At 33.1% G+C, this 53,135-nt stretch overlaps 6 protein-coding genes across 6 annotated transcripts; 4 read left to right on the top strand and 2 right to left on the bottom strand.

The window, feature by feature from the left end:
* Positions 1–6,906: 6,906 nt before the first annotated feature.
* LOC114733983 (zinc finger protein GIS3-like) lies at positions 6,907–7,937 on the top strand. Its single transcript, XM_028921458.1, has one exon. It carries the CDS (start codon positions 7,014–7,016, stop codon positions 7,770–7,772), a length of 759 nt encoding a protein of 252 aa, XP_028777291.1. The 5' UTR covers positions 6,907–7,013; the 3' UTR covers positions 7,773–7,937.
* A 15,676-nt stretch (positions 7,938–23,613) lies between these two features.
* Positions 23,614–24,125, bottom strand: LOC114733978 (uncharacterized). The gene has a single exon (XM_028921454.1). The coding sequence runs from the start codon at positions 24,112–24,114 to the stop codon at positions 23,614–23,616; it is 501 nt and encodes a 166-aa protein (XP_028777287.1). The 5' UTR covers positions 24,115–24,125.
* A 9,512-nt stretch (positions 24,126–33,637) lies between these two features.
* LOC114733979 (uncharacterized) lies at positions 33,638–34,635 on the top strand. Its single transcript, XM_028921455.1, has 3 exons — positions 33,638–34,051; positions 34,147–34,329; positions 34,408–34,635. Exons 1-3 carry the CDS (start codon positions 33,638–33,640, stop codon positions 34,633–34,635), a joined length of 825 nt encoding a protein of 274 aa, XP_028777288.1.
* A 289-nt stretch (positions 34,636–34,924) lies between these two features.
* LOC114733981 (sentrin-specific protease 2-like) lies at positions 34,925–35,786 on the top strand. The gene is made up of 4 exons (XM_028921456.1): positions 34,925–34,985; positions 35,074–35,155; positions 35,238–35,660; positions 35,751–35,786. Exons 1-4 carry the CDS (start codon positions 34,948–34,950, stop codon positions 35,784–35,786), a joined length of 579 nt encoding a protein of 192 aa, XP_028777289.1. The 5' UTR covers positions 34,925–34,947.
* Positions 35,787–38,057: 2,271 nt separating this feature from the next.
* On the bottom strand, positions 38,058–40,106 carry LOC114733982 (uncharacterized). The gene is made up of 2 exons (XM_028921457.1): positions 40,090–40,106; positions 38,058–39,981 (listed from the first exon to the last, which is right to left on the bottom strand). The coding sequence occupies exons 1-2, from the start codon at positions 40,104–40,106 to the stop codon at positions 38,058–38,060; spliced, it is 1,941 nt and encodes a 646-aa protein (XP_028777290.1).
* Positions 40,107–48,979: 8,873 nt separating this feature from the next.
* On the top strand, positions 48,980–50,838 carry LOC114733984 (uncharacterized). Its single transcript, XM_028921460.1, has 3 exons — positions 48,980–49,975; positions 50,244–50,321; positions 50,526–50,838. The coding sequence occupies exons 1-3, from the start codon at positions 49,208–49,210 to the stop codon at positions 50,529–50,531; spliced, it is 852 nt and encodes a 283-aa protein (XP_028777293.1). The 5' UTR covers positions 48,980–49,207; the 3' UTR covers positions 50,532–50,838.
* Positions 50,839–53,135: the final 2,297 nt, after the last annotated feature.

Genomic DNA, 53,135 nt, shown 5'->3' on the forward strand with positions numbered 1-53,135 from the left:
CAAATGTACATGTCATCATCATTTATATTATATATGAGATTAATCCAATGGCCAGAAATTCGCATATATAGCCGTCTCACTGTCCCTCACTTTATTAGCAATTAAACTACATATATTTGCCTCAATATTATATTGACCAAAGTCACTTGTATATATATGATGTTTTGCAACCAAAACTAAATTCACGGGAAAGAGCTTCCAAACATTTGTAAAGAGTCACAAGGGGACTTTGGAATCATTCCCTTTCTTTGTCATGTATAAATGTGGACATTGTATGTGTTCTACAATTTAGAGTTAGCTCCACGTCGGATTTAATATATTAATAATATTTTAATTAATTAATTTGAGAGAGAGAGAGGGAGTCACTTCACATGACTTAAAGCTATTAGCTTCATCTGATCACATCCACCAATTTGTTTATTTAATCAATTAAATAATTAGATAGGTGCGTGGTAGCAGTTTTAAAAAAGTAGTAGAGGTAGTGTCACTTGGAATACATAAAGAGCCTAATTGAGTCACACACCCACATCGTTTGGGGAGCACTTAAATCTAATTGCTTTTGAATTAAAAGCGACTTGGAGATAAACAATAAAAAAAATTGTGTTATGAGACTCGAAAACTAATTTAAGTCACATTTGGGGCTGTCTTTGCATCATTTTTGGATGCTTCCAAAGTAATGGTTGGAAAAAGCAACAAAAGATTACTAAAAAGTTAATAATGGGGTGAGGTTCTAATGTGATAGGATAATGGTGTTTCTTAATGATCTCTAGTTAAATTAAATATACTTGAATTGTTCCATTGGTTAATGTTCCTTCTTAAGCACTAATGGTGGGCCATAATCACGATTTGGGCGATCTTATGTGATAATATAGGCATCTCACTTTAATCAACAACAGCTAATGAAGAAGCACGGTTGACGCCATAAAGTCATTTTCCTAAATTGGTGGTGGAAACCATAACACCAAGTTCTAAAAAAGTTGAAGTCGACAAAATAATTAAACAAATGTTATGAAGTTAGATTCAAGCCTCATCATCTACTTGTTATTAAGGATGTTAAATTTTAATAAAGCTTCACTAAAACTTTGAATTAATATTATTAATTTCTCACCCACAAAACACAACAATGAAGCCTCTTAAACTTTTAAATTACTGCAAGTAACTCCACTATGTTTAATTAGTCCGTTATTTACTAATGGAATAAGTTATAAGTATGGTAACAATTTATTGGTATATGATATGAAGTTTGAAAGGATTATCTATATAAAAGCTTTAATCCTTATACAAGAGCTAGCTGGGATTCAGCTTTTAGAACCGGGGGTAGTATAATCTAAAGTTTAAAGGGTAAATTATCATTGATCTGCCAGGCTCTGTTAGTGGATTGTTGTTGCTCAGTTAAGGAAGTTATCCACGTTTTATTCCAAATTAATTTTAATAATTCATCCTATTTACATTTTTTAACGAACTGAATGCGTTAAAACTCTTTTCACAAGATAGATCAATGTCAAAAGGACAGTTGTTAATGAATCAACAAGAGACATGGAAAGTATAAGGGGACAATTTGCTTGATCACTCCACTTTAACACCAAACAAAAGAGCAAGAGTTCATGTGGGGGCAGAGTGCCACAAAACCTTACACATGTGGTCCCAATATATATGTGACGTATACAAGTGTGGGACCTACGTACCTTCATGTTTCTTCAAACTGTATACAATCCAATCAAATGTACCTTCCCATGTGTTTCCCTACATCAGTGGAGAAAACCCAAGTTCATGTCCCACAACATTTTCACACTCTTAACTCTTAAGTCCTAACCCTAATCTCTCCCTCTCTCTTCTTCTTTTTCTGCACCTTTTGTTTCAAGGCTCTCAACTCGAACTGCGTCAACTAAATCTGTGTTTGGCTTTCTGCTCAGTCCCTTCGTGTCAAGATGTAGCTGTAGATATATGTCTATATATATATATAGAGAGAGAGAGAGACCTAACTAACATTCTCTATATAAGTTTTGGGGGCTACTCAGAGATTGAAACCCTAATTTGACTGAGCTCTACCTACTTTATATGACAAATTTATAATGGAAGTGAAAAGACAAGGTGTAGGCAGATGCATGAATAATGCAATTATATATACATATGTGCGCACATATTAGTTAGGAATGCCAATTTTATTGCACATGATGACTTTGAATTTCATTCGCACATCCAGAAACCTAACCACAGAGATGATAAAGTTGAGCTTTTGAACAGAATGAACAGCATCAATATATAAGGCATTTCGTTTTAGAAACAACAATTAGGAACCAATTCAAGCACTTCTTTCTCTAATATGGCGACCGTATAGGATATTAATATTATTTCTTAAAAATTTTCATATAAATCAATCACTGAGAATAATAATGACGACTTTTACTATTTTTCAATTATCTGGATTAAGTAAGATTTGAAAATGTAATTTTTCTAAAGTTTTATCCCTAATTGCCTAGTGAAAAGATCGTTACCAAACAACAGTTATCAGTAGAGATAAGAATTAAATTGAGGAATCTTATGTGAAGGAAGCGATGAAAGTTGATCTTTGATCGAGTCTTGATCTGACAAGTGAACAGGTCTTATTGTCTAATACAAAGCATTTATGAGAAGCCAAAAATAGCACAGAAGATTTGGCCAAAAAAACAAAAAAGCACAGAAGATGAATCCAACTTAAAAATGGTGCAAGTTTTTTTCTTGGCCACCATTGGTCCCAGCAACTCTCCAGCCAGATGTACGTGCTATTTTATTTTTGACAATATTATTCATGAATAGGACTATACAATGTTATAGGAGATCGTCAATAAAGTACTGTACTTAATGTTAATTTTTCTTTTACGTTCTGTTGAAACTAACCTTTGAATATTGGAATTGTCTATGTTTACAAAAATAAATATTGGAGTTATGATTAAAGGAAAAACATGTAACAATTATATTAGGAGTATATAATAGACTTTATAGCCAGTAATATTATTTGATATTATTATATATAATACTGTTATATAATATATAGTGGGATGAAAGTGGACCATCTAGCTAGGTAGCCCTGGTTTTCCTAACCCTAGCTTCCTAGCTAGCTCTCTTTTCGTTGCAATAGAGAAAATCATTGGATCCACATAACAAAGCATAAAAGGGATTGTTAGGTTTAATCACTTTTTGTGATTCTGATTAATGGGGATCCTGATGTGAGTCCTAAATTAACCTTCGTTATTATATGTTTGTTAATTTCCACCTGTAATCCCATGTTATGTAAATTTTAATCATCGGGACCCACACCTAAAGAAGATTAATTATTTCTCTATGAAAAGACCTTCATAACCCATTTGCATCTTCTTCCATGACATGAAATGGAACACTCTAGCAGGAAAGGTTAATTGAAAAGGAAAAATTACATCTAAAGAAACCCAATGTTGAATTGTTGATCGTAATTGATTATAAGCATCAAATTTACTTCCAGGTTTTACGCAAAATTTTGCAAAAGTTACTATTAATTTATGGGAAAGTCACTATACTGAATCGTAACTATAATTTTCTTAAATTATAGCAATAATTTTAGTAAAACGTACCTAATGATAGTTTCGATTCACAAGACCCTTTAACAATTTTTAAGATCTGACTCCTTAACTACAATTTTCATATTACAAAATGCCATGATTTAGTAAACTTGACTTTTTCGTTTAACCATGGCACAGTCCAAAATTACAATTACTAGAAACCTATGGGTAACTAGCTAATTTAATTGAGTAGACTTGGCCACTTGAAGGGTTGTCTTAATGATGATTAATCATCAAATCTAACGGTTAAAAAAGATGCAAACTTTCACTTCAAAGGTGATCCATTTCATGGGGATTTGCAAAGAGACTTTCTTTATCTTACACGAGAAAATTTGACTAATTGCGAGGTAGCTTTGAAAACTGAATAGAACACACATATGAGTAGGAGGGGACAAGGTGGGTCACTTAGGAGTTGTGAGGAAGACTTTGGCATTCAATTAATGAGAGATCTTTCTTCTTTTTCTTGATTAATTATACTAAATCCATTATGATTATTATCATTATGCTTTTAAAGCACCCAAAAGCTCTCACTCTCTCTCGTAGTTAGTAAGATTCGTAGAGATCTCTCTCAAAGCAAGAAAACCAATAGAGAAAATAAGATTTCAACGTCAATCACGCAAAACTTCCTAAAACAATTATTCATCGATATCAACACGACAAGGGGTGGGACCAAAAACCCTAAGTTTTGCAAACACAACAGATTAGATTGATAAAATAGCTTTTTAAATAGCAAAAAAAACAGATCTTTTGAACACTTGAGATTAAATATTCACATATCGAACCAGTATCAGTTGGACTGAGCAGAAGAGTTTCAATATACCGACGCCCTTGAAAAAGATCTTGAGTTCTAGTCTTATGGATGAAAGAAACTAACATTTAGAAAGATTTCTTTCTTCATTTGAAACCCAATGACCTGAATTTATACCTGGAAAAGATCATGTTACTATCAATTCGTTCTGACTCATATGTGTACCAATTGGTGAAAACCATTGGGGTGAAGAAACAGTAGTCTTGCAGTGAATTTTAACAATCATTATAATATGCGTCACTATCTGTCTCTCCATGTCATATATATGGAAGTGGCCGTTCAAACAAGCCAACTGTGAGTAGTGAGTGTGTGAGAAGAAGTGTATGTAAGTAAAAAGTGGTACCAAACATGACACGTCCTTGTTTTCATATGTAGCTTCTATATAGACATTAGGATTATAAGCTGAGAGGCTCCGTGTGTTAACTTTTTATTGAAAAAGTTGGCAAATGGAGACAACTAATGTGGGAGGTAAGAGGTTGGAATAATGTGAAACATGCGTATCCAATGAGATCACAAGAGAGATGAATATGATGTTGACACATGAGTCATCCCAAGTAGTGATGATATATATATATATAAGTACCAGGACGGATTATTCTGACTCTGTACAATCCGTGATATATATAGATATATATTCTGTCCAATCTAAGAAATTTGATCCGTCCATTTCAAATTTGACGAATATTATTGAGACTCGCCTCATTCTACAATAGAGAATGTGGCGAAATTGCAGCTGTCAGATCAAAAATGAACGAACAAGATCTCTTTTCACTATAGCAGACTGAACCACTGGATATCCATTTATTATTAGCAGGACACTGAGAGAGTTAGATCCCATATAGTATATTGCAGCTTCTATTCTCATATCTGTGTGTGTCTGTGATTTCTGTATTAAAATTGCATTTCTGAGTCCTTTGAATGTGCAGTAAAAGGTGGGAGAAAAGACAGACATGGGCTTCACGGTGCATCATTGGGTTTCGTTCCATTATACGTTTTCTGAGTTTCTGATGAGAGAATACGATATTACAGAAGTACTCAAATGACCAAAGCCACCTGTCATGTCCTAATCTTAACCAATTGTTAATGTTGCGGTAAAAGAAAAAAAGAAAGATGGCACAGCTAACTGTGCATTTATTTTGAAGAAGCATATGTCTTACGTGTCAAAGATATGACGTTGGTCAAACAGTACTGATGAGCAGAGTTTGAAACTTTGAACATGTTATTAGAATCTGTGTGTGTATCTCTGGAAAGAATAGATTGCGAAAGAGTTAAATCTTTGTTTTAGGAACGTGATTAGTTGATCAAACCTTAATCTGGGGACGGTTCTGGGATTGGTCATCTTACGCAAAGTTGATGAATTAAGCAATATTTACAACATTCATGTTTCTGCTTTTTCTAACCTAACTGCATCAAGAGAAGCCTCCATTTCCTTTTCTTTTTCTGTACTGCTTGTTATTGGTCGGGAAAATCAAGCTGTGGATCTTTAATGGAAGCTTACAAGTGATGGGTCCAAATATAATATATTCGCGGCTTATTTAATGCATTTGGTTAGACAAACATATCAAAGTTTTCATTGCTTCAGAAGCTGCCCTATATATTAATATACTATATGGGTTTGTACGTATATGGGGGAAACTGTGTGGAGCAGAAAAAATAGTAAAGAAAAGATGGCGAGATACGATACAGAGCCAATCATTTTACATGGACTTGAAGTTGGACCATGCTCTTCTCACATGCATCACATTCCCAAATCGTCTTCCTTTTCATAATAAATAATGATCCTTGTTTGATCTACTTTTGTCTTATTTTCTTGAAGTGTCTGGTTTTTATTCATTTTTATAATATCAAAATGCTTATTTGTCAAATAATTGATCAAAGCTATTTCTTTATGTAATTTGAAACACTAGTAATTAAATACACAAATGTTCCTTATCAGAGACAACTGTGATCCTCTTGGGCCCCTGTTCTTGAGTCCTGTTTCTAATTTTCTACATTTCACACTTTCTTTCTCCATGGATGTTCTCTCTCTCTCTCTCTCTAGATCTCCATTGTGCTTAATTATTTTATTTTGTATATGATTTAATTATTTACAAATAAATTAAAATCAGTTTACTCGAGATTTATCTTATCAATTTAACCAAATTAAGAAATAAAGAATTCTCATTTGTTTCTAGTCATTGATTTTGATCAGAAAAAATTCTTTCCTTTTAGAAATGTACTCCTCTAGTCCTAAATATAAGACCTTTATACCTTTATACCTACTAGTATAAGGGTCTTATATTTAGAACCAGAGGAATATTATTTCTTTTATTGGCGTATTTAATTTTGAAATTCTATTCTTTAAAGCGTTTTGCAAACGAATAAAAGTCCCACGTTGATAACCAAATAATGGTATAATTAATTTTCACACTACTCATGAATATAAATATTACAATTCATTTGGAAAGGACCACTCTTTACACACAAGTTTTGTCAAGTTCCCTTGACTCCCTCCTATTATAAATAGACCCCAAAACATGCGCCAACACCTTAATACTAGCCCGTCATCGTCCCCACCACTATTTCCGACTCTCTCGTCTTCTGTCTAAGCTCAAAACCTTCATTCTTCTCCTTCCTTTCATCTTCCTCACATGGAGGATCACCAGATTCTCTACCCTTCTAAACCAGCAAACCCCTTAAAGCTTTTCGGCTTCAGCGTCCACCACCAGCCACACGGACTTCGAGTTGAAGACGACGACGAGGTGCTTGCAGATGATGTCTCAGGCCCAATCTCCAAGCAAACTTCCCCGTCTGGATCGCCGGATTCCGCAGCATCCGCCGGTGGTGGAGCTTTCCCTGCTTCCTCCGGCGACAGGAAATACGAGTGTCAGTATTGTTGTCGCGAGTTTGCCAACTCGCAGGCCCTCGGTGGCCACCAGAACGCTCACAAGAAAGAGCGCCAGCAGCTGAAGCGAGCCCAGTTGCAAGCTTCACGAAACGCCGCCGTTTCGTTCGTGAGGAACCCGATAATCTCTGCCTTCGCCCCTCCGCCTCATTTGCTTTCTCCGGCGGGCCACGTCATGGTTCCGGCAGGTACTCCGTCGTCCTGGGTCTATGTTCAGCCACGTGCAGCTCCTCAGCCGTTCCACGTGTCGGTATCACACGGCTGCGTGTTCCCTTCGTCAACGAATAGTACTTTCTGTGGTAGTAATACTAGTCAGAGTAGGAGATCGGCGGCCGCCGGGATGTTATCCTGTGGTGGCAGCGCAGGGGAGTCCATGGGATCTCAAGTACATGGTAGGGCCCATGGGCCATCTTTAAGTAGATTTTCGAAAGGGGATGGTGGGCCCAACTTCGATGACCCATTGGGCTTGGACTTACATCTAAGCCTTGCGCCAGCTGCGCCGTGAGCATAATTGGCTCGGCTTCAATGTGTGAGTGATTTAGCCAGCTCTATTATGAGTATTTTAATCTAAACGGCTTCCTAGTGAGCTTTGTGGAAGCTATAAGGCTCACTCAACTTCTTGTATATTTTCAAATTTTATTTTTTAATTTTTTTTAAGCAACTGGTTTCACTTGGTCCCCATTGCTCCCTCCCCCATGTTCACGGATTTACCTTCTCTCTCTATCTCCTTTTTCCCATGTACATTTATTTAGACTGTCAATCACCATTTATGGGGTTTTCACCCCACCTCAAATATTCTATATATAACATAAATAAAAACCATATTATTTGTACAATATCAATAACACAAAATAATAAGAATTAAGAAGCGTCCCAATAAGAAACTTTTAAATTCATAATACTTTTGGTTCTTAATATAAGACCTAGTTGACTAATTTGAAGAGATTAAGAAAATTAGTTAAATTAGTAACTTATAACTAAGTAGATGTTGTCTTTTCTAAAATACTCTTGCTAATTATATATATTGCTAGAACTATCATTTGATAGAAATTTTAATATGCGCAACTACTATGAGAACTATTTTTAAAAAAATAGATAAATATGGAAGACAAAGTATATTAGAGTCTTATATTTAGGACTAAATTAAAAGTTAAATAAAGTCTTATATTAAGGGAAGTATTTCCTTTGGGCTGAATTCAAAAGAGATGCTAATTTAATGCATTAGATTTTTGAAGTAAGAAGAATAGTAAATTATGAGGAAGCCCCACAAATGCTTGGGCATGCGGGACATGGGAAGTACAATTATAAGTGTGAAAATTTTGTGGGATTTGTATGGAGTTTCTGCCGAAGTTTAATAAAGTGGTCAATATAGTACAATTTTTGTATTCACATATGAATGACACAGTTGTCTCTCTTTGAGATGAGATTGGAGAATGCAGATTAGATCCTAATTAACAAGTTTAAAGTGGTTTGATGCTAATTAATCGTGCTTGCTTTGGGGCATTAATTGGTACTCTCTTTTTCGCTTTAACTTGTCCACTTTTTTAGACAACCAATATACTGAGTCCTCCAATCCCGGCATCAATTAATCAACCATTTTAACCATGCATGTTAAAAAGAGTTTCTTGTATATAAAGATTAGTATTAGATGATCTTTTGTTACCAAACATAATTAATAATACATTTAAATATCTTAGTGTCATCAACATGAAACATGCAATATGTTTGTTTCAATTACTCAGAAAACAAGGCTTCTTAAGAATGGGGAAAAGAGAAAAAGGGGAAGAAAAGCTATTAATGATAGTTAGCTTTATAAAGAACTCAATGTCCTATAAATAAGAACTAGGCGTTCAAGATTTGTAAATATAAAAAATAAAATAAAATAATGCTGGAAATTAAAAAAAAAATCTTAATACTCCGTTTTTTTTTTACAAGGTACAATTTCTAGATATGACTTGTTCTTATTTATAAGAAACACTTAGAGGTCATTTTTAATTTGTTCCGTTGAGTTCCTATTTTGTCTCCATTTAATTACCCACATTAATAAAATTACATTTATTATCTCCAACTTGTTTCGACTAATTTTTTTTTATCAACATAATTCAATTAATTGTCTTTTATAAAAAGGAATGGAAGGTAATAAGATTTATGAACATGATGGATCAAGAGTCCAAATTAAGATATCAAAAGATTTTAAAAAAAAGATAAAGGAAAGGAAGTATGAAAAGAATATATATATATGAATAGTAATTGATATTAATTAAAATGCTGCCTTATTGAGAGATATGTTTGGTGAGAGGGATGATTCTTCTGCCTCCCAGAGAAGGTGAAGTGTTATCATTGCAAGATTTTCTAGTCTCTCTGAAAACCCTCAACTAACCCTTTCATGATTTGTTGCTGTCTCTTATTTTCATCTTCACTATGAGCTGATACAAACATTATGTGGGTCCAAACTAATTATCAACACTGCATACCCATTACCATTAGCCATAATTAATTCCTAATGTCAGGGCTTTTGATTGTGAGAGGAATAATAAAATACAAAGAAATTAATGACGCTTAAAAAATTTATTCACAACATCACACGAATATTTTATATTTAATAAAAATATATTACATAAAAAGTATGAGTTGTAACTTAAATTAAAAAAATAACAGTAATTTATTTATATAATTATGAAACAATAATTAAATTTTTTCTGACTATTAAATGTACTGTTAATATTATCAATTGAGTCTTTAAAGGTGGATATATGGAATGGTTGGAGTCAAATTAAATAAACAGCACAATATATCATTCATTGTCTCCCATAATTGAGAGAGTAATAATCTTAATATCTAATCAGTAGGTTACTGTCAAGAGGTGATGGGAAGAGAGTTTAATTTATTACGCTGAGAAGACATTAGGCACAGAAATGGCTTCTAACTCTGTAGGTGGAATTAGAAAGTTAACAAGTGACTAATTAAGACAAGGCTTCCCAGCTGGCTGCAAACCTATTTACATCACAATCATAATTAATTAATCAAGTAAATTTATAGCTAATGGGGCTGCAAAGGAAGCAGTATATCTAGTAGGTTGAATAAATTAACAATTTCAAGACCACATTTAAATAATGGAATTATATAGATCATAAAAGTTAAAATTTAGTTTAAGCTCATATCTTTAAAGATAGTCTTTTACACAAGTCCCTTATTTCTATTAGGCACTATGGACAAAGAGAACATCGTACACCAAAATCCTTTTATCCTAAGCTCTCAAATTGAATTCTTAGTTTTTGTTGCTTTTCTTTCTTCAAGTGAAAAGTTCAGAAATTGAAATTTGATATAACGGAATTATTATTCTCTCTCTCTATACATATAAATATATATATATAATATAAAGAAGGCCAATGCTTTTTGGCTCCCATTATATTTTACTGATATCCTTATTGCCGTATCCTACTTAAATCGAAGATTTGACCCCTTAATTAAAATTAAAGTGCTGTAAGAAATCAAGGGGCGTAAATGATAGCGTCATGTGCCAATTGCTAACTTAGCCATGTATGTAAGCTTGGAATTTTGTTTTAGTTGGAAATAGGTGAAGTTGATCTCCACAAGACAAACAATATAAACTTTGACCTTATTCTTTTGAACCACTTGCTTTCTCTGGTACGACAATGCAATGATCTTTACAGATGGCTTTGAACTTACTGTTAATTTTGGTTTGATTTGTAGAGAAGATAATGATCATACCCTTTGAAAACTTGGGCACTTGGGAAAAACTTGCTGTTCCTTCTTTAGTGCTTTTTGACAAATTAGTACATAGAATCACATGTGCTTGCTGAGAAAAACAACTTAGAAAACACTGCTTGTTTCATGTAACACACCGTGTTGGATTATTGGACCCCCTATTGCACGCTTAAAATTATGCTACCTTCAGTCTTTAATATAAGAACTAATTAACTAATTTGAGTAAATTAAAAAAGTTTGTTAAGTTAGTTATTTGTAATAAATAAGTGTTACCTTTCGCAAAATATCCTTATTAATCATGAATATTATTAGCTAGAATTACGATTTGATGGACCATTTAACACGTACAACTATTACAATGACTACTTAAGAAAAAGTAGATAAATAAGAGAGATAAAATGGATTAAGGTCTTATATTTAGGATTAAATTAAAATTCAAACTAGATCTTATATTAAGGATCGGAGATAGTATTATTGTCAAATGTTTGACTAATCACATCTGGCAAAAACTATTTTAAATTTGGTTTTATTTATTAATTTTGACATTTCTTTATCTTTAGAAGAAATAATACAAAACGAAATATTGGGTTTCGTTCAAGTTAAATATGGATAATTCAAAAGAAAGGAGTGTCAAAATAAGAATAGTGAAGCTAACTTTTTTAGGTCAAGGTTAATTAACCAATAAAAGGAAATACCTAGGGATCAGAAAAGGCCAGTGTAAGTTGAGACATCTTTTCATCTCTTAGTCACCAAAATCCAATCAAATCAGAAGCATGATGAAGCATGCTTAAGAAGAGTAAGCAACCCGGCCAATTAGCCTTTCGCAAGTATATATGGGGCCATAAAATTATACATGTCCTTAATGAGGTGGTCATTTTCTGCTTGCAATTGGCTTCAGCTTGACACAGAATATACTAGAAAGATGATAAGATAGTTCACCCATCGTGTTCTGTATATTAGATACTCTTTCAAACCTAAATATAAGACTAATTTTGTAATATAAATTATACTACAAAATAAGTCTTATATTTAGAACCAGAGAAGTAATAAATATTACCTCTAGCCTATAAGACTTCATTCGTACACTGCAAATAAGGCCTAATATTTAGAACCGAATGTAATATTTCCTAATCAGTAAATCAACCATCTAGTGTTTAGCAGACAATGACTAAAATACTAGTCAGCATTAATTTCCTTTGACAAACGAACAAGTTTAAGTGGATTTAGTCTTAAAAAGTTGAAAAAAAATCATTAAGAAAAAGTTAATTATTTAGTCCTTGTACTTTGTGTATGAATTTTTAAATAAGCCCATGTAATTTAAAAAATTTTAAATCAACCCCTTTAGCTGCTACTAAAAACATACATTGAGTTCCTTAAATGGGTCTCTTTGCTTGTATTTAGTTCTTCTTATTTTACATGTTTTTTATTTGAGTATAATTTTTATTTCTCTTTATTAATATTTTTTCTAAAAAAAGATAAAAATTTTTAGACTTGCTGTTGCCATAAGCCTGACTTAATTAATTTTAATGTTTTCCAACATAAAACCAAAAACGCACTAATTAATTTATTTTATTTAGCGTCGAGTTGATAATAATAATTGCGCAATTTAATTATTGTCCCATTGTCAATTAGCAAGCTTATTTTCCTAAGAAAAAGATCTATTTTCGTACATATAAGCGGACCTTTCAAAGCTTTTTTCTGTGTGCTATGAAGCTTTGTTACTGTTGGTCAGCAAGGATTTAACAAGTAATTATATATTTAAGGGAAAATTAATATAAAGGTCCTCATAGTTTTTGTTGATTTTGAATTGGGTCCAAGTTTTTTTTTATTTTTATTAGATCCTTTAGGTTTACACCGTCAGATCCGTTAATCCCCCACTTTTTTATAGATGCTCACACCGTTAAACTTCCGGTAGAAAGTATTGCCCCGCACATCTCTCTCTCTCTTTCCTTCCACCAAAGCCCCAATCGACTAAGCTCTCCTCTCTCCTTGGACATGTTCTCCTTCACCGGCTAGCTTCTTCACCGTTCAGCATGACCCCTGTTTGGAGCTTCCGGTGTTTCAGCTCGGTAAGTCTGCTCCTTTTATGATTGGAACATGATTTAACAAATAAAAACAAGGCATAAGTGCATTATACATTTATACTGTTAATATCAACAGTACCACCCAGTCAAGATTAATGCATGGACATTTTGGTACAATTAATATAGATGTATACAGGTATCTATGAGTCAAAAGAAATCAATGCCCCTGAACCTATTCGAACTGTGTACTATGTGTATGGGGCTTTTCTTAGTGGTCTCAGAGAAACTGCAAATATGACACACCATGCAAATATAGTCCAACTAGCCTTTCTCAACCTGACTACATGAGCTTTGCTTCTGGAAATAATACTAATACTGATAACCCACCTTCAATTTTTACTTCTCCTCAATATAGAAATTTGAAAAGTAGTAACTGTAGCCATGTCATGTTCCATTACTTGCAGATATCGCGCTCTGTTTTTCTATTACTAAAACAGGGGTGGCACATTTAAGGTCCTCATTCTATCTCTTTTTCAGTTCACTCCTCACAATAATAATTAGATCTTGTATAATTATCGGAAAATGGTAACCCTGTTAGCATATTTTAGAGAATTTGATTGAGGAAATGAAGAAAAGAGGATAAGTTTGGGGTGTGAGGTATAAGAGGGACAAGGTCAATCCAACGTGCTTTGTGTTTTATGATGATTTCAGTGATGGAACATGCCCCTGTCTAGGTGCTATTCCTTGTTTTCTTATATTTTCTGTGTATCTTGGTCTTGGGAACATTATCTGATTCATCCATATTTCTCCGAAGACAGTGAAGGAGACTCGAAAGGAGGGAGAAGATGCCATGGTCAGTCTTCATAACAGAAACTTTTAACGGTGTCGGGATCTATTTAACAGCAAAAAGTAACTGATTTAACGGTGGAAAATTAAAGGATCCCGTAAAAAGAAAAAAAAAACTCAAGGACCTAATTCAAAATTAAAAGAAACTATGAGGACTTTAAATTAATTTTCCCTATATTTAAAAAGTCATTGCAAGAGTCATATATGGAAGATGACTAAGATGATGAGTTCTTTAATTATTTCGTTTCGTACCCACGAACATTGTCACCGATTGGCTGCACCACTTTCACGTAATGTGAGTGTTTGTTTAGACACAATTAATATACCAAGCTTGTTTTAATTAATTAATTAATAGAAGTATTAAATTAGAGAAGAGATAATAAGACTTATTAAGTGTTAAATATTTGTGTGTTTGGCATCACAATATATAAGTGCAAGTTGTTTCCCACAAGATTAATAATGCATGCAAGTCCATCTTGTGCTAATTAAAGTTGATTATGTGTGATTAATTGATCATTTTAGCTTGTTCAATTAATTAGCCGGTTAAGTTCACATACAAGAATAACGTGTATGTGGGTCAGTTCATTTTTTCAAAAACCTTTTTAAGTAATATGGCGTAGAAATTTGTGTTATTTAAATTTGCAAATTTTTTTTACTATTTTAATTTAATATAATTTTTGAAGTGATATGAAATTTCTTATTCAATTACTTATATTATAACTAAGGTTGTCAAACTCACGAGTTTAAATATAAACTCTTGATAATAATATAAATTCGGATTATAAGCTCGAATCATAAACTTGTAAGAGTTTACTTTTATTAATAAACTGGTATTAAAAGCATATAATCAAATAATTAATATATATAAAATCAGAACAATTTCATTTATATATATTTTAAATTTAAATAATTGAAATTATATCCATAAATATCCATAATTTATCACATTGAACAAAAGAAATTTCCATAAACTTCATATATAAAATCACTAAATATAATCAAATGAAAAAATTTAGCATGAGTTTAAAAGCGAGTTGATACGATTTTGTAAACTAAAAATGTAAAAATGATAAATTCAATAAATGAGCTTATAAGTTTAATTAAGTTTATAGTTAGTATGAATTTAAAAACGAATCAACATGATTTTGTTAGTTGAAAATATAAAAACGTTAAATTCGGAGAGTCAACTTAGGAGTTTGACAACAATGATTATAACTAATATATATTATGTTGGTTATTTAGGGAAAAAAACAATTACATCCCAATATTTTTTGCAAAAAATAATGATTACCGTTTGAAAACTTTGTTTCCAATAATCACTTGTCGTTGGTAAGAAACAACTTCATTAGTTAAAATTTTCTTCTGTGGATTATCGTATTTCTTATTAAATTTACCCCATTGAAATTATTATTCTCAAATGGTTTCGAGGCGCAAGATCACCCTTAGTTCAGGGGAGAATGAACATTACATGCTTATTATTAAAATGTGCAAGTGTATTTGTATATTCACTTGTAGAAACTTTAAATTTTTGTATAAGTTCTTGTAATGTAAATTAGAATTTACAAATTTTTATATACACACTAATTATTTTGTTGTTGTTATTTGTTAAAATGTGGATTTGCCTATGAAATATGAACACTTGTTATTGTTAGTTGTCAAAATACATAACATACAAATTTATTTATGAACTTGACTTAAATTTTGTCCTAAAAGCAAGAGCTAGATATTTTTGTAAAACCACTTGACGGATACGATGTATTAAAAAATCTTCAAAATGTGATTATATTTTTTTAAAAAAAAACTCAGAACACACCTAAAAGAAACTTGACCTAATTTTCCTCCATATTCATTGCATGTAAACTAAGCATAAAAGTGGTGGTGTACTGTAATGAGAGAACAAGCTCCATGTCTGGCTCTTTCTTTTTTCGAAAAGAGAGGAAGTCCTCATTAACTAGTGCTTTATTAATTTGTTTGTTCCTTTTCGCAGTGCAAATTTTTTGACCTTTTCTTGTAGTGCAATTAGAGCCATAGCTGCTTACCTTTATGCTAAGCTCACTATGGACGGAGACAAGTTGAACAGTGGTCGTAGATTTGCATTTTGAAGGTGGTCCTCGGAGTCTCAATTATCAAATTCAGAGAACAAAGCTAGTGCAACTGCTGCTAAATTTTTCATCCTAAATATAAGTCACTTATAAATATTTAATGACTGTTTTCCAATTTTATTTTTTACCTAATTCTTGAGAAAAAGATGAGAAAGAGATATAAATAATTTGCAAATATATAGCGAGAAAAAAAATTAACAGAAGTAAATTTAAAATTTTTTATGAATTTAATGCATTTCTTAACATGTGAGAATAAGTTATGAATGACTTATAATAAGAATCAAAGTTATATATCTCATGAAAAAATAAAATCTACACAATAATAAATAAAGAGTAAAATTATATATTTATAAAAAAAATTAATAATGTGACTTAGAAATAAAATTAAAAAATATCTTCTCTAAATCTGCCTTGTAAACATAACCAGAGGAGTAAAAAATAATTGCTCTCATTGGCTTTTTTTTTTTAAAATACTACTGTGTTTTGTGTGTGTGTGTGTGTTGGGGGAACGTAAATAACGTGACCAACAGTTATTGCTACCTACACGCACATACCATTAATTAGTGGCTTTATCAGACGGTCCTATAATTAGGCCTGCTCACGAGACGGGATCAAGGTCGGAATCAGAACTGTCAGGAGAAGACAAATTGAACACTCCTGCCTATAATTACTTCATCTGCATTACAACTGTGTAGTTTAAGAATCTGCATTATTGGGATCTGGGAGCATGCAGGAAGAAAGTAGATGCTGGGCTGCTGGCTTATGTCATTTTATGTATGAGGGTTCATTTTCGGTTCGTGCCTTTACTTATGGATACAGATATTGTTACAATTTTAAATAACAAGGGCGATTACTTTAAAAATATCATCAGCAACTGGATTTTATATGAATAATTTTCTTTTCCCATATCACCAAACGTAACTTATTAGTAACAAAAAAAAAGGAAAATTACTGAAAAAGCCCCATTTAGAACCTAAAAATCAAGATTTTTAAGTGCGTGCAATTCCTTTTTTTTTTTTTAAAATGATGTGCAAATGTTTTTTATTTTACACAGTTAAACATAAGTTAAACATAACTGAAAAAGAGTTGTACTGATAAAGATAAATTACACTTAAATCCTTTAACAAATTTTAAATACTTTGGACAACAAATTTTGTGATGAGAAATTTTGCCAAAAAAGTATCTATGGTATCTTTTTTCACATAAATAAAAAGATAATCTCTTGGATCACTATATCAACAACACACAACACTGGATGAGTATTTGTGTATAAACGAATATACTACTTCTTTGGTTCAATATAAAAATTAATTTGATATTCAATTTAATTCTAAATATAAGATCTTAATCTATTTTTCTCTCTCTTTTTTTTTCTCAAGATAGTCCTGATAATAGCTATACATGTTAAATGATTCATCAAATAGTAATTTTAGTTAATATGCATAATAGGCAAAGATATTTTAAGAAAGACAATATCTATTTATTACTAATAATTAATTTAACTAATTTTTTAATATACTCAAATTAATTAATTAATTTTTATATTGAGGATCGGAATAGTATTACATCATCGTTGTTATTGTTGTAATTCTGATATTCTAATTTATACTAGATCCTAGATTAGGCCCAGCTCACAATCGTTGTTCTTTGTTCTTTAAAATCGGACCGGAGCCTGGATCCATTGCTGGGCCCATTTCATTAAACCGAAGATCGCCTGTATAGATTTATTTTTTCGACCTTTATGGATTTTCATTTTTCCTATATATAAAAGGGATTGTCGCTCCAACAACATCTTCCAAAATTGGTAAGGTTCCCGGAATGGGCGCAATTAATAATGCTAATGGTCACATTAGTTTATCTCATGATGAAATGGCAGAGATAGAAGTCCCTAATGATTTTTTAATTATGGACTGTCATGATCCTATACAGTTGATTGTCAAAGTCACATATCCTGATCTCTTACGTCATTTGGCTGATTCTGAATATCTCATTAATAGGGCTATTTTGACACCAACAGTTGAAGTAGTTGACCAAATTAATGACTATATGTGCTCCTTATTCCTTGGCAAGCTTGTTGAATATTTTAGCTCTGATTCTGAGTACAGCTGATCAAGGCTATGTATCATTTCAAGAGTTGTACACTACCGAATTCTTGAACACAATAAAATGCTTTGGCTTACCTCTACATAGACTTGCAGTGAAAGCTAGAGTTCCCATAATGCTGTTGAGAAACATAGATCAAGCTGCAAGACTCTGTAATGGCATAAGAATGAAGATCACATTTCTTGGCAAACACTTTATTAAAGCAATAGCTCTTAATGGTACAAGCACAGGTCAAGAAGTTTTGATCCATTCGATGGATATATATCCATCAAAATCTAAACTACCATTCACAATGACAAGAAGGCAATTTCCTATTATACTATCATTTGCTATGACAATCAACAAAAGTCAGGGACAATCAATGACTAATACTAGCTTATACTCACCTAGACCTATCTTCACACATGGTCAATTTTATGTTGCTCTGTCAAGGGTTAAGTCTATGGATGACATCAAGATTTTAATTCTTGATTCAGACAAAAACCCAACAAACAAGACGATTGATGTGGTTTATAGAGAAATATTTCAAAACATCATGTGAAGCTCATTAGTAATTAAATGTTTCTTTACATCTTCAAATTTATGCGATTGATGTTTTCTGCTTATTAATTAAGATCCCTTTGACACCCCAGAGCATTGGATGTGCATAGCACTACCAGAAGGCACATAAATGACTGCTTTAAGAATATAACATTACTCACCATGGAATAATTTTTTCACAATTAAAATGATAGTGCTTTCTCAAAAAACAAAAGTACTTTAGCCCATAGCTATCTTTAACAGATGGCACTCCTAGAATCTAATTGATTAGTTATGTTTGCTCATATGTGTGCTGACATTTTCAAATACATTATCTTGCTCTTGCAACACGACAATAATATAGATGTATAGCTCTATTTACTAGTGCTTTGTGATGTAATTTTTAAAAATATTTTCCTTATGATTCACGAGTAAGCAAATAGCACAGTTGATTAGGTTGATAATGCCTTAATAAAGGGTTTGTGACTTTCTAATTAGCTACTAAAACCCATGGTGGTATTTTCAAAAGTTATCAAAGTTTCTTCTTCAATGGATTACTTTATAAGGTGAAAAAAACATTTTTGTTGTTCTTTTTGTTGATTTTGTTGGTACTTTCAGGTTACTCTTGTGTGTCCCTTTTTATGTTTAAAAAAATTGTTTTCACTAATTTTATGAAGAAAAAAAATCTATGATCAAATTTTGTGTGCTTTGTAAAATTATGACAAAATTATTCATGATTCACACCTCCTTGCAACGCACGGGAGAACTTTCTAGTTATTATTGTACTCCTCCGATTCTAAATATAAAATCCTTTTTTTAGTGTAAATTACACTATAAAAAGAGTCTTATATTTAAGACCGGAGGAGTAATTCTGATATTTTAATTTATATTAGATCCTAGATTAGGCCCAGCTCATAATCGTTGTTCTTTGTTCTTTAAAATCGGACCGGAGCCTGGATCCATTGCTGGGCCCATTTCATTAAACAGAAGATCGACATGTATAGATTTATTTTTTGGACCTTTATGGATTTTTTATTTTTCTTATATATAAAAAGGGCTTGTCGCTCCAATAACATCTTCCAAAATTGGTAAGGATCCCACAATGGGCCCAAGTAATAATGGGCTAACTCGTGCACCCATTAGTAGTACTGAAACAAAGCCCATTCCACAGCCCACACTCCCTCTTACCTCCCGCCCGCAGGTGACAAGTATCTGGACCAGGCCTTGCTTACTAGTTTGGTACGATTGCTCTGTGATCAAAGCTTTGCATGGTTCAAATCTTATTAAATGGCCAACAAGAGTTAATCCAATCAGTAAGGAATTGATTCATAACTCACAAAATTATGAGTTCAAATACCGCTGTCGATGTGAGGATCTTGTTAGTAAGTGATCTGTAAGTACCTCTGTAAATGCTCTTTAAGCCTAAAAAGATGTCCTGACCCTGGTGAGTCCTGAAACCTAAATCATATAAACTTTTTTTGTATAAAAAAAATCTTATTGAATATTTTTTATGCCTAGCGAATCGTATTGAAATGCTCAGTTGAGATTAGAAATTATTGGAGAAAGAATAGCTCTATTACCTAGTATGACATTTAATATTAAAAAAATAATAATTATTAAATAAAGTTTTATGTAAAAAATAAAAATATTATGTCTAGGAAGTTATAAATAATGTAATTTTTTTTGAAGATTTTTACAGCGTGTGAACCCGTACTCTTTGTTTAAATTTTTTCAATTTTTTTCCTCTTCAATCTATTTTAATTATAAAGAATCTAATTTTTGATGAAGAACATGCAAATAGAAATGAATGAAAGAAGGGTTTTTCTTTTTGGGAAGTTGGGCGCGGGGTGGGGATTGGTGAAAGAACATTTGGCAGCTAAGAGGTGCATTTTGTTTCCTTAACTACGAACACATCATTGGTAAGTGAAAATAACAAACGCTTTTTCATGTCATTGAGATCCTCATTTGTTGCTGATATGGTTTCTTAGAGCTAGGAATAATTATTATAGAAGAAATGATTAAAAATCCAAATTAGAAAATTAATTGTATAGACATACTAAGGATATTCTCGAACGAGCTCAACTCTTTTTCAGTTTCATGCAACATATTTTTGATTATGTGCAAATGTCTTCAACCTTTATACGTAGTCGAAAAAGAGTTACCTCCGATCCTAATTATAAGAGCCAGTTGACTAATTTGATAAAATTAAGGAAGTAAATTGAGTTAGTTATTTATCCTAAATAGGTGTTGTCTTTCCTAAAATATCCTTACTAATCAAGTGTATTGACTAGAACTATTATTGTTAGAAGGGTTACTTTGAAAAAAAAATATAAATATGAGAGACAAAGTAGATTGTGGTCTTATATTTATGATCAAAATAAAAGTCAAACAGGGTCTTATATTAAGAACCGGAGATAGTATATTTACTAAAAATATTTTGTGTTCAGGTTTTTAAACAAGTTATAAGCATCTCTATAAAATTAATTTTCTAAGCAAGAATTTTCAATAAGTTTTTCTCAACTATTTTTTTATTTCCTATTTGTACCATTCAAATTTTGAAATTGAAGATCTCGGATGTCAAATAGAGAATTTTTTAACTCATCATCATCAAGATAAATGGACTAATTCCAGAGAATTTTTTAGGTGAAGGAAGTGACATGTAAATGGACTAATTCCAGTTGTAAATAAATATATGTATGTTGCAAATTGTCTAGTCCCACTTGTAAATGGGCTGTCCCACACTTGTTCACTCAGACACATTCTTTAGGTGAAGAAGGTAATATGTAAATGGACTAATTTTAATTGTAAATATATCTATACATGTTGTAAATTATCTAACCTCACTTGCAAATAGGTTCTCCCATACTTGTTCACATGAGGGGCAATAGGATCATTTTCTTTGTGGAATTAATATCAGTTTGCCCCATTGATCCTGCAGTGAAATTTCAAAAAGTTTTGGGGACTCTTTGAAATTAATTCTGTACTGCGGTCCTTGAACGAAATTTTCCCTATTTTTTATTATGTGCAAATGTCTTCAACCTTTGTACGTAGTCGAAAAAGAGCTATATCCACCAAAAAAAATGTTGTATTCAGGTTTTTAAACAAATTATAAGCATCTCTACTAAATTAAATTTATAAGCAGAAATTTTTAATAAATTTTTCTTAACTATTTTTTTATTTCTTATTTGTACCATTCAAATTTTGAAATTGAAGATCTCGGATATCAGATAGAGAATTTTTTAACTCATCATCATCATCAAGATAAATTCTTTCAACGAGAACTTCTAAGAAAGCAATGATGTAATGCAGGTGAAGAGAGAAGGACAATTCAATTCTCTTGGAATGAGAGACTTTTAAAATTATTATTAAGCTCAAGATTAAGACTTTAATAATTTGTATTTTGGCCATCAAAGACTTTAATAATTGAAACATGAGCCTCCAAGGTTGAGTTTGCCACTTTACCTACCACAGCTACAGCAATGATTGCCTTCAAAAATCCATCCTCTTCAATTTAATTGTTTATAATTGGGACATCCACTTCATTTTCAAGTTATCTAACCCACTTCATTTGACTACTCCATGAGATAACCATTTAGAATTAAATATGTTTCAATGCATTCTTTTCTATATTTTTTTTAATTCCAAGATAAAGACTTCAAACAAAAAAGCTCTACGCATTTTAGTTCGCTTTGGTAGGGCCCTCTACAAATTACAACTCAGGCTAAATTAAAAGCTTTTTGGGAAAATGAGGGAAAGCGTCCCTCATTAAAAATTTTACTGGTAAAAATGATATGATAAATTTTTTAAATAGAAAGTATCAGTACTCTCTGTAAATTTTGTAGATATAAAATATAGATATGTTAATTTAATTCATTCTTATTAACAAAATTTTTAACGAGAAACTTTTTTTCATTTTTTCTAAAACTTTAGTTATATATTGGCTATCAGTATCAACATATAGTTTGAGTAATTGTTACCTTAAAAAAAATTAAATATATGGACACATATATGATTTTCCTTTAATATATTAAAATATATTTGACTATTATCCAACCACAACCGCTAACCATAACCATAACCAATATACCGATTATTTGGTGTCTAATCCAATTTTTATGACGTTGTGGAAATATGTGTGTGTCTTGTCTTGCATAAATATCTTGATTGATACGGCCGAAAATTGAGTCGTTTTGCACTTATAGGCATGTTGTTAAGGCTAACTCTAACCGATGTGAGATTTCTCATGTCAAGTCAAGTTTATTTTATAGTTATATTACCTCCGATCCTAATTATAAGAGCTAGTTGACTAATTTGAGGAGATTAAGAAAAGAAGTTAAATTAGTTATCTGTCATAAATATATATTGTCTTTCCTAAAATATCCTTGTTAATCAAGTATATTAGCTAAAACTACCATTGTTAGAATGATTATCTTGAAAAAAAAATATAAATATTAGAGACAAAATAAATTAGAGTCTTATATTTAGGACCAAAATAAAAATCAAACAAGGTCTTATATTGAGAATCGGAAGTAGTACTTTACAAATAAGAGCCTTTACAATATAATTGAACAAGAAATTATTTTGGGAGTGGGACATATTTTCTTTGCATCACATAAAACTATCACTTTCTTAGTGGATAAAGATTAAATTAGGTGGTTAAATTTACCTAAAACATAACCAAAATACTACCTAGTGATTAAGTCAGCAAAACAGTTGGCGAGGGGAAAAAAAACACATTAAGTCAGCGAAACAAGGATACAATGGATTGTAAGCATAAAAACAGTAATTACAAAGAAATCCGGAAAAATGATATTGAATTCAACCACCCATTGATCATCAGAACAACATTATTGTGGCAAATAACAAAATTTCGTGATAAAAAAATATAATAATGAAAAAATACAACCAATTCCACAATTATATACATAAAAATAAATATATAATTGTAGAGAATCAAACAAATAATATAATGGTTTGCAAAAAGAAACAAATAATATTCAAAAAAAATTCATTGCCAAAATTGTTAAATGGATTCTTGCCTCTGCATCTTCATCTCTTGATAGAATCTCTCAATGAACCTCTCAGCTCTCAGATCAACCGACTCATCTGCGTCTTCTGAATCCAACGGCTCACGCAAGTCCTCTTCTCCATCTGTAATGGCGGGAACCGACAGAGCTTCCTCCAGCTGGTTCTCTGCAAATCCGCCATTAAAGCCCTTAACTTCAGCTCCGAAATCACCCAAACACCGAACCAGAAACATCAACGAGCATAAATCTCCGTAGTCTCTGTTCTTAACGCGGTCTTTCCGAGGGAATTGAATGAGGGGAGTGCTGGAAGGTGAGAACTGATACTCGCCATGGAAGCCATTGTTGTAATGCATGAGAAGCTTGAAGTCCTTGCGTTTCTTGAATCTCTTCAGCAAAAGGAGCTTGGGAATGATGGGCTTTCTGAGTTTGGGGACGAACAGGGGAATCCTCAGGAGAGTCGAGACTTTCTGGAAAAGGAGAGACTTTTTTCCGTGCATTTTTATTCAGATTACTGCGAATCGATCGATCTTTAGGGTTGGGAGAGAAAGGAAGCTGGGTGGTCATGGTTGAGAGAGAGAGAGCGGTTTTAAAGGGGAGAAAAAGGTGAAGTGAGAGAAGGAAGATGAAAATGGCCATGGCGGAGCCGAGCTGTAAAAGCTGTGGTCGGTGGCGTTTTCAGATGGGAGTGAGTGGAATATACCAAACTAGCCGTTGGAGCCTTCCCTCTAAACTTTCCGATTTGAATCCGCTTGCTTTTTTATTATCCATTTATCCCCCACTTTCTTCTGAAAATTCTTCATCAAATGCATCTTGTGAATCCTTTTGACTTCATAATTAAGGAAAGTAAATGTTTGAATGGTATAATAAAAGCAAGAAAAATTATGCGCACACAACTAATGTTGAGAACGGATCAAATTACATTTTATGGTAAAAAATTTTCACTTTCCTCGCTTAAAATTGATTTTTCTTGTGTATTAATATTTATTAAATTAAATATTTTTATATTATTTTAGTCACAATGGAATTTTTTTAAAATATATAAATAAAATGTATAGTTTCTACCAAGGCATAAAAGTTTTTTAAAAAAAACTCAAATGTTAACGACTTATTACATGCTACCTCCAGTCCTAATTATAAGATCTCGTTTATAGACTTTCGGTCCTAATTATAAGATCTCTTTTGTAATCTACAAACAGAATTTTATATTTAGGACCAGAAGTAGCGTGTTATTACTATAATCAGAGATTATGGTTTCGTTTTAATTTATGTGTAATTTTTACCAAGGCATAGAAGGGTTTATACAGATTGTCATAATGTGTGAGGCCATGAGGGTGCCGTATAAGTTAAGCATCCTGTAAACACAGCAAAAAAAATAGTTTCTTATTATGGGTTTTAAATGTTATTTTATGTACATAATTTAAATATATTTTTGAGGAGTCATAGTCCAATTTCTTGTAAGGAAGAATGTCCGTGACAAATAATTTTTCAACAGTTCAATACTACATACATAATCTTATTTTGTTTCAAAACAATTCTACATAATCGGATCTTTAAATAACTGAGGATAAAATTGTGAAGGACTGATATTTTAGAAAAATTATGTGAATAATCAAGTGTTGGAATAAAAATATGTAAATTAAAGTTTTAAAGTTTAAGATGAATAATTATCATAATTAGACCCGTCTTGTTGTGACTTGCAGAAAATATGATAAATAACTTGTTTTTTTTTTTACCTTAAATAAGTTGTATTGTTTAAACAATACAGCTTGCTTTGTTTACACACGCATATATATAGCCGCATTCCAAATCAGTCAAACAAATGAAACCACCATACATGGCATGGCTTCGTCCTAAACCATTTTAGCGAGAATCAACTCAAAATATGTCAATTTTAAAATTATAAATAAATTAAAAATATGAATAATAAGTATTAGTTATAAAATATATAAAATAAATAGTTTATAAAAAAAATCCGCTTGTATTAATCTGACAGGAAAAAATAGTTGTACAGGTTTAAGTGTACAATTTTTCCTCCTTATAACTCCTAACATAATTATATACTAAAGTGTGTGTTCTAAAATCCCTATACTACTTCTGATCCTAACTATAAGAGCTTGTTTATAGACTACAAATGAGATTTTATAATTAAGGCCAGAGGTAGTATTATTTAACAATGCAATTAAAAATTAAGAATCAGTATGTTTACAAATAAGATCTTATAATTAAGGCCAGAGGTAGTATTATTTAACAATGCAATTAAAAATTAAGAATCAGTATGTTTACAAATTCGATTTGAAATACAATCCCCAAAAGAATCAAATTCAAAACTTAATAATGAGAACCAAAATTAACCAATAAAAAATTGTCAATCTGTCAACATTTCTAGGAGGCCTTCCCATATTTCAAAGAAATATTTTGAATTTTCTCCCGCAAGAAATTTAGGGTGATAATTAGTCAATTAACGTTGCAACATTTACCTAAGTAACTTGCTTGCCAAGAATCAAAGTTTAATTTTGGGATCAGGCCATCAGCCAAGAATCAAACTAATTAAACATTTTTTTTTCTCTCCCCTACTTTAACATATCACGGCACAAAAATAAATTTATATTTTTTGACCAGCAAAAATAAATTTATGTGTTTTATAAACTATTAGTTGCCGTTATACTATCGGCCCAAAATTATGCCACGTCCACTGACTAAATAAATCTCACTGGAGAAAAACTTCAAGCTTAATTTATCTAACTAATAAATAGGTAAATTTGTAGCTATTGGATAACTTAAAATAAAAGGCAAATAGGATTTGATTTATCGAGAGTAATCTGCTACTTCATTGAAAAATGAAGAACCATATGGGACGAATTAAAAACCACTCAATGGAAATAACTATCTTCTCCTTCTTCTTCTTGGCCATCAATCAAAAGCACTATCTATCATGTTCAAAATGGACAATTATCATTCGATTACCATATTATCTAACTAAATAATTATAAGTCAACTATATATGCCTGGTTCTTCAAAATATTATCTTAGTCATCCAAATTCAAAACTTAAGCACCAGGATAATTTCTTATTTTAGGTACGAGAAATCAAGAGAGGATGTGTTAAAAAATATTCCGTTGATTAATAAGAAAATAAATTAAGATTTTTTTTTTGAAATAAAAGTGAGTTAAAGAGAGGATGTGTTAGTGGTTAAAAAAAAAAAATCAGGCATGGAGTGGTTGGAATCAATGGAGAGTCCCAATTCCTTTTCTATGCTTAAACCCTCGTGCAAATGGATTAGGTAAAATATGCACACTTATTCTTCAGTATTCGGTAAAATATGCATATCTATGATTAAACCTTGTGTAAATGGATTATATTTAGTTCTTTTATTAAAAGAGTGTATTTATATGTTATGTGCTCCTTCTTTTCTGTCCTAGATATAAGAATTAATTGAGAAATTTGCTTGGTCCTAAATACGAAATCTTAATCTACTTTATTTAATAAATTTATAATTTTTTCTCAAACTGTTTTTATTATTGCATATACCAAAGCGGGGTTTTGACTTTTCACTAGTGTAAGTAGTTTTAATGATTCAATTGAGTATTTTAAGGGTGAAAAATCAACACATAGTTTTCTTTATAAATATGTAATTTGTTAATATCTGAAAATTGATTATCTTAGTCCACGAACTATGAATTTGTGGTTCAGAATGATGCAAGATATATTCAATTTATATTATCTAGAAATTTGTTCTTGACCTAAAAGGAAAGGAATTTGACGGATTCTTAAACTTTTCAAGCTATTGTAAGTTATAACATCCTCTCCTCATTTCTTCTTCCTATATCATTTAGATATGTAAATGTAATACTATCAATGGATTCCGATATGATCCAAGAAAGAAAATTATACCCCAATTTATTCTTCTACCGTTTATCACAATATTCTAAATATCAGGAGATCCGAAGAATCCATACAAATATGATCTCAATTCACAATAAAGTTAGCTTGGTGGAGATCTCAATTTCAAATTACTTTTTAATTTAATTGATACTTACGAACTTGAATACATATGTTTAGAAAGGTGCTAATCGTTTTATAGAGCGTAAATACTCCTAAGGGTTAAATTAAATTCATCAATTTCCACTCTGGTATGATCTTTATCATAGCCTATGTGAAAATAAAATAAATAAAAATAAAAATTCTTTCAAATCATGTTATGCCAGCTTAATTCGGAAAGGTAAAGTACATAAAAATATATAATATAGGATTTTTTTTGTAAAAGTAATAAATCCATCTATCTATAACAGTAATTAAATTTTCTATTTTAATTTTTATCAAGGCCAATGCCCAGCTCTGTGTTCAAAAGATAACTAGACAACATGGGATACCTGAAGACATAGCATCCGATCATCCATTATATTATGATCTAAGGTTTAGATCAAACTTTTTGAGGTATTTGGCAAAAGCTACGATTATCAGAGTGAAACTTAGCATTGCTTATCGCACACGAACAGATGGAAAAGCTGAGGGGACCATTCAAACACTTAAACACGATGTTGAACACATGTGCCATTAAATTGAATTGAAGAATAACTGAGAATCATCTACTTTTTTAGCAAATTTGCAAACAACAGCAGTTTTCATTCAAATATTCAAATAACGCTTTATAAAGCATCTCTGAATTGAGTAAGAGAATTATATTGGGTCCCAATTTTGTGAATAGAACTATACTTAGAATAGCATTAGAATGATTAAGTAGAAATTGTTGACAACCGAAAATAGATAATAGATAGAAAAGTGATGATGGAGACAAGTGAGGAGATATCTATAATTGGCATTTGGGAGGTGATCAGTTAGATTTAATAATTTAACTGCAAGATTAATTAATAAGTGGTCCATTTGAGATCCTAGATAGCCGCAGAGAGGTATAGAATGGCACTGTGTTTCACGCCTCCAACTTATGAAGTGTCCGCTAAACCCTTCTCATATCATCATGAAGTTTTGGAAGGAGATGCAATTTTTTCCTCTAATCATATTTCCCAGCATATTCCAATCTAGTAGTAGTCTTCCGGTCCTTAATATAAGACTTATTTAACTAATTTGATTAGATTAAGAAAGTTAGGTAAGTTAGTTAATTATAATAAATATGATATGTTTTTTCTAAAACACCTTAATCATCTTCATTATATCTTCCCTCCTTCCATACTTGATTATTGTTGATGAAGTATCAATAGAGGTAATTTGAAAGAAATTGATAAATATAAAAAATAGATCTTATATTTAGGAGCAAAATTAACTTTACAATTACGTCTATATTAAGGACCAGAGGAGTACTACCTCCCGTCCTAATTATAAGATTCAGTTAACTAATTTGAGGAGATTAAGGAAAGAAGTTAAGTTAGTTATTTGTAATAAATAGGTATTACCTTTCCTAAAATATCCTTACTAATCAACTATATTGGCTAGGACTACAATTATTAGAAGGACTATTTTGGAAAAAAATATATAAATATTAGAGACAAAATGGATTGGGGTCTTATATTTAGAACCAAAGTAAAAGTCAAACAGAGTCTTATATTAAGGACCGGAGGTAGTAATATTTAATAGGATATGGGCAAAATTGCCCCACTAAACAAATTAGGGTATTAGATGTACTTGAAAAATAAGATCAAGAATAAAATTTTCCAGTTACCCACACGCGCGCACATATATATATATATATATATATACACACACACACACATATACAGGGGCCAGAACAGGTGGTTGCGTGAAGGCGAACGCCGGACAGTAGGTTTGTTTCCGGGTGGAGGACATAGAGCATTGTGTTGCGTCGGAAGGATGCATACCGTAGGAACATGGGGATCCGCACGCACTGGATTCCTTTCCCTCCACCCCATCCTTTCTCCCTCTTCTTCTGTTGCTTCCACGCCTTCTTCAAGATACCCCTTTTGCGTCATCATCCCATCACCTCCGTATTCACTTCATTTGAGTTTTAATATTTTTTTCGCGTCCTTTTGGAAAAATGACCTTCAAAAAAAGTTGAAAATTGCTATGTTTCAATTCAGATACCTAAGAGAGGTCAAAATCTTAAAAAAGAAAATAATACCTGACTTTGATATCTTATAAATGTAATTAAATGACAAAAATGTCATTGTATCAAAAAGTTTATTAACAAGTTGTAAACTGGCGATTACAAGTATTAAATGGTAAATGACAAGAAATATTGTGATAATGACAAGTTATTTAGTAATAAGTTATAAACTAGTAATGATAAATGTTGGCCAACCAATGACAAGAAATATATTGACAATGACAAGTTTGATAGCTTTTTTCTTAAAAAAAAAAAAAAAGAACTGGTGTAAGGGCATTATAGTCATTTAACTACATTTACAAAAATACTAGTTTAGGCACCACTTCTTTTCTTGTGATTTTGATCTCTTAAGTGCTTGAATTAAAATATTATAATTTTCAACTTCTCTTTACGTCATTTTTCCTATTTTTTTCCAAAAAATAAACAAAACATTAACTTCCATTAATATTTCTAATGTTGATATTAGGGGTCATTCTTCCTATAAACAAGTTCGTTACTTGATCTTACTTCAAATTATTGCGATTTAGTTTTTTAAGAGTATAAATTAAATCCAACAAATTACAACATTGAGTACTCTTGTCACATATAGATCTAATTAAATCCCATTTTAAGACTCCTGCACCAATTTGAAGTAACTTTAAATCGTCCTTTTAAATCCAGCGAATCGCAACCTTGAGTTCTCTTAATAGTGGCTTGAATCCTCTATCTATCTATTGTGTCAGCGTTAAGAATCCAAAAAAGTGTGGTTTGCAAACACTTGCTGAAATATGTTGATTCTTTTCTAAGAACTCTTTTATGAAAGTGCCACTTATAAGACATTCTTAAATATCAATATCAAGAAATACATTAAATTAATAAAAATTTTAAATTTTATTTTTAATAAAAATTTTCTCTCTATATATTTATAAATCATGCTCGTATTTATTCCTTTTTTTTTCAATGAGAATTAAGTAAGAGTAAAATTAAAAAACAAAAATTTAAAAGTGATTTACATTTAGGATCAAAATTCCTCCTATAAAAGTGACTTATATTTATAAACAATATGGTATTATAAATTTATGATAACATATGATTTCTTGATAACAATGAAGGCTCGACCTCAACATTAAGAGAAATTGAGGATTATGAGCTAACAATGAAGTAATGTGATGTCTGTAGCTCTAAAAATTAAGATAGGGGGGTTTTTTTTTTTTTTTGGTTTAATGTTATCCTTGTTCCTATGTCTGTGTCTACACACACGAAAGTAAAGATTGATCGTCAAATGGATCAGAGATTCATTGATCATTAATGTCATTAATGGCTTTAATGCACTTTAATATTCCTATGCTATAATTTTTAATTAGCAGACCGAAAAATTAGGTAAACACTCTTGATTTCACTACCAATAAATAGTCCCTGTTGAAACTTGAGCATAAAGGAAAAAGAAATCAACCATAATAAATCAGGCAATACGCTGAAAAAATAAACTAAAACCTGGTTTTTTTTCCCTGTCTCTTTTTACTATTTAATTTATGGAGTAGGGTGCCAGAAGAATATTTGAAATTAAAATTGTCAGCAAAAGCTCAAACATAAAATATTACTATTTGCAGTGCAAAGAGTTCTATATCTATGTAACGACTAACGAAATTTAATTTTATCGTTCTTTGATTTTAAACAAAATTATTAAGATCATTAATTAAGATCAACCTCAAAGATGCTTAGCTTGCTGGAAGGAAGGCTTTTTCCCCCTCATAAATAACAGTAGTACTGTGGTGATAATGATATATATATATATATATATATTTATATATATATATATAAGAATCTTTCCCTTGACAAAGAAATCAGACTGTATGCCTATGTCATTTTTCTGATTTGTCTCTTCTGAATTTATATCTTATGCCTGTCCCATCCTCTCTTGATAAGCTCGTCCTCATTCAATCTCTATTCTTTAGTAATCTGTCCTTTACGAAGAAAATAATTTTTACTGTATTAAAAATTTAATAATTATTTTTATATTATTGAATATAAGACTTTTATTTTTAATATTTTTTATTTATTTATGCTCTTGTTTTTTTATATGAAGATCAATATTATTAATGAAGAATAAAACAATCACATAATCCAAACCATACTAAAAGACTTGAATACCTTATAATCTAGGGAAAATGACATTGAGGTCCCATGGAGAACAAAATACAGCAAATAGGTCCCCTGAAATCTGATAATGTTTTTGAAGTCCCAAAGGGACTCAGATGCAATTTTCAGAATCTTCAAATGACTTATTTGCCCTTACTATGATTTCCCATTCGAAATTGCTTTGACTGAAAATTTGAAACCCTGTTTGTCGTTCGTTCGAAGAAACCGTCTGGCGCCTTCGTGCTGTTCGAAATCGTTCGTGCGAAGAATCCGGCCACAACCCACCGTGCTGCTTCAAATCTACTCACAACCCACCGAAAATCGTGACCGAAGTCCTTGAAAGCCTGTGGCGGTGGCTCTGTTTTGGTGGAGCGAAGTGAAGCATAGCGGAGCGAAGTGCTGGTGTTGGAAGCGAAGCGGAGCGAAGCGGAGCGAAGTGCTGGCGTCTCCGTTCATCGGTGTTTGAAGCAAAGTGGAGTTCGTCCTGGTGTTTGAAGAGAAGTAGAGCTCGTCCTGGCGGCGCTGTTGATCGGCGTTTGAAGCGAAGTGGAGGTCGTCGTTGTGGCACTGTTCATTTGCATTTGAAGCGAAGTCGAGCTTGTTGTGGTGGCTCCGTTGATCGGCATCAGAAGCGAAGTGAAGATCATCGTTGTGGCTGCGGTCATTTGCGTTTCAAGCGAAGAGGAGTCGTCCTGGTGGCTCCGTTGATCGGCGTCTGAAGCAGAGCTCCTATTCTCACAATTTCTTTTCGCACACAGAGGCATTGTCGACACTGAAGAAGGTAAAATCATATGAATCAGAAAAGCATGTCTTGGCAGTTTGTTGTTGCGTTTGATCATTGCTGAATATTTGCATCAAATACGGCTGGATGCTTTTGATTATGCTTGGCCCATGTTTTTTGTTTCCCTTGACCATAAGATGGTATGCGTATTGGAGCATGTTTAAAACAATGATACATGATGAGGCATTAGCCTTCTAAAAGCACTTCCAAGAAGGGTTGTAAGAAGAATGATACATGATGAGATGAGGTATGAAATGCGTAAATGGTAAATAACTAGAATATGATAATATGGAAGAATCAGATTTGAGGCTGAATAATTGATGTGCCTTGTTTGGAGTTCAAAGTATTTGTCAAGATTGTTTGGTCTGTAATTGTTACTACTTTCCTTTTTGGGATTTCTATTATCATATTGATGATTGCGTGTGAATTATGCATGATGCAGCCTTTCATTTATTGGTGAAAAATTGAATCTTTTTATCACTAATTAAGCGTTTCATTTGTTGACATACTGAGAAACCTGGAAAAACCCCTCTTTTGGTATATCTTTCTGGAACTAGTTTGAGAAGTTTGCTGTGGTCTGAAAGAGTTGGGGTTCAGCATTTGAGCAGAATTGCCAGATGGGGAAGGATGCACAAAGAAGCAGTAATTTCTCCGGTTATGCCTTGTTTACGGAGGAATTCTACAAGAAAAGCTCAAAGAAGTACAAATCACTTGAAGCAGGAAATGCACAAGTGAGAAAGGCATGGGATAAATTATCAGAACAACAAAGAGAGGAATATTGTGAAAGGGCTAAGGCACAAAGACCTCCCACCAAGTCCAAGAAGTATATTGTTCCTTTCTATACAAGATGTGCACCAAAACAATTCATGCAAGTTTGCAAGCACATCAAAGAAAGGAAGGAACTGATGGATAGGCTGAAAAAAATAGGGTTTGACAAGTTGGTTGAAGTGTGTTGTCACACAATTCAAAGAGAATTGTGTGGAGAGTTTATGTCTGCAGTTGATGTTGCATCAAAAACATTTCCATAAGAGGGAAGACAAGGAAAATGAGGGCAAAAGATGTGCATGAATTTCTGGGGCTACCATTTGACGGAGAAGAGATTAAAGTAGTTGTGAATAATGAAGATGAAGTGTTCAAGCAGTGGAGGATTGTGTATGGCAATATTCCATACAAGAAGATAGCATCATTGTTGACTGAGGAGAACCAAGATGAAAATTTTGAGGTGCTGTTTGTCATGTATGCATTGGGAACATTGTTATGTCCTAATGCAAGTATTTGTGTGGGTGATTATTTGTTGAAGGTAATACTATCAACAAAGGATAGATTGGATAAGTTTGATTGGTCCTCTTATGTGTTGCATGAACTATATAAGGGGATTGGAGTGTACAAGAAACAATTGGAAAAAGGCAAGTTGACTGAGAAGAAGAAGAATGTGCCAGGTTGTCTATACTTCCTAATGGTAAGTGCTACAATAATTTGTATATTTCTGTTGTCATTTGATGGTCTGAATGTTGTCAATGGTTGCTGTTAACTTATCATTCATGTCACATGCAGTTATATTGTCTACAAAATTTTCCATTGGGAGAAACAAAAGCTGCACATGTAAAGGATGCTGTTGCATATTGGGATGAAAAGAAAGTGCAGCAAAGAGTTAAGGAGGAGAAGGAAAGCAATCGAGGACTCTTGCATCCGGCAAAGCAATCCACCAAATTTGATCCTGAAAATTTAACTCACCCGGTATGTGGACTTGTGGGCTTAATGATTAATTTTTTGTTTTTCTACTGTTGCTTACTGTTCTGAATTTGATTTGTATAGGAGATCAAAAAGACATATACTCGATTAGTGTCTATGCTGGGGGAGGAAATGATGGCCCTTCAGTCAAGACTAATGGAGGGTAGTGGCAATGTAAGTGAAGAGGACAAAGATGAGGCAGAAGAATCTGAAGCAGAAGAGGAAAAAGTTGAGAAAGAAGTGATTCAGAGGATGAGGAAGAAGATGACAGAAATGAAGAAGAAGAATCTGAATCACAAGATGATAGAATGAAGAAGAAGAGCAAGAAGCTCAATCAGAAAAGGAGATGGGTGGACAAGAATCACATGACAAGGAAAAAAAGAGGATGAAGAGGAAAAAGAGAAGGGAAATGAGGACAAAGAAGATAAAGAAGAAAATAAGAGAGAAGAAGAAGATGAAGAGGACAAAGAAGCGGATGAGGCCACCCAAGGGGAAGGGAGCGAACATGTGAGGAAATCTACAAGGGTGATAAGTAAGGGGAAAGCTCTTAGGTCTCCATTTCTGGAATTTAAAAGCAAGGCTGGGAAAAAGAGAACAATTGATGACAGGCAAGCTTTATTTGACATGTGCACAGCAAGGTGTAACCATGAGGAGCAAGAGCAGTAAGTATTATGTTTTGGTGACCAATTTTGTATTATGTTACAGAATTTACTGAATTTACTAACTTCATAATTGTTTCATTTGTGTTAGATACTTTGTATCGATGTATGGATACTTCCTAACCCGTGGTGAGTTGCAATGTCTCCAACGTAGAAGATGGATAAACGACAGGGTGAGTCACACGTACATAGTTAATATCAGAATGAGTTATTGCATGCTAAGGAGTTGTAATTTGTTTGTATTTGCAATTTCAGTTTATGACTATGGTGGCGAAGACATTCGTTGGAGATCAAAAGGAAAAAGATGGGCGAGTCAACCGTCATATATTTTCTGCAGATTTCATGCAGAAAATGGTGGCGAATCCTTTAAGGTGGAAATGGGAGGACCATGAAAAAGAAATATTACCTGAATATATTGGATACAATATCGGGGATTGCGATTTCATTTTTGGTCCTACTCTATTTGAAGATCATTGGTTTTGTTATGTTTTTGAGACAAAGACCATGACCTTCCACGCCCTTGACTCGTTGGTTGATAGCATCACATTCATGAGATTACAAGCCGAGGAAGAAGAAGCAAAGAAGAAGGGGGGTGAGCAACAACATGACGCAAAGAAGAAGAAAAAGAGGACAAGTAAAAGGCAGTTCGACCCCAAACAGTTCATGGCAACACAAACTGTGAGTAGTTATTTACAGCTTTTATACTTGTCAATGACTATTATAATTGTTAGTAGCAGTCTGCATAGTTGTCATTACATGCTCTGGTAGTTGTCACTGGATGCTATACTAGTTGTCACCGGATGATCTGTTACTTGTCACTGGATGCCATGCTAGTTGTCACTGTATGCTCTGTCCCTTGTCACTACATGCTGTCGTAGTTGTCACTGGATGCTGTGCTAGTTGTCATTGCATGCTCTGGTAGTTGTCACTGGATGTTGTGCTTGGTGTCACTGGATGATTTGTTACTTGTCACTGGATGATATATTATTTGTTAGTTGTCACTGAATGATCTGTTACTTGTCACTGGATGATATATTAGTTGCCACTGGATGCCCTGTTAGTTGTCACCAGATGCTCTGTTAGTTTTCACTGGATGCTCTGTCCCTTGTCACTGGATGCTATGCTAGTTGTCACGGGATGCTCTGTTAGTTATCCCTAGATGCTGTAGTAGTTGTCATTGCATGCTCTGGTAGTTGTCACTAGATGCTTTGTTAGTTGTCACTGGATGCTCTGTCCCTTGTCACTACATGCTCTGTGAGTTGTCACTGGATGTTCTGTAGTTGTCACTGGATGTTCATTATGTGCGTGTGTGTTTTTTCCAGATGAACTGTTTCCATTCGATGCTACGTGCTGTTAAGCCAGAATTGTTTGCCAATGAGGACGAAATTGACAACGAAGTGAAATGGGCTAAAGTCTATGTGCAGAATGATACGTAAGTGTAGATGTTCTGTTCGATTGTGTTATGTTGTTTTTGTTCACAATAACAATTGCAAGGCGCTAACATATTCAATTTGCTTGGTAGTGATTCATGTGGAGTTCATGTTATCTCTTGGCTACAAGAGTGGGATGGCACCGTTCGGGATGATGCAGGATATACAATGCCACGATACTCTAATGATGAGCTACAAGAGTTGAAGGTTGGCTGTTTGTGGTGGTTGGTAACCCATCCAAGTAATGAACATGGGAGTCAAGTGATGTCGATGCTATCGGACTACAACAAGACCAAGAAGAGGAGATAGAGTGTCTATGAATTTTTTGTTCTCTTAGCCCATGATATGTGTTGTTAAGATGATTAGCAAATAGGTCATTTTGTAACAAACTGATCAGGTTATGTTTATAATATTATTACCTTTGTCATCACATTGTAATACTAATTTGTTAGGGTTTTATTACATTCTTAATTATCCAAAACAACGTCAGTTATCCAAAATAACAACTAATATAACAGGAGTTAATGACAAGTAATATAAGAATTTCATAACAAGTCACAGTGTTCCATTGACAAGTCACAGTGCACCATTGACAGGTCATGGTGCCCTATTGACAAGTCATAGTGCAACTATTGACAAGTCACGGTACTCCATTGACAAGTCACAATGCTCTCTTGACAGCGACCATTGACAAGGGACAGTGCACACAAACAAGTCATAGTGCTCCATTGACAAGTCACAGTACCCCATTGACAGGTCATGGTGCCCTATTGACAAGTCATAGTGCAACCATTGACAAGTCACGGTACTCCATTGACAAGTCACAATGCTCTCTTGACAGCGACCATTGACAAGGGACAATGTTCACACAAACAAGTCATAGTGCTCCATTGACAAGTCACAGAGCTCCATTGACAAGTCATAGTGCAACCATTGACAAGTCATAGTGCAACCATTGACAAGTCACAGTGCTGTATTGACAAGTCACAAAGCTCCATTGATAAGTCATAGTGCTCCATTGACAAGGGACAGTGAAGCCATTAACAAGTCACAGTGCTGCATTGACAAGTCACAGAGCTCCATTGACAAGTAACCGGATAAACCATTGACAAGGGACAGTGTTGTTATTGACAAGCAACAGTGCTCCATTGACATGTCACAGAGCCACCACTGACAGGGGACAAGGGAGAGGTAAGTTTTTGACACTTCATTAATAATGATTATATATAACCATACAACCAAAATATAATATGACAAAGTGATTGTAAATATCATTTCATGGTCAAAAAGGTTATGTTACTTGAATTCATGTTGTTGACAACTTACATCAGCAAATTCATTGACAAGTCGTAGTGCAATGATTGACAAGTCATTACAGGTCTAGTGACAACTCAGGGTGCAGGTAATGACAACTAAAATGACAGTACAATGTAACATGCCAATTCATAGCCAACTTTCATTTACACTTTCATATACATGAAACTACACCTATTTCACAACCCATCCCAAAAAAAACATAGGGGTTGCATGTCATAATGAAACTAACCAGTGGTGTGTATCCATTTACAAAAAATTTCCTTCACACCCATTTACAAAATATTCTCTTCACATCCATATACAAAAAATAGCTGACTTCAATATGTTCTCAGCTGGGATTTGGGTTCTTGCATGTCTTGGCAGTGTGTCCAGGCTCTTTGCATCTTCCACAATGATAAACCTTCTTATTTTGGAACTGAGATTCTATCCTATTAATCCTTGGCCTTCCTGGAGGCCTTTTGGTTATCGGTGGATGCAAGAATGTTTGGGTCAGCATATGACTCACAGTAGGTGCATCAGGCTGTGGGCAATCATGTGTTGCAATTGGCCTCATGCTATTTGCATATATTTTCTCCTGTGTGGACAATTTGTAACAATCATCTACATAATCATACACACTACGGTGAACTAGTTTGATTGCTGCACAAGCATGTGGACAAGGTATTCCACTCATTTGCCATGCCAAACATGTGCATCTGTGAGAAATCAGATCAACAGCAACATAGATGATGCGTCCCTCACGTATTGTCTGCACCGAAATATGGTCATCACCATAATATGTTGCCTCCATACACGCACCTCTTGCTATTTGTTCCGACAACTTTGATTCAATATTGGGTCCTACACCATTTTTCCAGCTTTTCATCCCCATTTTGCTAGCAACCATCTTCTTGGCCAACTTCTCTTGATGCTCTTGTATCAAAACCGGCAAGGCGTGCTTCCTTTCTTTCAACATCCATGCATTAAAAGACTCAGCAAGATTATTGGTGATGTTATCCCATCTCTTAAAAGGAAATTTACTTTGCGCCCATCTATCCACATCCCCATGAGATTCAACCCATTGTGCCAATTGAGGACAAAACAATCTTAAATTTCCCATTGCAACATTAAACTCATTATCATGCCTTGCATATGCAATTCCATCAAGTAAATTAAGTGCATTCTCCTTGTTATTTTCTGAGGTCCGTCTCACACCTCTATTGATTTTCACATACTGCGCACTATAATTTTCTTTCACATGTCGATAGCAAAAAGCATGTCTATCACCATCAAATACTGTCTTGACAGCACCGATAATAGCATTACTCCGATCTGAGACAATTGTCACTTGTGCTGATCTGGTTATCTCTTTCAGATTCTGTAGATACCAAGTCCATTCATCATTTGTTTCCCCGCTAACAATACCATATGCTAAAGGAAACAACTCATTGTCTGCATCAAATGCACAAGCTGATAATAAAGTTCCTTTGTAAGGACCACTCAAATGACATCCATCTATATAAATAATTGGTCTGCAACCTTCCACAAAGCCTTTAATTGAGCATCCATATGCAATGAATAGCCTCTCAAATCGGTTGCTATCTGAGCCTTCCCATCTTGCAACTGTGTCAGGATCAGTTTCCATGAGTCTCTCACACATCCAAGGGATTACCTTATAAGAATCTTCTACTCGACCATGTAATTCCATTAGTGCTCTCTTCCTAACCCTATATGCTTGAGTATAGTTCAATTGCACTCCATATTCTTTATACAAGTCCTTTCTGATTTCATTAGGACTCTTGTCAACATTGCACCTCAAGTCATCAATCACAATCGAAGCAGCTAAATTTGACCTTCCTGAGTGAGGTACAATTAAGTTGTCCTGTGCATGATGAATGTGTTCACTTTTGTACGTTCTGATAGTTAAAAACTCAGTATCTTGATGTGCTCCCATTGAATATGCACCCATATACCATGGACAACCATCAACCTTGCACTTCACAATGATCTTTTGCTGATTATTCTTAATGAAAACGTACGAAAACTTCTGGCATAAGCTGTACTTGTATAATGTTTTCCGGAGAGTAGTGGCATTTGGAAATATTTGTCCTTCTCCAATAATCAAATCCTTCCATTTTGTGGAATTCATTTGTGGTGTAGGTGTTGGGATCATTTCAACAGCACAAGGAATTGATTGTGGCTCTCCAATCACATCAAATAAGGTAGGTGGAGACATAGACAATTCATTGACACCTCCAAATGATTGATCAATCCTGCAAAAAATGACAAGTCAGGGTGCATGTATTGACAAGTTGGTAGCAATACAGTAACAACTGACATACTAAGAAATCACAATAACAGTTTTCTTAAACTATACTTACACATCTTGCTCCTCCATTGTATTATCTCTTGTTGCTTCTATGTGGTCCTCATTTTCATTTTCTTCGACATACACATGACCACTTTCTTCATTGAACTTTATCAAATGTTCCACCCCATCATCATCTACCAACTCCACAAAAGTTTTTTTATCAAACACAACAGAGAATTTCAGAAGAAATGAGTTGCTTTCTTTTCCAGCAATTGATGATATAATTTCTTTCAATTCTTCATAACTTGTGCCCTCCTTTACATTGGTTGTTCTTACACTACCTCCCACATATCTCATATTATCTTCTCCATCATTTATAAACTTTCCCCCTATGTGAACAAAGCAAAATAGATGTTTTCCAGACGTAGTCGCCATCAGTAACTGAAACCTGCATCAACCAGCACGCAACTGTCATTGACAACTTAAGGAGCTACATTGACAAGTGTAGCGGCACACATTGACAACAATCGCGGCCTGATTGACAACACAATCCCATTTCGTGCTAAGGGTTTCTACCCTCACTAACCTTCATCTTTTTCTTCCTTTGCCACTGAACTAGCATCAGAACAAGGAAAACCACCCAAAAACAACCCAAAAACAGAGCACCCATTATCATTCTACACACCCAACTTAAATCACAACACACACCAACAAAAAACACAGCTTTTCCATTCATTAACATCTGAATCCTAAACCAAAAACACAAGCTTTGAAATACCATCAGTAACTGAAACCTGCATCAACCAGCACGCAACTGTCATTGACAACTTAAGGAGCTACATTGACAAGTGTAGCGGCACACATTGACAACAATCGCGGCCTGATTGACAACACAATCCCATTTCGTGCTAAGGGTTTCTACCCTCACTAACCTTCATCTTTTTCTTCCTTTGCCACTGAACTAGCATCAGAACAAAGGAAAACCACCCAAAAACAACCCAAAAACAGAGCACCCATTATCATTCTACACACCCAACTTAAATCACAACACACACCAACAAAAAACACAGCTTTTCCATTCATTAACATCTGAATCCTAAACCAAAAACACAAGCTTTGAAATACCATCAGTAACTGAAACCTGCATCAACCAGCACGCAACTGTCATTGACAACTTAAGGAGCTACATTGACAAGTGTAGCGGCACACATTGACAACAATCGCGGCCTGATTGACAACACAATCCCATTTCGTGCTAAGGGTTTCTACCCTCACTAACCTTCATCTTTTTCTTCCTTTGCCACTGAACTAGCATCAGAACACAGGAAAACCACCCAAAAACAACCCAAAAACAGAGCACCCATTATCATTCTACACACCCAACTTAAATCACAACACACACCAACAAAAACCACAGCTTTTCCATTCATTAACATCTGAATCCTAAACCAAAAACAAAAGCTTTGAAATACCATCAGTAACTCAAACCTCTATCAACCAGCACGCAACTGTCATTGACAACTTAAGGAGCTACATTGACAAGTGTAGCGGCACACATTGATAACAATCGCGGCCTGATTGACAACACAATCCCATTTCGTGCTAAGGGTTTCTACCCTCACTAACCTTCATCTTTTTCTTCCTTTGCCACTGAACTAGCATCAGAACAGAGCAAAACCACCCACAAGCAACTCAAAAACAGAGCACCCATGATTATCCTACACACCCAACTTAAATCACCAACACACACCAACCAAAAACACAGCTTTTCTATTGATTAACTTGTGAATCCCATTTCCAAAACCACCCACAAGTAACCCAAAAACACAAAAACGATTTTTTCATTTCCCATTTCCAAACAAAAGCACAATCTGTCAAGAAAGGTAGGAGAGAAGAGGAAAGAAAGTTTCACACCTGAAAGTTTGTGGAGATTCACATGGAAATTCATCATCAATGGCTGCTTCCCTCTTTCCCAATGTCTTCTTTCTCAAGCATATTGCGCGGGAAGTCTCACCCAGAATGAAATGCTGCTGCTTCGTTTCTGATGGCTTAGGGCAGGGCAAGAAAGTAATTTACAGATTCTGAAAATTGCATCTAAGTCCCTTTGGGACTTCAGAAAAATTATGACATTTCAGGGGACCTTTTTGCTGTATTTTGTTCTCCATGGGACCTCAATGTCATTTTCCCTATAATCTAATCGATACCAACATACTCCTCTTATTCTAAATATAAAACTCTTATATATATTAGTATAAAAGTTTTATATTTAGAACCGAAGGAGTATTTCTTAAGATTTTTTTTAAAACCATGTAATCGTAAATTTGAATCTTTAATTTTTTAAGCATGAAGTCGTAAAATCAGAAGTAGGCGACTTCATATTCCTTTGTTACTGTAGTAGCAAGTTTGTTTTTGCCATATATTCTGCTATGTTGCTGTCTAATGTTTTAGTTGTTTTTTTTTTCTTTCTAAAATATCTACTGCTGATAATAGTGACAAATCTCCTTAGATTTTCTTAAAAGGCTTTGATGGTTTACTCATAAAAATAGTTATCTTTTACTTAAAAAGTGTATAGCTTTATAATGATCAGTTTTCGGCTGTCTTCAACAATCTCATTCAATGAATTTTTTTTTAATTTGCTATCAATTATACAAGAGAAGAATACATGGGAAAAAAATCACGACGGATTGATGTGGGGAGAACAAATTTAGAAGAAGAACATATGAGAATAAAATATTTCTTAATATAAGACTTAATTAGAGAGTTAACGTTAATTATATATGTAAGACCTATTTTATATGTTTATTTTTTTAAAAAAATTAACCCTATTATGTTCTCTCAATAATGATCAAGTAAAAAAGAGAATGAGGAATGGAATTAAGAAAGATGCTTAGAATGTTTAAAAAAAAAATCATATTAACTAATGTAACTAACATTTTTAATCTACTCAAATTATTTAATTATGTCTTATATTAAGAATTGGACGGGTAACTAATGAAGAAAAGGTTTTTAATATTTTGATTTTTAGAATAAGTCATTTGTTTATTGGCTAATGTTTATAACTCCAATCTAATCCCAAAACCCACAAATCTGACAATATAACAAGAGATATTGTAAGATAATGGAAATACAGATACTGAAAGATATGAGATAATAAACATTCACATAATATTATAATATCCATAATAATTTTTAACTAAACTTAATACTTGAATCCAACTCAATATTACAGGATGCGAAATAGCTAAATAAGAAATAGAAAGCATTAAGCTGCTGAGTCGAGTGAACATTCAATTTTTATTAAATAATATTGCCGGTTTGAAATTTGTATTTGGAAAATTTTACATTGAAAAAAAAAATTACCTTTTCTTATTTAGCTATTGTATATACTACACAGGATGCGAGATACCTAAATATAAAAAATAAAGCATTAACAATATAATGGTCGGGTTCATTAAACAACATTAAGGGTTAAAATTTTGTGGATAAAAAACTTACTGAGTTTTTCTATATAACTATCTCATATCCAATATTATTTGACGTCAGATTTAAGCGTGGTTAGGTTCATTTAGAAATTCCTAAAATCATTTTTTTGTATTTGTATGAATTTAAATTTAAACTTGAAATTTTGTTCTTAAACAGTCATACTATTTTATTTTATAAGACTGATACCTATTATTTTTTTTAAAAAACCTTTAATTAAATTTAACAATGTTCGAAGTTAGACCATATAATAGGGTAACAATATTAAGCAACTAAAACTTCGCATAAAAAACAAGTGAAAAAATCTTGTGGTTGCTGTCTTCTCCAGTTCTCCTATCATGTGGTCATCGACATCATCATTTTCTGATTTTCATCACCTCGGATCTAATAAACGCGATGCTACAAGAGAAAGGCTTGGCACAATGCAAGCTCACATTCACAATTTCCTTACAACAATAAAAATAAAATATAAGGAGAATTACCATGAAATTTTAAATAAGAAATATAATTACCAAAAGGTTTCAGTAACAATATGAGAAGTCTGCAATGATAAATACTATGGTAGTAAATAATAACTACTTACTTGTTATTGGAACCTACTGGTAGTTATTTCCTTTTATTAGAACTCTGTTGTAATTCTTCCTAAAATATAAATGATGACTTATGTAAACTGTCTTATTATTTTAGTTTCTAAAACCAAACAACTTTATTTTTTTGGAGCAAGGAACAACTAATTATTTGAAAACATAGTGAAATACAAAGACAAAAATCACAAACATAGTAACACAACCCATTTCACGTAATTTTTTTCCATCCAAAAAATGAAAACAAAAAATTAACTGAGAGACAAGTTTATCTGGTTTTCCCTCTTTTCTACTTTTGCATGTATTACATCATATTTTTAATATAAGATCCAGTTGACTAATTTGAAAAAATTAATGAAGTTTAAAAATTACTTAATTACTCTAAAATGCTTATATGTATTATTAGATTATCTACCGGTCTATAAGTTAAACAAATCAGTTGAAGAAAATGATAAATATAATATTTTTAAAATAGTTTATTTAACTTCTTTAATATCTCCAAATTAGTTAACTAAGTTTTATAAAAATTACCGGAGGTAGTGTGTACATACATAGCTCCTACTTAGAGAAATGAGAATACGTTTTAATCATATTCAGATATTTAATTGAGATATCAAAATTTAATAAATAAATAAACTTAGACAATTAAAATTTATTTTGAATGTTCAAAAAATGAAAAAAAAAAATTCACGAAGAGGAAAAAAGAAAAGAAAAGAAAAGAAGAGAGAGAAGAGAGGAAGGAAGCCAAGTTAATTGCCAAACTGAAGTCTCCACATAATATACATAGATGGAGTTTGAGAATTAATATTAATATTAATTAACTACAAGAAAATTAAATATAAATCATGCTTTAATTTCTTGGGCAAGAGCATTTTCGATCCTCCCTAAGCACCCCAAAAAAAAAATATTCATAATATTTTTTTATCCTTTAAGTTTGTCCTCATTTTGATTTTGATCTCTTAAATTTCAAATTATAGGTTTTACTTCCTCAAGTTCCTTTCTTTTAAAATATTGTTCCTTATAAGTTAATAAATACATGGACCATTTTATCTTTTGAAGATCCGAGAGATAAAGCTAAAATTAGTGTAAACTTGAGGAACTAAAAATTGTATTAACAAGAAAAAAGATTTCAATCAAGACTGGTGTCAAGTGAATTCCTGAAACACTTGGTTTCGTATCAATTCTGTTGAGGTTGAGCTTGAATTCAAATAAGAATTATATTTTGAAAATAGGTTGAATTTTGACATTGAAGTAGAGGTAAATAATTAAACAAACAAACAAACAAACAACAAGCCTTATCCCACTAGGTGGGGTCGGCTACATGAATCACACGACGCCATCGTGCTCTGTCAACAACCCAATCCTTAGATATGTTGTTGATTAGGAGGTCTCGTTCAATGACCTCATTCAGCGTTCTTCTCGGTCTTCCCCTGCCTTTTTTTATGGGACTCCATCTTGTTTGATCCACCCTCCTCACCGGGGCCTCCAAAGGCCTTCTCTGCACATGTCCAAACCATCTTAAGCGATTTTCAACCATTTTCTCTTAGATAGGTGCCACACCGACTCTTGTCCTGATCTTTTCATTTCGAATCCTATCTTTTCTTGTATGACCACACATCCATCTCAACATCCTCATTTCTGCTACTCCCACTTTGTGCTCTTGTTTCCCTTTATTGCCCAACATTCACTACCATACATCATAGCTGGTCTTATAGCAGTCCGATAAAATTTTCCTTTAAGTTTCTCAGGTACCTTCTTATCGCAAATAACTCCGGTAGCTTTCCTCCACTTTAACCAGCCAGCTTGTATTCTATGAGAAATGTCTCCATCAATTTCCCCATCCTCCTGTATAATGGATCCTAGGTATTTAAACTTTAATACTTGAGGAATAATTTGCTCTCCCATCCTCACCTCCAAATCCCTATTATCTTACCTCCCTCCAAAATCATCCTCACCTCCAAGTAGAGGTAAATAATTACTTAAATAAAAAAAAATATTATCAATACATACCTCGTGGTGGATGTAATATATTTACATTGTGTAGAGCTAATATAGTTCATCAAAATTTTGAATGATAAGGTGAATTTGAAGATTGAACATCCTTAATTATCCTCATTCCTCACGCTCTTGCTACAATATACTCAGGCAAAGCATGAGGCCAATGACTTCACAAAGAAGAAAATTCCATGTAAGTGGAATTTCGCCCGCATCTTATTGATGGATCTATAAATGGGCTTTATATTATCCGAGTTCCTTTGTTTTTAAAGGCAAATTATAAAAGAAGATTTACAAAATCAATCTAAAAACATGGAAATTCTTTTAAATGTAATTAGGGTCTAATTTAATAGATTGCGGGCCCTTAAAAATGACGTCTTAGATTTGAGGCGGTGTGTATGAAAAATGCTTTATTGAGATATGCAAGACCCACTTTGATCATCTTTGCATCTTAAAGAGAATTAGTTTCTATTGGTTAGGGAATATATATACTGTATGGTTTCAATTATTGATTCTGATGTTAATTTCAATATATTCAATATTGATTATGTCAATATAACTAATATGCATCAATAAAAATGTGGTAATTTCACTTACCTATTTTTTAATGATAAACTAGTCTATTATTAATGCGATATATTAATCCCTCAAGGTTCATTGGTTTATGTTGTTGGCAAAAATAATTATTACTTATGGGAAGATAACTCCTTAAGCTTTATTTCATGAAAAAGATAGCCTTTACAACATATCACTTTCTCAATGTAAAGTGATAGATTGATTAATAATATACATATTATTAATATATTATGTATAAATTAAAAAAGTTTATTATCAACTTTTAAAATCAATAAAATTATATATGTGTGTGTGTGGCTGATTAATAACTAAAAACATGAACAAATTCTTGGAATTTTACAATCAATAAAAAAATTCTCCAGCCAAAGTATACATTTGGTCTTCTAACTTTATAGAGAATTCAATTTGATCATTTAAATTTAAAAAGTATACTTTTAGTCATTCAACCCTCAAATTATTAATAAAAAAATGATAACATTAAGATAATAAATGTTGATAAAATAATCTCAAATGCTAATATATTAAGTTTAATTTTCATAACAGCATAATTATTACAAAAAATTATCATTTAAGCCTAATGATTTGAAGGTTAAAAGACTAAATATATACTTTTTAAACTTAAGGGACCAAATTGAAACTTTATACAAAATTAAAGGACTAAATATATACTCTAACCAAAATTTTTCCATCCCATCGACAAACATATCTGGGCAAAGTAGATTTCATTGGATTGCAGAATATTAAAAAAAATGCAGAATACATTAAGATGAATTGCAAATTTCTGTCTTGATCATTTTTTAAAAATATGTCTGCCCATTGCTCTTTAATCTCAAGTTTCCCCACTTTAGCTATCAGGTTCATTCGAAATATATTTTAAGCTTTTAATTTTTTGTTTTTTTCCCCTAAAACATTCGAACCCAAAAAAATTGATTAATGAGTTTATGAAATACTACCAATAGATGATCATTTTAATGGGAGTGAGTATGATTATTTAAGCAGGAACTCTTAAAATTTTAAATTCCAACGATGCTCCGATATGATCCCCTAATTCCAGATATCAAATACTGTATCAAAATAATTTTTTGTCAAAAAAAAAACTATATACATTAGGGATTAAAGTGCAACACTAATTTCTGTTTTTCCTTCGTTGGGGAATGATGGGATAGGTATAATATTTTAAATAAAAGGAAGAAGGAAAAATCACATAAAACAATAACAACAAACACACAAAAAATCAAGTCGTTTAAAACAGGGTTAATATATTCTTCATTGGTCCTTTAAGTTTGGTTTTATTTTGGTTTTAGTCCCTCAAATTTTAAACTATAAGTTTTGATTCCCGGAAGGGCAAAGTCATCTATGTTTTTAGTGGATTATAGGGGTCAATATTATAAATAAAAAGAAATTTGAAAGACTAAAACCTATGGTTTAAAATTTAGGAAACTAAAATCAAAATGAAGACAAATTTAAAAGACCAAAATTTGTATTAATCCTTTAAAATATTTAAAATAATTTTCCCAAAAAAAATTATCGGTTATATCTATAAAATTATCACTTGTATTTTTCTAAAATACAACTTATTATCTCATATTATAAAAATACTTTAATGGATAACTTTAGATAATATGAGCAATAATTTTGAGAAACAAAAGCAACAACTTGAAAAAAAGATAATAACTTCAATAATTATATGATCAATTTAAAATCTTAAAGTTATTTAAAGTGAGTATTATCTCATAATAAAGCATTATTACTTCTTGTTTTAAGAGCTCGCACTTCCTAAATCTATTTTAGCACAAAGGATTTATTTTATCATCTTTCCCTTTAATTCCTTAAACGATCATTATAACCAATCTATGTAATCATTAATTTAAGATTAAAATTATGTTAATTTCAACTTTAAGTTAACCAAGAGGAAGAAAAAATTAAGTTAACTGGAAATTAAATCTTTTTTAATTTTTAATATTTGACAACCACTTCTCCGTTTTTTTGCCAAAATTGGGATCCTAGTCTTTAAAGGACTAAAATTCACTTCGCACTTGGCAGTAGGAGGGCTCAAATGTGCGGCTGCGATTGAGTCGTGATATTGAAGTCTACATCGTCGACGGTATTCTTTAACCCTCTTACTCCTACTCATAATTCTCAAACGGAACACAAGAAGAATATAAAAACAAATAAAAATTAAAAAAAAAAAAAAAGTTGAGGACACCTACGGCGCAATTTAGCGTCCAAGGTCGCATAACCCGAACGTTAAAACCGCCCTCTTCCTTCCTTTTTCCCTCACTCATATATAAACTTGCGTTTCCCGGCGAACTTGAGAGAAAATTATCAAAATCTTCTCTCAAAGACCTCTTCTTTCCTTTCGAATGATTCTCACGTTTTCTCCACAAAATCCCCAGCTCCCGAAGCTCTGATTCGGCTTGCTTGCTTTCTTTCTTTGTTCTGAATACTCTCGCCGTTCTGCTCGTCTCTGGTAATTTTCTGGTTTGGTTTTTCCGGTTAATGGTGTTTGTAGGATTGGCGGAACGAAGAGGAAGAGTTTGAGCACCAGAGTCCATGGCGATGGGTCCCGAAAGATCTAAGCCTCTTCACAATTTCACATTGCCGTGTTTGAAGTGGGGGAATCAGAGGCACCTCAGGTGCATGAAAGTGACTTCAGACGGCGCCGCCGCCGCCTCTCCATCGACCGGCGATCGGCGATCTCCAGGGATGAGGTTTGAGAACTCGACGGTGACTCGGAAGAGGGAATTGGCGGGCGAGATGAAGCAGCAGTTTCCTCTGAGCGGCAGGGATTCGGAGAAGAGGATGAGGATATCGAAATCAAGAATAGATGGCTGCGATGGAGAGGACGGGATCGAGGCGGTGAGGGAGAAGATAATGTTTGATCTGAAGACTGCGGCGGATAAGATGAAGGATGCAATTTTGAGGAAGGAGGCGGGTGAGGAGGAGAACGAGGTGGATGAAAAAGAACAGGAAGAGCCTCCGGCTGCTTCTGCTCCATCTTCTGCGGCGGCGGCGGCGGAAGCGAGGCCGTGGAATCTGAGGACGAGGAGAGCTGCGTGCAAGGCTCCGATTGCCGACGGGAGTGGAAAGTGTTTGAAGATTGAGGAGAAGAAGCTTAATCACTCACCGCCGAGGACTGACAACGCTAACGGCGCGAAGTTGCCGCCGAAATCGAGAGCCTCTCCCGACAAGCCAGAAAGGCCCAAAATTTCAGTGCCTCTCTCGAAAAAGGAGATTGAGGAAGATTACATGGGGATGGTCGGTCACCGGCCGCCGCGGAGGCCGAAGAAGAGACCCAGAAACGTTCAGAAGGCTTTAGATGTAAGTTGATTTCTATCTTACAATTGCATTCCCCTTTGACTTTTAAATTCAATTCAACGATTCCAATTCCATGGCCAAGAACCACCGACGCTTCAAAATTAGAATCGTCACTGCACTTTACATTACATTTGATGTCGTGATATGGTATTGTGTCAAATCTCCTGTTGAGTATTGGCTGTTTGTGTTTCTGGTTTTGCTTCTCTTTCCGGTAACCTCCTCTGTTCTTGCAAAGCTTAAATTCCCATTCACATACTTGATTTCTGTGCAGGCCGTTTTTCCTGGTTTGTGGTTATCGGAGATTACGCTCGATACATATAAAGTTCCTGAAGCCCCTGAAAATGGCAAGGTATTCTACTCTTCCATTTACTTCTTCCGGTAGTGATTCGTCATTTGTAGGGTAGGAAAAATTTTGAATCTTTGTGATATTTGCTTCTGAAAGGAAAATTTTGTTACACTTGCAGTTTGAATCTCATCTTCGGGAACTACTCTAATTTGCTGTGCTTTTCTCGATTTGTCTATGAACTGACTCTTTAATGGTCTTCTTGCAGAGAGGTAGCAGTAAATGGGATTTGCAGCCAGAGTTGGGAACTTCAAAATTGCTTTTCTGTTCGTGGATCACTGGTACTTTGTGACGAGAACTAATTCATGTGTAGGATACATCTCTCTGATGAGGGATTTTGATGGATCTTTTTATTTTCCTTTCTCGTTTTTCCCCCTCAGTAACAGCTGGTGTAAGCCTTGTTACTCCGAATGCTGATTTGTTTTTGTTAAATATAATTCATTCGTTGTGTCTATAAGAATAATTCTCTACTGAGAAATGACATCAATAATATGATGGGAAAGTGCAGTTTAGTTGATTATAACTGCTGGGAACCGAGTGAAATATCCAAATTTTAAGTTCTGGCCTTTCGTTTTAACTACAAATTTATGGTATTCATCAGTTTTTTTATGCTGCGCTTTTAAACGTCTTCACTGCCTCATCACAATTTTGTTTGCCTTATTGGTCCATGATATTTGCTTTTAGGACCATTGTTGCAGAGAATTTGATCCGTATCAGTCTCCAAACTCCCACAAGTAAATACTCTGTATTCTGCATTATGGTTCTTGTTCTACTCAAATCATCTTGCCGAGGCATTGCATATATAGCTTTTCACTTTACTGTGGAACAACAATGACCATTGATTGTGTTTAGTTTCACATCAAAAACTAGCAAAATTACCATAAGTTACTTCGACCCAAACGTGGTCCGTGAAACCAAACACGTACGAATATGATTGTAAGAGGTTTTTTGGTTTACCCAGAAAGCACTTAAAAGTAGTTCTTTTATAAAAGTTGAGACAAAATTCTTTTTGTATACTTGCTTCATTTTTAAAGCCATAATCTGGAAGAAATCCCCAAAATCTTTCTATCACACTGTTCCATAGGTGTTCTTGTTGGTTGAGCGTGTTGTTTTGTCTTTTTAACTGCATCCATATTCCTCATTCCAGCTGCTTCTCCATCATTGTTCATTTTTCCCATCAATGAAAAAAAAAATTCTGCTTTTGCTTCAATGCTCTTCTTCATTCATGTCTTCCATGTTCCCTGATCAAATCATTCAATTGGTATTAAAAATAGTATGCTCCATGTTCGTTTCTCCTTGATATGAAGCAGCGAATATGTAGTAAAGTTGAAGTGCAGAGGAATCTATGTGCCTGATAGAGTTGTTTACTGCGACTTGAATGCCTCCAAGTTTAAGCTTTGCATGCGTGTGGGTGAGGGATGTTGATTTTTGATTTGTTGAATCGAATGTAGTTGCCGGGTCGGGTACTTGGGATAGTATAATGATTGGGAATATCATTCATTGGTTGAGGATCGACTTGAGTCCAAATTTCAAGGATCGTGTTTTGGACCTTTTTTTAATATTTAATAATAACAAGGATTGACAAATGAATTCCATTGTTTGTTCCTAATAAAAATGTTACTTGCAGGAATTTTTATACTATACAATAAAAATCTTTTAATCTATAATTAGTATTTGTATATTATTTCTCATCTAATTCAAATGTTTATTATTGGTTGACTATCCCTTGCCTAGGCATGAGTGAAATGTTTGTTTATTTTTTTATTAAACTTTTCCCCGATTAAGTTATTGGTTATATGATTAGTCGGTTGGTTTTAATCTCAGAACACATTGTTAAACTAATGTTTTCCAGGCTTACTATTTTAACAAGAGAATTACAATCAAGTCTCATAAAAAAGAAGTAATTACTAAAAAGTCTTAATAACAACCTGAAAACTTATAATGACAAGCCCTACAGTGAAAAATAACAACATGTAGGACTTGTTTTGTAATTTTTTTCTTTTATGGGAGTTGATTGTAATTCTTCGTATTTTAATTTGACCTATATTCACATTTAAATTAAACTTTGGGTTTAAATCTTTTATTCTTAATCATCATTTGTTTAATTTTGCTATTATGAAATTATGTTCATTCTATATTTTATTTTATTTTCAAAAGATATGAGAAAATAGAATAATTATAAATATCTAGATTAATTAATGCATAATATTCAGATAATATAATTCGAGTTGGTTGAAAGAAGGCCAGGAGAACAAAAAGGCAGGAGGAGTCGTTTGGCAGAGGGGAACAGGAGCCAATCGTTTTTGTCAGGGGCAATTTGAAATGTTCAAAGTGAGAACCATGCCCAGATGATCTGGCGGCGCGTTTACTTCTAGTCCTTCTAATGGTCATTGGTGGGATCGGCAAATTCGTTGGGCTCGTCGCCGTGACAGTTTGTTGATGTCTGCTTGCAGGGCCACTTTTTCTTAATTATTGCTTTCAGTACAACGTTGTTATTCTACATTCTCTCACTTCTGTTGCCCCCTTCCCTCTAGTAACCCGTCCCGTTTCATTTTTTTTTTTTTCACAAATTAATATAATTTGGGTCTGAATTTTCTTTACTGTAACCTACTTCGATCCTAATTATAAATTTTATTTATAGTTTATAAATAATATTTTATAATTAAAATCAGAGGTATATATTTTTTTTTTATTGGATTTATAAAAAAAAAATACTATATTATATAAAAAGTCCAATTATATAATGAAAAAAAATATAAACAAACAAAAATAATAACCCTTATCCTACTTGGTAGGAAAAAATATAATAACAATAATGTC

Source organism: Neltuma alba, unplaced genomic scaffold (genome assembly GCF_004799145.2).
Source record: "Neltuma alba isolate B1F8T4 unplaced genomic scaffold, ASM479914v2 tig00013055_pilon, whole genome shotgun sequence".
NCBI classification, from domain to species: domain Eukaryota; kingdom Viridiplantae; phylum Streptophyta; class Magnoliopsida; order Fabales; family Fabaceae; genus Neltuma; species Neltuma alba.

Excerpts from the sequence above, each read along its gene's own strand:
- LOC114733983 (XM_028921458.1), top strand. The coding sequence starts at position 7,014 with ATGGAGGATCACCAGATTCTCTACCCTTCTAAACCAGCAAACCCCTTA.
- LOC114733978 (XM_028921454.1), bottom strand. The coding sequence starts at position 24,114 with ATGCACGGAAAAAAGTCTCTCCTTTTCCAGAAAGTCTCGACTCTCCTG.
- LOC114733979 (XM_028921455.1), top strand. The coding sequence starts at position 33,638 with ATGAGGGCAAAAGATGTGCATGAATTTCTGGGGCTACCATTTGACGGA. Across the intron at positions 34,052-34,146 it reads GTTGTCTATACTTCCTAATG|TTATATTGTCTACAAAATTT; the intron begins GTAAGTGCTACA and ends TGTCACATGCAG. Across the intron at positions 34,330-34,407 it reads CTGAAAATTTAACTCACCCG|GAGATCAAAAAGACATATAC; the intron begins GTATGTGGACTT and ends TGATTTGTATAG.
- LOC114733981 (XM_028921456.1), top strand. The coding sequence starts at position 34,948 with ATGTGCACAGCAAGGTGTAACCATGAGGAGCAAGAGCA. Across the intron at positions 35,156-35,237 it reads GAAGATGGATAAACGACAGG|TTTATGACTATGGTGGCGAA; the intron begins GTGAGTCACACG and ends TTGCAATTTCAG. Across the intron at positions 35,661-35,750 it reads AGTTCATGGCAACACAAACT|TTGTCACTGGATGCTATACT; the intron begins GTGAGTAGTTAT and ends ATGCTCTGGTAG.
- LOC114733984 (XM_028921460.1), top strand. The coding sequence starts at position 49,208 with ATGGCGATGGGTCCCGAAAGATCTAAGCCTCTTCACAATTTCACATTG. Across the intron at positions 49,976-50,243 it reads ACGTTCAGAAGGCTTTAGAT|GCCGTTTTTCCTGGTTTGTG; the intron begins GTAAGTTGATTT and ends ATTTCTGTGCAG.